This window comes from Amblyomma mixtum, chromosome 3, assembly GCF_055824585.1.
Source record: "Amblyomma mixtum isolate Tamu chromosome 3, ASM5582458v1, whole genome shotgun sequence".
In the NCBI taxonomy this organism is placed as follows: domain Eukaryota; kingdom Metazoa; phylum Arthropoda; class Arachnida; order Ixodida; family Ixodidae; genus Amblyomma; species Amblyomma mixtum.
Window position 1 is genome coordinate 344992875 of NC_143014.1, and position 71692 is coordinate 345064566.

Below are 71692 nucleotides of genomic sequence, written 5' to 3' on the forward strand. Positions count from 1 at the left end.
AAGTCATTTCGTTAGCGGAAATCAGACTCTTGGACAACATATTATGCGCTCTGCCACTGCAGCATCCTATTTTCTCGATATGGATGGTCACGTGAGGGCAATTCTTGCTCCTGCATAAGGCCACCAGAGTGTATACTGCGTGTAAATGTTTTAAGCTTTGAGCGGGAATGAATTGAAGAAAAAGTGTGGAATAAAATTTCATAGTCTAGCGTAGGCGTAAGCTTGAAATGTACTTCAAGAACCTCTTAGCAGATTCTAGGATGTCTTATATACGGTGTTGTGTTTCTACCCCCCTCCACCCCCTAACTCTCTTTGTGTGTTCCCGTCACACCTGTCTCTACTTAGGCCATGCCCAGATGCAGTGCGTGATTCTACGAAAGGGGTCTTTTTTCATGCACGCGCTCCCATGCAACCTCATGACAGGTGGAACCGAACAGAGGGACGTATTCAACTCCTGGATTCCTGGTACCACCACTTCTGCCTAACTGCCACGACGTGTTTTCCGGAGTTCCCCTTAGTCGGCACCCAACGCAGCAGTATTGACCCTGCGACTTTGTGTGTGCATCTGTCAGCGTAACAATGACTCAAACGCCTGCTGCCACCTGCGGAGACGAGCGTCTGCCATTCAACCGCGCCTCGCTCTCTTGTCAACAGCGGGGTGACGACGCTGCAGGTGTTCGCCTTTCGGCCATTTCCTTGGAACAAGATATGGAATCCACCTGGCCGGAAACGACTAGCCCGTCAACACGCTCTTCTGGACATTTCCGAGTATCCAAGGGCCTCAGCGGATGAAGCGAGGTGACGACGCTTCAGGTGTTCGCCCTTCGCGTTTCCTCGAAACAAGATATGGAATCCACCTGGCCTGACGGGCCACTTCAGGGTATCCAGGGGCCTCAGCCGAGGAAGACGACGAAGCGGTGAACGACCTTGGAGCACCCGGACGAAGTTCCTACGATTGGTTGAAAAAGGCGGGAAGATCTCGGGAGGGTCTTTTTAAAGCGCTCGACACGTTCATCGAGGAGCATTCCCGGAGCGACTCCCTGAGCGATTCCCTCAACGTTTCCCTGAGACTTCTTAGCTTTTACCATGTTTGTCTCTTTTTGTAAATAATCATGTAATTATGTAAATACAGTTTTTCCTTCACTTCCCCTACTCCCCGTGTCCGGCCAACGTTCCTTCCTCCTTCGGCAGTGCGGCGGTGCTCCTGGACCCGATGCCTGGTGGGACACGCTACTAGTACGGCAAAACATAACAACTGGTTGGGAGCGGTGGGATTTTCCACGCTTGGTCCTGGCTTCAGCAGTGGTGAGCGCTTGACTTTCTTTGTGAATCTGCCAGGCGGATAACTCTGGAAATTTATCACTACCTGTAGATTGTTTTTCTGCACGCGCTCGCTTAAGCATTTCACGTAGCAGCTTATTTTGAAAGTCCTCGTTCGGAAGTTGCCATGGATTTGAGCAAACTAAAGAAGCCAGAGTTGATGTTGCTGTGTGAAAAACTGGGTATTGGGGCCAGGAAAAGTCACAGAAAGCCACAGCTGATTGAGGCTATTAAGGAATGTGGTGCTAAGGAGGAGGGAGACAAAAGTTTGGAGACCTGGGAAGTCATTCAGGAGGGAATCAGGAACGCTGAGGAGGAGGCCGACAGGGTTGAAAAAGAGCGCAAGGAGGAGGCCGACAGGGTTGAAAAAGAACGCAAGGAGGAGGCTGACAGGTTAGAAAAAGAACTTGCTCTAAAGCGTTTGGAGTTACAACAAATTTTAGAGGCGAAGCGCGCCGAGAGGAATTCGGTAATAAATCAGGAGGTTTCGGCGCGAAGTGAAATTAAAATCGAAGATCTTCTGCAGGCTTCCAAAGTAACCCGGGTTCGACCCATGGCTAATTCGGAGGAAGATAGTCGGGCGCGCTTTCCTGTAAACGAGTGAGCCACGGGCTCCGCGATAAACGCGTCGTCGATTAGCCCTCCCTCAGTCAAAAGTGAAGGTTCTAGCAGCACAAACGAAAAGGAGTTTAAACCTATAAAGCCGATCGTCTGTTTCCGGTGCCGAGAGCCCGGGCACCTTGCGATCGGCTGCCGAAAGCTAAGGGTTGCCTTTGCGTTGCCAGACAACGGGGACCACAACTTTCAGCTCTTGCTGCCTTCCCCCCGGGAATTAACAGTAGCCGGTAAACTGCGCAATGTTCTCCGCGACTCGTCTGCCACCATCGACGTTGTCAACTGTGCAAATATGAAGCCTGAAGATTTAACAGGCGAGTATGCCTGTATAAGGGAATTAGTAAATGAAACCAGCGTCTCTTTGCCAACTGGCCGCGTCGCGATCGAGAGCCCGCTCGAGGTGCGTCTGAGCGAGGCAGCCGTCTCCCAAAACCTGCCTAAGCAGCATCCCTCGATTTTCTCAAATCGCTTGGATATGCCGCCCAAAGAAAAAGGCCTTTGTTTTGGAGATAACGCTGCGCAGGTCCTTACCATTTCGAAGGTTCGTGAGGTCGCAGCGCCAGCAGAGCACGCAGTTGAAGAGGGCAAACCTGAACCTCTAAGCGTGATAAATTCTCACGGTGAGGAGCTAGAGCAGGCTTTGTTAGAAACTGACGATGAGACGAACGCCGGCGACTTAAGCCGTGACGGCTCCGCGTTACCAAATGACGAGCCAGCCCAGGACTTACTCACTTGTAGCACAGGGGTAAAGAGTACCGACAGTAGTGCAGCCTATAGTGAGTCTTCCGAAGCAGGCGCAAGTGATGAGCTGGGGCTAGGTGAGGAACTGAAAACGAATCTAGTGTTGCCCCACTCAGATGGCTTTCTCGAACCCCTTCGTGTGGACAGAGAAACGTTCACCCCTGAGCAAGAGAAAGACCAATCTCTACGCAACTTGAGTCACCAAAGTGACATAGCTGTGTCACGGAAGAACATACCTTTCCAGTTCCGTTCTGGCCTGCTGTACCGCCAGTATAAGGATAGGAAAGGTATCCAACACGACCAACTTACTGCCCGCGTCGCGATCGAGAGCCCTCTCGAGCTGCGTCTGACCAAGGCAGCCATCTCCCAAAACCTGCCTAAGCAGCATCCCTCGATTTTCTCAGATCGTTCGGATATGCTGCCCGAAGAAAAAGGCCTCAGTTTTGAAGATAATGCTGCGCAGGTCCTCACGATTTCGAAGGCTCGAAAATTCGCAGCGCCAGCAGAGCACGCGGGTGAAGAGGGCAAACATGGCCCTGTAAGCCTGATAAACTCTCACAGTGGTGAGCCAGAGCAGGCTGGATCACAAACTGACGATGAGGCGGACGCCGGCGACATAACCCATGACGGTTCCGCGATTCCTAGTGACGCGCCACGCAAACCAACAGCCAGGGTTTCCACAGAGCGGCAGCGTTTAGAGGTGGCCAAACGGGGAATGTTAATGAAGGGCAAAGTGCGGCTCATGTTGACTACTGCACGAAAAACCGAACAGCCGTGTAGCCGCCCCAACTTGGCACCTCAGCGCTCAAGAGTTCGCACGCGCCGCATGAAAGGAACACAGGCTAAAGGCGGGGACACATGTCAGGCGGGCGCTCCGAATCCGGTCCGGCTAGCCGCGTCCGGCGGCGCCGCTCCGGCCAGCCGGCGACCGCCGGACGCGTCAAACCGCGTAGATATGTCCGGTGCACCGCGTCCGGCGAATGTCCGGCACGCCGCTCCGGCGGGAAGCGGCAGCCAATGCGAGCGCGCAGAGCGCCAACGTCACGATGACGTCGAGTTCGCGACGTCACAGGTGAGCACGACAGAGGTACCGTGGTGAGCGGTGTGTCGGCTGCTCAATTGTACGGTTAGTTTGACAGCGCTGTTTTCACCGAACACCATGTCTTCGTTCAAACAGTCCCGGATTTGGGAGAACGAACAAGGGGTGCCGAGTGTAGCACCTTTTGTGAGCGCTGGCCAGTCCCGAAGAGCCCGCGGCTGCGGCGTCGATACGAAACCACTAGGCCTAGCGACGACTAGGGCAGTCGGGGACTAGCGCGCAGTTCGTCGCCCGGCGTTGCCGCAGGCGATGTCGTTGCCGAAAGCTCCACTCTAGCACAGGCATGCTGTCGTTGCTCGAATCTAGGAAGCATCCTTTCTGGTAGCATGGCTGTTCTGTATTTTCTTGTGCGAACGTGAAGTAAGCCGAGCCTGCCGGTTGACCAGCCTGGATCGCGTCTGCTGGCGTCATAAAAACGAGCTAATGAGTGTTCTTGACGTAAATAATAAACCCTGGGATAGGGAAATGAGAAAATTATATCATTTTTCTGGTTCATTGGCCAATACCGAGTTGCTGGTAAAAGTAACAACTGTGGTACGAGCGAATTAGTTGCGAGAACCGCCTCGCAGCTGCCGCTAGCTGGCCCGACGCTGGGGTCCGGCTCGACTGGCGCCCGCTAGCCGCTGCTGAAGGCGCCACGGAAACTAACCATACTATTATTTTATTGTGTGATGATGCTGTTGACAGCAAAGCGGAGTGAAGAATAGGCCTTGAATTATAGCGCAGGCGACTTCCGAAGCGCCGGCCCCTGCCGCTTCGATGCGGAGCAGGCTATAGGCCTAGCCACGACCACGGCAGACAGGCAGCAGCAGAGCTCGTCGCCCGGAGCGCCCGCGAGCGGTGCCGTTGCCGAAAGCTCGCAACATAAGCAGGCATGCTTTGTCGCCGCTCGAGTATAGCATGCAGTCTTCCTGATAACAAGGCGATGCCGTCTTTTCTTGCAATATTTGTACACCAAGCCAAGCAGCGCTCAGGCACCGCTGCGCGGCGGCGAAGTGCGACGCCGGTTGTGGGCGGAGCTTGGGTTGAGCGGCGCAGCGATGCTCACCGCTCCTTGTGTGTCCCTGCTTGCTGTGGTGCGGCAGTTCGGAAGCGGCGACCGGAGCGGCGCGCCGGACGCGTTGCCGGACATGTGTTCCCTGCTTGGGGACGCAACGCGCGAACCTAATCCGAGAGAGACGGATACGCTGGCACGGCCTTCGCACTCGTTCGTTCCCTTCTCGTGTTCTGCTTTCTGAGCGTCAGCCAAACTTCAGAGCCGCAAGACTTGGACGAATAACAGTTAAGGGTCCCAAGCTGAAATTCCTAGCCTTGTGTCCTGTTGCACCTGCTAGAGCAGCTATCGGACCGCGGCCGCGCAGGGGGCGGCTGAAGAATAGGAACCAGTAAATTCCTTGAGTCGCAACGCTGTTTGTAGGCAGATTCGAGGAATAATCCCGTCTTCAGTTGAATGCTTGTCTCTTCTGTTCATTTAACTCTACTGTACAGAAATGCAAGCTGAAATTCCTAGCATTATGTAATGTCTCATCTGCTAAAGCAGCTGTCGGACCGCGGCCGCGCAAGGGGCGGATACGAGGCTTAATCTCATACTGAGTTTAATGCTTGTTTTTTGTCTTTGGTTCATTACACTCTCCTATGCGAAATGAGAGCGAAATTTTGGAGCTTGGCATTGCGGGACTCAGTTTACATGCGTTGCAGAAAATTGCGAGGTAATGGCAACGCTGATGGCCTCAGCCGAAGCTTTCCCGTGTAATGCCCTTTCCTGACTCCCCGGACGTTAATCCGCTAGGCAAATTTGTATTTTCTTTTTTTTTGCTTTAGCGGGAATCATTTTTTGTCTGTTTTGTATGTGTGTTCAACAGCTCCACCTTCCCTTTGTGCTCTCACGGGAGGTGGCTTTATATGACATAAACCGAGCTACGGCACCCCCCCAAAAATCTTACGAAATTTTCCTCCCTTTTGGCTAAACAAGCTCTGTGCATTCTGGTTTGGTCAAGTTTGGGAACTTTCGGAGGAAGACGTAAATTTCACGCGACAGCTCATTTACTCGAAGGAGGTTTTGTTGACCGCAGACAGCTTGGCAGGTCTTAAAGTTGGTTTGGCGCTTTCTGCTTGTTGGGCTTTGGACTTTGCTGGTTGAGATCGTTACAGCTGTCAACGAAGCAAGAAGAACCTTTGGGCCCAGCTGTGACCAAAAGCCGAACGGACACAAATCCAGGTCTCTGCGCGCAGCAGCGTTGGCTGCAACCACTACGAGACCTCTTCGGGCGGCGGACGTGCTGTTGTGTTTCTACCCCAACCCCCCCCCCCCCCCCTAACTCTCTTTGTGTGTTCCCGTCACACCTGTCCCCACTTAGGCCATGCCCAGATGCAGTGTGTGATTTTGCGAAAGGGGTCTTTAGTCATGCACGCGCTCCCATGCAACCTCATGACAGGTGGAACCGAACACGAGGGACGTATTCAACTCCTGGTTTCCTGGTACCACCACTTCTGCCTAACTGCCACGACGTGTTTTCCGGAGTTCCCCTTAGTCGGCACCCAACGCAGCAGTATTGACCCTGCGACTTTGTGTGTGCATCTGTCAGGGTAACAATGACTGAAACGCCTGCTGCCACCTACAGAGACGAGCGTCTGCCATTCAACCGCGCCTCGCTCTCTTGTCAACAGCGGGGTGACGCCGCTGCAGGTGTTCGCCTTTGGGCCATTTCCTTGAAACAAGATATGGAATCCACCTGGCCGGAAACGACTAGCCCGTCAACACGCTCTTCTGGACATTTCCGAGTATCCAAGGGCCTCAGCGGATGAAGCGAGGTGACGACGCGTCAGATGTTCGCCTTTGGCGTTTCCTCGAAACAAGATATGGAATCCACCTGGCCTGACGGGCCACTTCAGGGTATCCAGGGGCCTCAGCCGATGAAGACGACGAAGCGGTGAACGACCTTGGAGCACCCGGACGAAGTCCCTACGATTGGTTGAAAAAGGCGGGAAGAGCTCGGGAGGGTTTTTTTAAAGCGCTCGACACGTTCATCAAGGAGCATTCCCGGAGCGACTCCCTGAGCGATTCCCTCAACGTTTCCCTGAGACTTCTTAGCTTTTACCATGTTTGTCTCTTTTTGTAAATAATCATGTAATTATGTAAATACAGTTTTTCCTTCACTTCCCCTACTCCCCGTGTCCGGCCAACGTTCCTTCCTCCTTCGGCACTGCGGCGGTGCTCCTGGACCCGATGCCTGCTGGGACACGCTACTAGTACGGCAAAACATATCAACGGTGCCACGTAGACTAATATTATGCCAAAGCCTAGGGGAGCTGAACACGCCAATGATCACGGCCGCTTCGGTTTTTCGAGCTAGGCAATGTGCATAGCCTCCCTGGCCGCTTTTGCTGCTTCAGCAGCTTCTGCACCCAGCCGTTTTTCTTAACTGAAGGGGGCGCTCCGCTTCCTTCACCCCTTTTTGGACTATTTGCCCGCGTGTTCAGCCACTTCTTCTTTAAGCGAGGGGTATCGAGCACAGCGTCAGTCAATGCTTTTGCTTTTTGACGCGCCATAGCGCACACCCGCTCTTGTTTAGCCTTAGTGACGCGTTGGCCGTATTCCGACCATCGTATCCGTCTGCAGGAAGCTGCCATTGGCGAAAAAGGTGCGCCTTTTATGCGTAGCATATTGCAATCACTCAGTTCAGCCCTTGGGAGCGGCCGGGCAGCCACCAAACCACGTGACGGGACGTCACGTGGTTTGGTGACATCACGTCACGTGGTGACGTGACGTCACCAAATCACGTAAAAAAAGAAAAAAAAAGAAAACAGAAAAGAAACAAAAAAGAAAAAGGACGGCTGAGCATGGTGGCGGTTGCCACCGCCCCGTTTCAAAGGGGGCGCTCCTATTCATTCATCCATCCATCCATACGTCACGGAGGAAAAGCTGCTGAGAAAATCGAGTGCCGCCAAGCAATACCTCGCGCAAAAAGACCGCGCAATATGCAACTCATTCTTGGCTTAACCAAGCTAAGCCTGGGCATTTTTTTACTTCTTGACACTACCGGGTGGTGATCAACGCCTGGACATGGAAAAAAGCCGTTATGGGTATGCGCGACTATACTCGTATATCCAGGACAACAACATACCACAGAAAAGGATGCGGTGTCGGCATTCGGAAAGAGAGATGCTGTGCTGGTGACGCCGGTGGTTCGCGTCAGACTCTGGACAAGAGTATTTTTCTGCCGCCTACAATTCTGAGGGAAAAGTCCAGCAGCTCTCTGATCAGTTCCACTTCATGTTGGGTCTCAGGTCCTCCGCGGTTTGAAGATTATATTTGCCAGAATTGGCCGTGAGTGGGAGCTAAAAGGATGCATAAGCTGTCGTGAGACGTATGCCCAACTTGAACGCTGTGACCATATGTGTTTATATTGTGAACGAAACAAATGATCACTTGGAAACGTGCAAAAACTGAAGTGCTGTCCTAGTCGTTTGAGCATCATACTCGCATGCGGGATGTGCGGGGTTCGATGCCCAGTGCCGCCGGGTACCCATCGGTGATACAATAGGTGCAAGCTTTCCCCTGCTTTTTGCTCGGCTTCTTTAGGATTAAATGCTTGTGAAATGAGTCTTTGACCCCAACTTGCGCCATCAAAATTCATCACGATGATCGGAACCGCCTAAAACTCAGCTGCACTAAGAGGAGGATTTTGCTGCTTAACTGTTCCTGCGTGAGCCTGGGGCTTGCCTTCGTTACGTGTGGTTACTTTTCGTACCACTTATATCCAGTCATGCTTGGTGGAGTAAAAGCGATATCATTGTCAGAAGCAGTTGTCGCACTGCTGAGACCTGTTTTTTCCTTTAAATTAGTAATATTCGCACTGACACGAAATCTATAGCCAATGCTTCACAAGCTGTGCCTTTTAGATTTTAACTGCGAAAGCGAGAATAGTTGACACAGGCTCATTCGCCTATAAAAGGTATCAGGAGAAATGATGACCGCAGCTGGTCGTGGTTTTACATAGAGTTACTCAATAATGGTGAAGCCGGACCACTGGATACAATACTGCTGCCTGCTGAGGTGTCCGCCGAGGTGTCCGCGCTTTGGGGCACTTCGGACACCTGTGAAGCATGTGTGCTATGGGATGTAAGGGCAAGTTAAAGAGCCTCAAAGGCCGAGACTTCTTGACACCTGTCTCTGAATCCCCTTTCAGCACCCGAATCCTTTTGTAGGGATAGCTACACTACGCTACCCTGTCGTGCATTTCGCCGTGAGCCGGAGAGGAGATAGTGCGCATGCGTGAAGCCAGACAGGAGCAGCAAGTGCGCGGCGCATGACGTCAGAGTTCGGCCGCCGCCACGGCCGAGTGTGGGGTCGTGTGGATAAACTGCGTATGTGTTTCACCAAATACTTCTTCAATGGTTAACATTATAGTCACAACAAGCTCGACAACATGCGCAACCAGGGGGAACTGTCGCTCTCTCTACGATATCCTGACAAAGCGGAGCCAAGCCACTGCCTTTTTTTTTGTCGCTGGAATGTAATTTTGATGGCCGCGGTGGCTAAATGGTTAGCGTTAACTGCTCGAGCCAAGGTCGGGTATTATATTCTTGACGAGGTGGCCGCGTTTCGGGAGGCGAAAAGCAAAACAGACATGTGGGCTATTGGATGTGAGGGCAAGTTAAAGAACCCCAAAGGCCTCTTCTTCCGGAAAGCCACCTCTCAATCCCCTCTCAGCACCTGACTTGTTCTCCTTCTTCTCGAGGGCACGCTTCTCGGGAAAGCGTGCAAGAGCTTGCCAGAGGTGAAGACAAAAGGATGACAAAGGCGCCACTATTTAGCTGTACGCTTTCTTCCGCCGTCATTCCTCACTCACCAATGACTGACAATTGTTGAAAATTATCATAAGGTATTTTCAGGTTGATTCATTCACTTATGCCTCCTTGTAATGTAATGCCCCCTTAAGGGCTTTTGAGTTGCAAACAAATAAACTTGAACTATGTATTATTGCATGATGTCAAACTAAATAAGGTTGCAGCGTGAGAGATGAACGTAGCATAATGACAATGGTATTTGCACCTTTGCTCTAAAAAATAGATCCTGGCTATTCTAGCCACCTGACGATGTACTCGGCCACCCACGTTACTGTACCGAAAGGTTACAAATATCCCTGCACGCAATAGGCGGGCGCATCTTAAAACCCAAGTTTCTCGTCATTCTATCGACAAAGTAAAGAATTTTCCCTATGCGTTCGCTTGAATTGTGTGCGTGCGTGCGCGTGTGTGCGCGTGCGTGTTCAGTCATGTCTCATATACAGATGAGCGTATCATGCGCCGAAGAAAGTGTTGTTAATGGTTTTACTAAATATTGAAGCAGGACGACAGGCTCGTCCAGAGAAAACCACAGCCAGGAGCCGGAGAACAGCCGAAGCACCGACCGGCGTCGGCCAACCTTTGTTATCATCTGCATGCGCTCGCTCCAATAGCTCCCTGCGCGCATCCACTTCTTCCGCGCACGGTACTTGGCCAACGTTGGCCGTACGCCGCGCGTTATTTCCCGCACCATCTTTCCACAGGGAGGGGAGGAACGAAAGAAGGTCCAGTTAGACCAGTGCGACCGGCTACAGCGGGCGCGCTTTTCGCTGGCCAAGGGCGACCAGGGGAGTGGTGGCTCTGAAGGTTTTACTTCCGTAGCAAGCACTGTAGGCACACGATGTCGCCGCATTTTATGAACTGGCCCCGCAAGCAACTCGTTTCCGTCTGGCATTGGCTGGACCTTCTATAGGTTGTTGAGGTCGCCGTGATTCTGTGCGCCCATCAGCGATTGCTGGCCGCTATCGTTCGAACAGCGAACCACATGTGAGTGCTGTCGCACGTCACATATCGGTAGGGGAACTGACCCTGGGTATCAGCGACCAGGTCGTCCAGGAAGGCAACACGCACAATTCCACAGTGGCTCCGCAGGTACACCATCGCGTCCACAGCACTCTGCAGAGATATGCTCGAGAGTGGGCTTGTCGCCACTGCGCTGGCGTTCTTTGCGACGGGCCCCAATGGAAGAATCAGTGATGGTGCACGACTACGGGGAAGTTAGTGCGGTTTGCGCGCATGCCACGTCACTCTATGGAGGGGCATTTTGGTAGGAAGGCATAGAGCCAGCAGGCGGAGGTGGCAATGGAGACGACATTGGAACCAATGAGCGCGACCTGGTAGATAAGTCGGGGTAACTTCGGGCTCCGGAGACATACCTCTTCATGTCCGAAACATGCTCTGGAAAAATAAGGTGAACTCTGCAACGGCGAAGCTCAGGCAAGCTACTCTTCTAATTTTACTTTTACAATGCCAGCCACATCACCCTTAGCAATGGAAGCCGTCGGTGCGCCTTATTTCAGATAGTTGCCGCGCTGCACCTTCATCATCATGATCATTATCAGCCTGACTACGCTCACTGCAGGGCAAAGGCCTCTCGCATGTCTCTAGCATTAACCCTGTCCTTTGCCAGTTGCGGCCACCGTACCCCCGCAAACTTGTTAACTTCATCCGCCCACCTAACTTTATGTCGCCCTCTGCTGCACTTGCCTTTTCTTGGAATCCACTATTTCGCCCTTAAGAACCAGCGGTTATTTTGCCGTCGCATTACATTCCCTGGCAAGCCATTTCTTCCTATTGATTTCGACCAGGATATCATTAACCGGCGTTTGTTCCCTCACCCACTCCGCACGCTTCCGATCTCTTAACTTTACACCTATCATTTTTCTTTCCACAGCCCGCTGCATTGTCCTCAACTTAAGCTGAACCCTCTTTGTTAACCTCCACATTTCTGCCCCATAGGTGAATACTGGTAAGATAAAGCTGTTGTATATTTTTCTCTTGGCGGATATTGGTCAACTGCCATTCATGATCCGAGAGAACCTGCCATATGCGCTCCGCCCAATTCTTATTCTTCTAGTTATTTCCCTCTCATGATCCGGATCAGCAGTCACTACCTGCCATAAGTAGAAATATTCTCTTACTACTTCCAGCACCTCGCCACCAATTGCGAACTGCTGTTCCCTTGCTAGACTGTCCGAGGGTAGTAAGCTGTCTAAACCTCATTAATGGCATTGCAATCGCTGAGCAGAGCAGTGATGACGTCAGGAAGGTAGACGCGGCCTCTCTCGCTGAGAATTTCACGTGGGGCACTGTGCCTAAGTATGAACAGCCGAAGAAAAGACGCCCCATCCTGGGCCATCGCAGCTGGGAAAGCAGATGCTCCAGCGTGTCTCGTGAGGTGATGAAGGGCAACAATAAAATAACCCATTATTTGTCAGAAGCAGCATAAGGGAGGGGCCCACATATATGAATGCCATCGCTGTCAAATGGGTGAGGCGGACAAGGCAGCAGTTGCAAATGGCCAGGAGTTGGTTAGTGGGTGTTTTGCGGCATTGGGAATCGAGACAAGAGGTACGTACTTCAAAGCGAAGTTGTACATTTGAATGCGGCAGTAGTAACTGCGGCCGAAGTGCGTGTACGTCATGAAAGGGTACGCGTGAGCGCATTGTAAGTCAGCCTGAAAACATGAGCAGGCGTAGGACCCTAGATGTCGAAAAATGACGGGGAGCTCTTTTCGTCTATCTGAATAATAATTACGGCGATAATGTAGGTTATCTCATATTTCAAAATGCGAACCTTCACTGCGCAGGGCGCGCGATATTGTAACCGCCGGAGGGTTGTAGACAAAGGCGAGAAGAGCCCTAATCCAGGGATCCCTGCGTTCTTCAGAAGGCAGTTCACTGATGGCGGGAAACGATGCAGGCGCCTCGATTTCGCAGAGGCTGCCAATTAAGGTAGGCAGCGGGAAGCGAAAAAAAGCATCGGCTTCCTGATGCTTCCGGCCGGACCGGTAGACGACGTGACGAAATGTTGTTCACATTCTATGCAGTAGTGTCTTGCAGAGCAGGTGCTCCGTCTGGAGGCTTCTAGTTTTCCTTCCTCTTTGCTGCTGGAGTTCGCTCAAACTTTTTGGGAAAAATGAAGAGCATTTTGCCAATGACGCGCACCCAATAGATAGGACAAGAAATTTTCTGCTAATCCCCTACTATCATAGAATTTCGCACAGGCTGAAAAAATTTTATCAGAAATATGGCGTGATTTTCGCGTTTTCGACCCTCTGCAAGCTTTCCGTTCTTTGCGTCCGCATCTCCAGCTCTCAGCGAGAACCTGCCTGCAAACGAAAGCACCAAACGAAGTTTACAAAGTGTGCTGTGGGTGTAGTTTATTCTATCCCTCGTGTGGAAAAGTTTACATAGGGCGTACAGGGCAGTGCTTGTACGAGAGCATCACGGAACACGGCAGAACGCTGTATTCTGCTGTAGGGAGCAACCAGGCCATACATGCCAAGGAGTGCCAATACTCCTCTTCTTCGCTTCACAGCACTACCATTATCGGCTGTGGAAAGTCCAGGCGAGCGCGAACTGTTAGAAGTGTGTTTAATCAAAAAGAATGAACGCGTTTGCATAAGTGACCCGTCTGTTTCCATCACTGACGTCCGGGCTTTGATATATTTTGCATGTATGTGCGCTTGCCCGAGTAAGTGGCTTGAAATATGTGGTTCAGCCGATAACAAAATAATTGTGGGTCCGGCGACAGTCTGTGCGTCTTCTCCAGGTCCTGCGTCCGTTTTAGCTTGTTTTTCTCAACTGAACAGGACTGGAGTCCCATAAAACGCAGGTTTTTCTACACGCCTTTGCCGGACATAGCTATGGTCGTGAATAATTTTACTGAAATACTTATAGATTAGCAGTTCATCGTTCGTAGAAGACACGGTGCGGCAGAAAAGGGACAGAGGTAGCACTCACAGTGGCTACGGCCCCGAGGTCAATGAGCAATGTGCCTGGCACGGCACCACGGAGGAGGATTGGCAGCTACATCCGTGGAGCTCGCCAGTTGGTGCCTTGGGCGGCCGGCCTGCGCCCGGTCGCCAATGCGGCGAGGCCGTCCTCGGAGAGTCGTCGGGCTATGAACATAATCCGCTTGCCCACGATGTAGCACGTAACGATGATCACCATAACCACCGCAACCGCAAGGCATACCCGCCATATGCTCGAGGGGTCCCGCTTGACGGTTGGAAATACACCGTCTGGCGCCGAAGGATGCAACCTCTTTGGCTCGTCTCCACGGCCAGGCTGCTCAATTTGGAGCACCGTATCAGCCGCAGACTCCTGCATCCCTTGGTCGCCGGAATCCTTGGGGTGCCCTTCTTTTATCGAGCGACTGCAGCAGTTCCCCGCAGGCGACGACATCTGCCCTGGTGTGTCTGTCGGCAGTGGTCCCCAGTCGTCTTTCCAGGGCAGCTGTGCGCTGAGCGTGACTTGCGCGGATGGCGCGCATGCCTTAGCGATAGGCATCATCATTGCCGTTCACTTTCTCCTTCTTGTGAAGAAGAATACAAGGATACGCGTGAACTGCATTGCCATCGCACAGCGCGAGACCCTCATTGAACTGGCTGAACTCATACTGCTGTCGCCAGTGCTCCCGTTGATTAAACTTCTCTGCGTAAATCGACGTCGGATAATTCGTAGAAGGAGCCCGGGTAGCGTCATCTCGCCCTGGAACTCAACATCGGCATGCTATCAGCCCCACGATGCCCGAGGACGCAAGCCAGCAATCTGCATTTTTTTTTAGCCGCCACCTTCGCGGTTTTCTCCCCAGCGGGACCCCTCCATCTTCAACGCTACAGCTGATCATGACGTTGAGGATTGGATCACACTCTAAGAGCGCATGAGTGCATCGCATACATGGGGCGCAGACACTATACTGAATAACGCATTTATGTTTTTATTTCACCGGCGTAACCAACCTGCGGTATTGGATATATTTTAAAACGACCCGAACGACACGGCATCGCCGGCCCTCAAAAGGAACTTGTGTGATGTTTAGTTTTCGGCCGTCCGCCTATCAAAAAAGCTCCGCGCCGAACAAGGATTGCACAAGCAGTGACAGCAATTCCACGAGAACGTTGCAAGTTATGTCGTACGTGTCGTAAAGCCGTGTTAGCGCTTGAACGCACAAATGTCAGAAGCCGATAAGGTGAGGCATGTTCTCAAGGCTATCAGCGGCGACGTGTGCGTTAAAAGTTTCTCACAGTTCTAGCTTCTGCACACAACCATGTTGCCCTTCCAGACGCTTTGTCTCGAGTGCCCATGACTGCTTCTTCACCTCCTTCATCTCGTGACGACGCCGAGATCCATGCTGTCTGAATCGTGTTTGATATGTTCACAGGAGCGACATATCATGGATTGTCGGCAGAAACGGAAAAGGACCCAACCCTCCGCGTGTTGATGAATCGTCTAAGGAAGTACCAGTAAGCCCTCGACGTTCAAGGACCCGTCGTGAATGTAATAAGTTGATCTCTGAAGGTTATTCTCTCACAAGTAGTTCGATATAACAGTGACAGACTTTCGAAAGGAAGGAGAATGTAGCGGAGCGTGCGCCTGTGTAACCTACCATATGCATCTGGTAAGAGGAAATCTATTTATACACTCTCGAAATGAAGCCGGCTCTATTTCCAGTCTTGGCAAACAGAATGGGTTGTTGTTTCTGCGGCCCGCACGGCGGTAGGCGAAACAGCTGCAATGCTTAAGGAGTTTGTAGAGGACTCGTATGATGGGGGAAATTTGTCAACATATTTTGGTGGTAAAATATTATTTGCTTGTCGTACCCCACAAAAAAACTAGTAGGGGTTCAACATAATTAGCGTAGTTAAACTGAGCAGACATGCGATAGCCTGTGTTGATTGCTCAATTGGAAGGAGCACTTAATCTGCCCCTTAGGAGTCTGACGCGATGGCTTTAGCGGGTTAATGCCCATATATGCATTATTTGTCATTCTCTACCTAACAGGGAAAGGTCGTGACGAGTCCTCATATCACTACCAGCGCATTGGCGCACGGGTTTAGCTATGCACCGCTGCACTGGCCAGTGGCTTTTCCTGTCACAGCCAGCCGTATGGATTGTGAAACCCAGGTTGCTGGAAATGGTGAACCTGTCGTTCACATGTGCGGCATTCTCAACACATCATGACAAGGGTGCATACAGATCTCCCATGAGGTTTGTTGCTCTTTGATTCTAGTGCTCTTTGATGGCCGCCCAGAGGTTAACTTGCGTCTTGGCCTCAAATGACGTTGTTGTGTCGGGTTTAATGGCGCATAGGCACCTAAGGCCATCATGTGCCAAGCATAAGGTATAAAAAAGGTTTTCGCAGGATTTTTCTAAAAATCAAATGATCGGTGGGGTAAAGGGCCTAAAATGTAATTTTTCGCAACCCAGCGATGCCAGCAGAAAGATATTTTTAAAAATTGGCGCGTGTAAAAGCTTTAAATGAAGTCGGGTAACATCTGCAACCATCCTTTGCTACGCAAGGATGTCGAGGCTCCCAACGAATCGAATAAGATTATCTTATCTTATTTGCAACGTTGAGGTGTCCATCGCCTTCTCAGCACGAGAGAGTGGCTGAGGTATAGTTAAAAAAATCTGCGTGTTGCAAAAAACTGACCATATTTTATTATATCTGCAATTTGTTTACAACACCTGCTATGTTTAAAATCTTCAAAACCTGTGAAATGTCAAGAAGTGCATGTTCACCCAAGAGCAAAGTTGGATGGAATGGTACGTGTTCATTATAAAAACCATGAAATGCTCCGTCCTCACTATTTCTAGTTTTCTGCATGAAAATAAAACATGGTTTATTGTTAGCTCATCATCACATAATTCACATTGTGGCTTGGCTTGTTTTGTTAGTAGGAAATGATGTGTGAGGTGCATGTGTCCTTTGCGAAGACGGCAGATAATCACTTCTTTGAAATGTTCCTTGTGAGTGCAGGACTTCCATTCACCTAAAAATGGCTTTACTAAGTGTAATTTGTTATTTGGATCATAGTTCTATACGGACTGCCATTTTGTCTTATGTTACGATGAACTAAGCTAATGTGCTCTTTCTTCATAGTTTTTCGCAAGTGCTGCCGACACGTTTTGCGGACACCCGGCGACATAACCTAGTAATTCTTTCGCATTAAAAAGCCGTTCCCAGCCGGCCCGCGGACGGTGGTGGTAGAGGAGAGCGCGGAGCTCTCCGCCTGGATTGCGAGGACTGCAAACTGGGCGTCAACGATGAGAAAACTGTAGCAAGGCCGCCTTCGTGTATGACATACCCAGAGCAGCTCAGATGCTGACCCCCTACCTGAATTACGGCGGGTGATGGCTGGCAGGCTGGAATGTCCTCGGCGGCAGAATGTCCTCTGCTAGCAAGGCTGCCGCCGCTTTCTTCAATCCCGGAACATTCTCGTGCAGACCAATTGCCGTTGTGCTGGTGGGAGAAGACAGGTGCTGCACTCTGTCGTACTGATGCAGAGCAAGCAGTCTGAAATAGGCAAAGGGGAGGGCACAGACGTTCAAGCAGACTAGAGCTACGATTCAGGAAGCCACACAGCACGCGTGTTCTCTTCGCGTGTTCCGCGCGTGTTCATGCGCTCCTAATTTCGACACAAGGGGCACGACGGACAAAGCTGTTCACTACATAGAAGGAGACGAAAAATATTGGAGGACGTTAAAGCTTCGCATTAAGAGTCGAACGTGACAGCGTGTTGCAGCGCTGCCGCGTACTTTTTATGAGCCCTCCCAAAACAGCCCATCCGCCGCCCGAAAAGATCACGAATGGGCTGCAATGACGTTGCTCCCTAAATTGGCCGTTGTGCGTCTCCATTGTGATTGTGGTTTTATAGGAAACGAAAGGCGCAGTAGCTTACATATCGGTGAACAACTCCACCTTGCACTCAGGGAAGGCAGGAGATTTGTAGCGAAGCAGAAAACACAGAAATAGAGGCCACAATGGAGGTCGCTGTTGGCGTCGCATTCTATGATCACAACAGCACACAGACGCATACATCACAGGCGGTCGGGTGGTACCGGGTCCATGACATCGCAGTGGTAGAGGTCCGCACAAAACATGACGAACAGAGTTCCGGCCACCGCTGCCTGCCCGTCTGAAGCCCGAAGAGGTCCCTAAGGGTTGCACCCACGCTGGCCCGCAGGGGCGAAATCGTCATTTTATTGGCAGGCTCTGCGTTCTGACCAGTTGGCGTCTTGAAGGGTTTCTTCTGCTGGACATCCAAATTCAAGTCCACAATCCCTGCACGATCTCAGTGCACGTTAAAGAAGTCCAGGTCACCGAAATTACCCACGCCCACCACTACGGCGTCCCTCATAGCCTCAGTCCCTTTGGAACATGGAGGAAAAAAAAACTAGCAGTGAGCGTGACGTCAGGATCTTGAAGCCTAGTCGTAAAAAATGTAATGGAAAGCATCATGGGGAAGTAGGCCCTCACGTGACAAGGCAGCGGTAGCTCTTAGCCGGATTTCGGTTTCGGTTTCGCTCTCTCGCTGTGTTGTGTCAGACGACCAACACGGCTGCGCTCGAAATTTGAGAAGCGCACACAGGCCATGGAGCTTGGAGATTTGTGTGTGCCGAGAGGCCAGTGCCTCAGTGCGCCCGTGTGTTTCGCGAAGTGCAGCTGGATCGTCTGAGTTGCGCGATGAAATGCTCCGTGCCGGGATGCAGGATCCGTGCGGAAGAACGCCGTCATGGGGGCCTCATCACAATCACAAACAGAAAACTCTTGCTACTATCACTAATGGCAGCGCCTGTCAGGTCGTAGTAATGAAAGCTGCATTATTCTGTAGGACGGTATCCGCCGTCGTCTTTCGACAAGGGCAGCCAGTTCTCGAGCAACGGTGTGAGCCCACAGCACCGAGGCATCTCCGAGCATCGGCGCCGAAACCGACAAACAAGCTAACACCGAGGGACAGGAGACCCCGCGCAGGGGCAGACGTAAAGCCGCCGGCACTCTCTCTCGACGGCGAGGGGGAGAAATACTTTACTGCTGCATTTCAAGTCGGAACAGCGTATTTGCGCGAGCGTATTAAACGCGACTTGTGCCTCGAGAATAGCGGAGCACGGCGGGCCCATGGGCGGGCCAAAGTCCGCCTGCCTGAGAAATAGAATCTTGCGCAGCGCGTCGGAGCACTCGTTAAACACGTCCGTCCGCCGTGAGCTCTCTGGAAGCCACTGAGCCCTTCTTTAGAGGCACTTTTTCTTCGCCTATTCGCGAGTTCTCCGCTTATAGCATGCGCTGAAATAAACGCTCCGTATGTGTGTATAACGACGAAAGGAATTCCTTTCCATTCTCTTTATGAACCACAGTTGAACAGCGACGAGGTCGCGGCCGCACGCCGCTGAGAAAAATTCTGAATTCTAGCGACGTTCAGAGCGGGCATGAGCAATTTGTATTTCTAGCAATACCATGAAAACGCCTCTTCACGTCGGTACTGGAGTACCGTATACGTATAGAGCGACGTTAGTTCAAATGCGCAGTGCCCACCGACGAACCCTTTGATGAAAAGTTTACCTGCAGTTTTCTACAGTGCACCCAAAAACTCAAGAGTGTAATCAACAGAAGTGTTGAGATGCGGAGCTTTCAGACAACCTCGGTACGCATTCCGCCAAAGCTGCAACACAGGCGCTGCGCTTCTGCGCTACATCGGAGCACGGACGTTCACTAAAAAGCACCGCTGGTTGGCAGTCTGGAAACTGTGGAGGGCCTATTTCCCAAGAGTCAGTGCGCAAAAGGGCCCTCGGCAGCGGCGTCAGAGGAGGATGGCTTGCAGACGCTGAGCGTGTGACGTCATGCTCCCTCCTAGTTTTTTTTTCCTCCATGCTTTGGAACGTAGAACTCTGTTAACCTAAAAACACCACTTATCGTACCTCAGCGCAAGCTATTCGCATTTGCTTTTGTCGCGGCAATGTAGATGACGCTGCATTCCCACAATTGATGGCAGTCCGTTCAAATGCTTTATAATGTAGAACATGATTGTTATCGGGTGGCGTTTCAAAATTTTCATACTCATAATTACTCATCTACGCATCAGTACAGAATGACACTTCACAATGTCAGAAAACACAAGGCATTCACTAGGGCCACTTTTTATACCGTTCCAGCCAAGGAGCCTCCGTATTTCGCAGAAAAAAATATTTGTTTCTTCTGTAAATTGTCGCCTACATGGTGCACCTGAAACCATCGAACACTGCTTTATTGGCGGCAAAAACGCGGCGTTATTTAGGGAGACTCTACAAAGGACATTAAAGAAAGACGGTTTTGAATTGTCAGTGTGTCAAGACACGGTGGCTTTCCTAATGGCCACCCAACGTGACCATGAACCCTTTTACATGATTTTCATGCTCGGACTGCACAGCCTGTGGAAGACGCGCATGTTGGACCGGCATACTCAGCCCGTCGTCTCCTCGAGTAGACTGAGCTGCCAGATGGTGCGCCATCTCAAAGCCAGTTACGAAAGCTGTGACTATCAACCGGGCTGGTTCCCGTTATTCATGTCTTGACTTTCCTTGCCACCGCTTTAGTTGAGTTGTGTTAAGAGGCGTGTTTTAGTTGTGTTGTGTTTCCATTCAACTGGCTCTGCTTCTGACTCCGTTGTAAATAATGCGTATAGCTCGTTTCTCCACATAATGGCGTGTAATAAATACCACGCTGTAAAAGAAAACGAGAAAAGCGTGCTCACATCGCGATCTGAAAAACCAGGGTTCGATTCCCCATATCTCCACAAGTTTTTTTTAAATTGAGATTCTCGTGCTACAACGCCAACGCCAACAACGCCGACACCGTCTTTTCTGCGACGCGGGGTCCTGAACGCTTTCGCGTTTAAAGGCGGAAATGTACTTGTGTTCAGAACGTCAAGAGTAAGATGTACAGCAGTCATCCGGCCGCCTAAAGAAGAGCGGCCAACCGCTGGCCCACACAAATCAAACGAGCAGAGGCGCCGGAATCCCGAAAACTCAAACTCCGCGCAGACCCACAAACTGCTGACTTCCTCATGTGGAGCACATTACCAATAATAGGAAAGGGAGTTTTCGGCGCGAGATCATCTATACCAAGCTAGGACAACGTCCCCCATGTAAGGAATGCCACCGTGCTTAGCCCAACTTCGTCCAATGAAGACCAAAGGTCACTTCCATATCCCGCCAATTAACCCAGCGCTGTGCAAGCTTTGGCTATTACATTTTTATTTCCAACAATACATGTTGGGGCGCAGCCCCCGCCGGCCAGTTTACAGCACGCAGCTTTTATGTCGGGCCCAAATTTGGGCGCGAAGACACTCTTTTTTGTTGTAGTATAAAAAATAGGTTACATCATATGTCCTTGGCAGGAGCTAAATATACAAAGTAGTCATAAGAGGAAAAAATAGAAAACATAAATATAGATACAATGAAAAGGGGGTAAGGGAATAAACAAAACACATAGTGAGAGACAACGAGAAATAAAAGTGGTGACACACCTCAGAAAGGTCGGCTGTCCCACACACATTTGTTAGGCGCCTTTAGACTAACAAAGAACTCTTCATTAGATTTTTAATAGGTATAAGTTCCCCTACTGCAGCAATTGTGTGCTGAGAAGAAAATGTCTACATCGTGGCAAGTGCCACTTACAAAGTAGTGAGAGTGAGGCAGTTCCCATTCATACAATCATTCACTCAAAAAAAAATATTGAAAAGTAAATATTAAAGAAAGAAAAAAACACAAGAAAAGAAGCAAAAAATAAAAGAAAAAGAAAAGAAAAAATACAGAGAAAAAAATCATATGAAAAGAAAAGAGAGAACAAAAAAGAAAAAAAAGAGAAGAGAAAAAAGAACAAAAGAGAAGAGAAAAAAAGGAGAGAAAAAGAAAGAAAGGAGAAGAAAAACGGGAAAAGGAAATAAGTATGGAATAAATAAATAAACAAATAAAAACAGATGACAACACATGCAACCAAATGAGGAGACCTAGCGGATGAGCTGGGAGGGGCTCAGCAAATCATACCAATTTAGCAAATCTGCTCAAGACAATTAATGTGCTAATAATAGCACGAGTTCTCAACCATATTAAATCCCTTTCTGATAGCCCCAGTTCTTTTACTGCCCTCCTGGTACCAGCACAGAGGAGCCCACGTGCACCAAACGAGAGGCCTAGGACCTTGCAGGGCTTACTACGTGTTGCCACTACTTCTGGGAGGGTCCTATACTTATCTCGCTTGTGTTTGCACATGCGCTCCAATGTCTCGGTGTCGTAGTCCCAGGTGACCGCCACATCTAAAATGTACGTGCAATGGGCCAGCTCAAGGACGATGTCCGGCTTGAGCCGCGTCCCTGCACGATCAGTGATTATTTTTTCTGTGGTCACCTGGCCACCGGGATGAATCTCTCTCAGTTTAGTGGCAATGGCAGCAGCGATGAAGTTATGGCGCGCGATCCTGGGGAGGTGGACGGATTTACACTTGCCTACAATATGTGCAGCAGTCTCCGGCTGGAACTTACAGCGTCGGCAAAGTCTAGTGGAATGATCAGTGGACTGTTTGTTAGATAGGGACCTGGATGGGTATAGGTCACCGCGTAAACGAAGTGCTTTTATCCTATCCCAATCTTTCAAAAACTTCGAATTTGGCTTCAGCCAAGTGGCTCGCGACGGAATGCCCCTAGGTCCTTGTGTAGGTAAGAATCCTCCCAATCCTGTAGTGCAGCTGTTCGGGATGTCTTAAGGGCCTTGTTGACATCGGTCCTGTCGGATACACCTAAGGGGACGTTGAGGTGGCGATATAGTTGATCTCTGTCATCATTCCTCAAGGCATTCCTCAATAACAGTGTCCACCTGTGGCGAGCCGAGTCTCTGCAAACGGGCAAAGGCCTTCAATTTACCTTCCGGCCCCAAACGGCTGAGGTGTAATATGCCCAGCCCCCCCCCCCCCCCCCCCTGGTTGTAAGGGAGATGAAGGATTATGTGAGGGTATGATAATGGTAGGTACAAAAGCCTCTTGACCTCGATGCGGGTGTGCCGGTCGAGATATGTCCCGCACTTCTTCGCCGCGAGAATGCTGGACGTTCCATATAGCAATTTAGGCACCAGAACGCTGGTGAAGCAGTACAACTGTTGGAAGGGTTTCAACCTAGCCGATTTCAAAGCAGCCAATTGGTGATTAGTAGCTTCGGTTGAAACCCAGGGCGGTTTATTAACAAACAAATCGACGCCCAAGTAGCGGATGGGCTCATTACGAGCTTTAGGCCTGACCACAGCACCCTCATGCCGTAGCTCGGGGATGGCGGAGTCAAACCACTTCAGCCTGTGGGCGTCGTAGTGCCACCCAAAGTATTGTCTTGTCCGGATTCAGAGCAAGACCCAATTTAGAAAAATACTTTACTGAAACGTCCAGGTTTCTCCGCAGTTCAGCGAGGCTGCTGGCGACAAGTACAATGTCGTCAGCATAGGCTAATGCAGCCAGGGTGATGTCCTTAATGTGAAGGCCATAACCGGATCCGTTAAGTTCATGCATCAGCGGATCAAGTGCCAGATTGAATAGGAAGGGTGACAATGGGTCACCCTGCTTTATCCCCCGCTGCATGAACACGCGGACCCCGTCCGTGGCCCCAGCATAGGAAAATGTAGTCCTCTGCAGTGAATACATGTCTCGCACAGTGTTCAGGTACGTAGGGCTCGCACCCCCCTCCTTCAGGGCTGTGAAAAGTGCATGGTGACTGACACTATCGAACGCCTTTCGTAAGTCGAGAGAGGCGGCATAGAAGTCTTTCTTATTAATTTTACTCCACCTCATCATACCCTGCAAAAGGAGGAGGTTGGACTGTGCCGAGCGATCGTCAGAAAACCCGCTCTCTAAGGGATGAAAATGACAAGTGTCAGTGAAGCGACCCACGATAAGACGAGAGAGCCGAGGTTGGAATGTCACGTTTCGAGATGAATACTGTTCGTGACACACGGAGGTCCTCAGGAAGACAATGCATGCATAGGAAGTTGTTCATGATGAGTGTTATTATGTCAAGAGGGATTTTTCCCAACTAAGTAACAGTAAGGCCGTCAGGACCTGGTGCGGAATTTTCACACATTTCCTGAGATAGGATAGGAGAACCTCGCTGGAAGTGAACAATGGAGCATCTGATTTATTTATTTATTTATTTGAAATACTGCGGACCATGCATGGTCCTAGCAGGAGGGGCACATTCAAACATTTTTCGATACAAAAAATGACAAGCATATGCATAGAGAAAAAAAGAAATAAGTCAGACAATCAATCAGAATTGAATATATAGACAGGCATCGAAACACAAAACAAACAAAACTCATGAAATAAAGAGATGACGTTCCAACTCTGCTACAAAATTGCTGGACAGAAAAATATGATAAGGTACTGCATTCCATTCGGATACAGTTCTAGGGAAGTAACTATTTTTAAATGTGTTTGTGCGGGCGAAAATTGGTGCCATTGAGTGTTCCTGCGTATGTCTGGTTCTTCTCGTACAGTGAGCTTTGACGCAATTAGGCAACTTGGCAGTATGCCGGGCTGAATTCCTACCTCCGAAACCTCAGGTGACTCACTCTGGAAAAGGACATCGTATTGATTGTGAATCTCAGTTAAAGGTGCACTGAAGAGTATTCTGAACACGTCTTTTTGCCGCGGGAACTCGATCCACACGTTCCTAGCATTCTTAGAAACAGTGACTTATTGGCCTGTGTGGCCGATTTCCGCAATTAAAACGAATTAACGTCCGGATCGCGCCTTTTTTTTTAATTCTGCCTCGTACGGTGGGCGGAGTCGACCAACGCGTGGAGCGCCTTTCACCCAGTCCCGTGGAGGCTTTGCTTTCGCTTTATTTTGTTTTTTATGTTTCCATGAATAAATAGTTTCATTCGCAGATAATACAAGCGCAAAATAAGCCCGAACAAATAAAAATACGCGCGGACTATTTGCTACTACGGACTACTACGTATTACTCCGGCGATGGCAGAGCGGCAAGCCGCCACGGGACTGGGTGAAAGGCGCTCCACGCGTTGGTCGACGCCGCCCACCGTACGAGGCAGAATTAAAAAAAAAAGGCGGGAGCCGGACGTTAATTCGATTTAATTTGGGAAATCGGCCACACAGGGCAGTAAATCGCAGTTTCCAAGAAAGCTCGGAACTTGTAGATCGAGTTCCCGCGGCAAAAAGACAAGTTCAGATTCATCTTCAGTGCACCTTTAAGGGTATGTCCCTGCCCTCGGTGTGACATAGACTGAGGTCATCTATAAGTATCTTAGGGTCTTGATGATAAAGAAGTTGATGGTATTTATATAGACGATGATGGTAACTCTTCGCCGACTCATTCGGGCGGCGAACAACTGGCTTCACCCTTTTTGTGAGCGCTTTATAGGGCTTCGCTGTTATTTTAAAGCGGTCATAAAGAATATTAAAGTTTGAACTGGTTAGAGGGCCATTACAGAGATTGGTGGCCAAGCCCGAGCTGTGGAGGTCATATCTTGCGAGGCAATGAAAACCTCTGGAAAATCTAAGGTGGGGGGCGCTATGAGGGATTTCTCCGCATCCCCAGGTGGCGAAGGGCAAGGAGGAGTAACGGGGGGCAAAGTGGCAAGTGGAATGCGAGCCGAAACTGAAGGGCGAACACCGAGACGACGGCGTCGTTCCCTTTCTGCCTATAATTAATTTGTGTTTGTATTTTGCGCCTTTTCGCAACCCGCGTATGGCGTCAATAGATCTGATCTGGTGAAGTGCTGCTATAGCAGTGTTATGATAGCGCTGTCCTGGGGGCAGATCTAGTTCTAAGTCGATAATTATGTTTACTTCGGCATCGGTCCATCTTGCATACGAAGCAGCATGGCACCTAGGCGGCACAAGCCCATCTTCATTGTCAACCGTATCGTTGACCTCTGTAGACACAGGCGCCGTGCTAGTCACCCGCCCGCCATCACCATTACTACGGTAAGCCACCCCTCGCGCAGGACAGGAATTGGAACGGTGCCTCCCCAAAGCGGAGCTCTTTTCAGACACCTCCGAGGTGTCCTTTTCAGGGCGACCCGTGGCAAGTGAAGAGGCAGCGACCACATCAGCCTGCATCTCCGGACTTTCCGGAATACCATAAAAGGAACTTTCGAGGGAGTTTTCAGAGAGTTGTGACGAACCGACAGCCTGCCCCGAACCGTTCTGCGCATGTGATCGAGGAGGCGATGACCCCCTGCCCCCCTGAGACTCCGGCAAAAAAAAAAGCGTTGGAAGACGGACTGCTACGTACTCCTTAAAGCAACCGAGAGGAGACGGGGCACTATCCTGAATTTCAGGCGATGCACCGGATAAGAGATCACCCGGTGAGACTGCATACGGAAATGCCATGGCGCCATCCCTAGTAGAGGGAGATGCAGCAGGTTTTATTTACTTGTGTGAAGCCGGGGAAATTTTTCCCAAAGCACAGCTGTAAGCTGGTTGCTGCATTGGCAGTACTGGTAGGGGATCTATGTTTGGAACCACAGGACTGCTGGTGACTGAAACCGGATCTCGTATGCCTTCAGGCCATGAGAATGACCTGGAATGTAGAAGTGGAGCCTCAATAGAGGCGGCAGTAACCTCGGCGGATAACCCCACGAAACAGCAGACAGATCAGAACCAGAATATATTTTTTGAACATCATGGCGATGTTGGGTGCACCGGCAAAAAGCCAGTGGCAAGGCTTGACGACGCCGGCGCACCCTACAGAAGCTTGGCAGTGATACACTTGTTCACGTTAACAAAACAAACGAAAGAAACAATACGAAGGCACTTTCAGAGAAAAAAAAAACGTACAAACACACAAGACATAACAGTTGTTGGCATTATTTATCTATACATTTATAAGGATTTCTTATTTAATAAATGTGGGAGAGTGAAGTTCAGCATTTGATACCCGTAATTTGTGCGGGTCTTAGGTACAAACCAATTCAAAACTGTTCGAGCAGAGTATGTAGACGCTTTGTATTTCAGTCCAGACAGCTGTAACATAAAGCAATTGTTTTTAACAACACTTGTTTCATACCGTCTTAAGAGCAACGTTTCATACGTAGAGATCGGTCTCCGTGCCCGGAAATTCCTGCTTGCCAATGCCGTCAAGACATGGAGCGGACTCAGATATCTCAGGGGGCGCCAAAGGAGCAGTCGGTGACTTCCCATTGTCAAGCGAGCTGCCGGAGGAAGACAGCAGCCGGTCGCAAAACTCCCGTGTTGTATCCTTAGAATGACGAGAGGTGACGCGGCGCGATGGGCGGGTGGGCAGCACCAGGCCTGTTAGGACTTCCTGTGCGATGCGCACGTAGCGCCAGATACCCAGCTGCGGTGCAATGCTGTCATGGGACCGGCCAGGCAGATACCGACTAAGTGTTATTGGACCGACAGGTCTTCGTAATGTTACCTGAAGTTTAACGAACTGCTGTAGATCTTCACCAGACGATGCGAAGGAATGAGATTTGTGTGGTGGAGAGATACCCCCAGTATTGCCTGAAGGGCAGTAGTCCAGTCCCGCCGTTCCACCATGCCGAGCGCCAGCCAGAGAGCGACTGGAGGGCAGCCCCTCAAGTGCGGAGGGAGGGGGATCACTTATTTTACACCTGGCGTAGTGCGAAGATACAGACCTTAAAAGGTCATATGTGGCTCAAAAACACCTCCTACATATCCATCGCACCGGCATATGATGCACCTCCATGTAATGATCTTGTAGGCGCTGGCGACTTGAATCTATATGCCGGCAGGGAATACACTTAACCGCGGACGGTGGGTAAAGTAGGGTGATTTCTCCCGGTTTTTGCAAGGGCGGCAAGGGACCCCTCCCAGACTCCCTACCGTGGGTGCGGCTCGAGACCGGGGAGGGCCCGGCGACCTCGTCTATAGTAGAGACGCCTTGAGGTGCCGACCAGGTCTCTGTGGGCAAAGGACCAGGTGGCTCACCTTGGCCTGAAACATTACTAGCGATGTTGGCCTCAGAAACTTGCGGGACGGCCTCATTTAAAGACAGTGCCGAGCGCTTGGCCCACTGGGTATGGTGCGAGACGGTCTTAGATGCCTGTGGATTGCTTTTGGTGCAATGTTCGCATTTCCAAACCACGTAGAGGTCGTGTGCCGAGAGGTAATGTTTTGACAAAGATGAATAAGTAGGACCCTCATAGCTGCACACATGACAGGTATGGGGCTTGCTCGGATAGATTAGTTGTAGGGCGTTACTTGCCATAGAGCATGTATGAGGAATTCCACCAAGGAGAACCCCCCCCCCCCCCCCAAGAACAACCACCACCAACAGGGGTGCAGAAAAAGAGAAAAAAAAGGAAGCTGTAACCAGGAGGTAATGGTAATGTTCCAAAGACCGAAGGCAGCCGGTAATTGAAGAAAAGGAAAATGGTGAATGAAATACCCATGAGAAGATTGGATGCCATGCCCGATTGCGAGCACATACCAATATGGGCAAAGGCAAGCGACCGGGAAGCTATGTAGATTCAAGATAATGTATTGCATGTCAGAAGTCGCAAGACTGCTGGAGAAGGAGAAAAAAAAGGAAAGGTTCGTGCGGGGAATCGAACCCCTACCAGGATAGTGCGCGGGAGTCAGTAATAGCTCAACCTGTAAACCCGACACACGCAAAGACCGTTCGAAAGGTCACAGCGCAGCTGCAACTGGAGGAAATGTAATGACATGACACACGAAAATGTCCGCGATGCTCGGATTGAGTACCAGGAAGCCATACCGACTAGAAGAAAAATGTATGAACACAAGCCCTTCGGAGGGGGACAATGTAAGCTGTTGGGGGGTGCGGGCTACTGTATCAATACCTACATGTTTACTCGCGAAGCTAAGCGAAGCACAGCCTATTTGTTTACACGCGAAGCTAAAAAAAGCACACAACGCCACAGTCTGTAATGTATAGTCAAAGAAACCCTGTAAAGAAAACCAAAATTACAAAAATATTATAGGCACTTACAAGATGCAGTACGCTCTGGCAGCCGATCCGTCGAGGTGTCCGTGAAAAGAAGCTTTAGAAGTGAAGCGGGGTAAAGAGAAGTGAAGGGAAGGTTTACACAAAAATAAAAAAGGAAATAAAAAAAGACTTAAAAAAACGAAAAGAAAGGCACCACTGCCAAGGAAGCACCAGTGCGGAAAATGCACTGTAACGTATAGTCCACATAATTGTCCGGAAGTCCATAGCAAGTCCATCGCCGTTCCGGGTGCGACAGGAGACTAATAGATGCTCCTGTCATACATAAGCAACTTGAGGTTGACGCAATTGCACCGACTGACCGGCTGTGCACATGTGAACGCTGGACGACTTGAGCAGGCCGATTCCGCTAGGGCAGGATTCCCGAAGCATAGCAGGGAGTCCCAGGGAATCCGGTAGCGACTCCACGGCAGAGAATACGGACGACGCATCGCGGCGACTTGTCTCGGTGGCGGCGGTTCGAGGGGGGGTGTCCACGGCAGGGAATCCGAGCGACGCCTAGTCGGCCATGTGCTCGGGGCTGGCCATTAAGCTACGGGGCTGGCTGCAGACACACAGGCCAGCAATCGGCATCCTCCCGACCGTTGGGCGCCAGACGAAATGAGCCACCGCTCGCCTTCACTTGGTCGTTTTGTACCTCTGCGAGGACTGAGGAGAAGACTGTTTTTCCCCCTCTCCCCCCTCCCCAGACAACAACCGCCAGCAGCATCACGCCCCCAACATGTGTGCATAACGCAACAGAATGATTGGGAAGAAATTATGAGGGGAAGGGGAAGCGTGAAAGAATGCGGTGGATATGATAGAAATGTGGTGAGAGAAGAAAAAGAAATTAAAAAAGAAAATGGTAAAAAAGGAAAGGAAACAAAAAAGGTATCCGTGCGCGGACTCGAACCCCTGTCAGAATAGTGGGCGGGCATCAGGAATAGCTCGGCACCCCAACACGTGTGCAGGACGCTGATATAAAAAAAACGAAAAAGAAAGAGAAAGAAAGAAAGAAAAAAAAATGTTGGTGCGGGGGGAATCAATCCCCTGCCAAGATAGTGGGCGGGCTTCAGACATAGCTCAAGGCCCCGACACGTGTGCATGACGCAGCGAAATGATTGTGAAGGTAACGAAGGGGCAGGGGAAGGGTGAAAGAAAGCAGTGGATGTGACAGAAGTATGGTGAACCATGGATTTGCGGCACGAATTGCGCGCAGACAGGTTATTTGCTAAGGCCGCCGAAACGCGGGAGTTTGAAACTGATGACCGCCACGAGCCAGTCATCGTGAAAAATAAGTGCAAACTCTTGAACACGCGCCCCTGCGCGCTCCTGTCACGCATGTAAACACTGGGACGGGGCAATTAGAGGCCGATCCATGACCCCTCGCGATCCGCACGACAATGGAACGAAACAAGGTGCAACCCGGGCGTCCATTGACGCGCGGAGCGCGCGGGATGCCCCAAAAAATGAGAGGAGCATAATAAAGGGGGAAAAAAACAAAATTTAGATTTGGGCAGACCGGCTGCAAGTGAATGATGTATGGAGCCTAAGAGCAATGAGAATACAGCCCGTGCGGTCTGAGATCGTAGCAGACGGCCCACGAGGCAAATCAAGTAAAGGGCATTTGAGTGCGAGCCAAACTGAATGCAAACACAGCACGTGCCGCATGAAGGGAATGAAATACGTGCGGTGCCATTGTGCACGTGCAGCGCAAGCAATAATGCACCGTACAGCAACCCGAAAGCCCCATAACGGCCTAATTATCCAACCAGGAGGGGCCGCATGCGCACAAAAACAACGGATAGCGGGAATATTGACTTGGGAATCTCAGCCGCCCAATTAACCATCTTATGCCCCCTACTGCTCTTGCACTCACTTGGAATTTACCAAGGACGGTATATAAAACTTGCTGGAGTGGAAGCCAGTGGATGTGACAGGTTATTTGCTAAGGCCTTGGCCATACGCGCCTATGGGCAAGGGCGAAGCCGCGCCGAACAGGCGGCGGCCATCTTACCAGAGGCAAAAAGCAACGCATTGCGCAGCCGCGCCTGGCCGCGCTTCTGCCTTTTCGCGCTGCTGATGAAGTTGCGCTCATTCAGAAAGCACTTAAAACAAGTGTTTCTGGTTGTAAGTGCTTATTTTCCATCAACCAGCAGCAAACTGCCGTGATGAAGCCAGTTTAACTGCAGAAGTATTAAGGAGACAGGCATAGCGCAGCCTGCAGAGGCAAAAAGCAGTGGAGCGCAGCCGTGCCTCTACTTTTTCGCGCTACTCATGAAGTTGCTAGCATTCAGAAATCAACGAAAACGTGTGGCTCTAGCTGTAAACGTTTATTTTTCATCAACTAGCCGCCAACTGGCTTGAAGAAGGCAGTTTAACTGCGTAAATATTAAGGAGAAAAGCATCGCGCAGCCGCGCTTTTTCGCGTTTACAAAGCAACGCAAACGAGTAGTTCCAGTTGTAAACGTCTATTTTTCGTCAACCAGCGGCAAACTGGCATGTAGAAGGCAGATTTCCAGCTTAGGTATTGAGGAGAAAAGTTTAGCGCTGCCTCGGTCGTGCTTTTCCGCGCTGCGGATGAAGTTGCTTGCATTTGCGGAGCAACGAATACGAGTGATTCTAGTTATAAACGTTTCGTTTCCATCAACTATCAGCCAATTGGCATGTAAAAGCCAGTTTAAGTGCACGCATTTTATGGAGAAAAGCTCGTGCCTTTTCGCTTTGCTGATGCAGCTGCTCGCATTTCAAAAGGAATGCACATGTGCGGTTCTAGTTTTAGACGTTTATTTTCCATCAACCAGCAGCCAACAGATTGTCAGAAGACAGCTCAACTACGCAGATATTAAGGAAAAAATCTTACTCGCAGTCAAACAGATCATGAAAAATACCCTACTGGTGATTGAAAATAATCACCCTCGACAAAAGGGGTCTCACTTTGTTTTTGATTAGTTTACGGTTTCGTTCTTTTGTCATGTGATGTATTCTCACCTTCACATATTCTTCAGCGATTTTTTTGCACAAACTATAAATATGGTTGTCAAGTGGGTCAAGGTCAAGGATGTGGTGCTCCAGTTTCTTAAACCACTTTTTCTCTGTGGAGGTTCCCAGGACTTCAAGGATGAGGTGTTTCGATCTTGTCGTCACCATTTTAACAGTATCATATTCTGCCTGTAGCCGTGGAAGCCCCTTTTCAACTGCTTCACAAAGACTAACAACGTCTTGTTCCGGTGAAATAAGTCCACCTCGGCTCTTTTGCCTAATTAAAGGTGGCAGCTCATCCGAATGCAGGGCTGCGATGCACTGTTCACATGTTATCGTTGAACAAACTTTCCGAACAACAAAACCCGCAATGTACGTCACTACAGCACCGACAAAAGCTGACAGGCTTTCTGGGCAGTCAATGCGATGAGTATAGTCATGGTCGTCGGCCTGCAGGATTGATGACATGAGCATATCAGTAAGCATGCTGCTTTCATCTACCAAAGCTCCTGTAGTTGTTGCCTTTAGAATGGAGACGATGTCTTTGGAGCAGTCTCCAGAGCTTGATGAAGCCACTTCTGTCTGGCTCCGCAGCTCCGCATCTTTTGGAAGCCTGTCGGTAATTCCAGGACTATTAATCGTTGCACGCACACACAATTTATCAGTTAATTGGCAGCCATCGGCAACGCAAGTGTAGTGGCTCAATCGAACGTGTTTTCGTTTACATACAGGTGAAATGTGAGGCCGAAACCCTTCTTTAGCCTGTTTGCACATCCGTAGGCAACGCAGGAGGCAACCATAACCAAATCGATGGTGTTTACATGCCCATCACGTCAACTTGCACTGCAAAACAACTCCGGAAAACAAGCGGCGCGATCCGGCGCCAAGCGCGCCTTTTGCCTCTGGTAAGATGGCGGCAGGCGGCTTCGGTCGGAGCGCGCCGCCTCCACTCCAGCAAATTCTGTGTATCCTCCTTGGAATTTACACTGTGCAGCAACTGCGCAGCTCCGTCTTCTTGAAGTTGTTTCCCCGCGGTGTCCTTGTTTCTAGCTACTTTTACTGACAACGTAGGGCGCCTGCGCCGCAGCGGCACTGAGCGTAACATACGGCAATAAGATGCAGCTCTCCAGACTCCCTTCTTTTCGGCCTCGGGAACTCGACGTGTGCAGACTATTCGGCGCGGTGCTCCGCTCTCCGTTAGCGGGGTGTGGCCTCGTGCGAACATTTCCGTTAGTTCCTCCAGTCCAATTTCAGAGTTTCTCCCCTGTCCTAGAGTAGGCGAAGATTCGCTCGTAACCTTGCTAGTGAGTCGGACGACCGCGATTCCTTAGCGTATTTTATTCCTAGTCGGTGTTATTGTTTCGCCAGCAATGAAAGCCTTTATATGGTTTTGCTTTATTGGGAGTTAACGCACCAAAGCAACTCAGGCTATGAGGGACGCCGTAGTGTAGGGCTCCGGAAATTTCGACCACCTGGGGTTCTTTAACGTGCACTGACATCGCTCGCTTCGCAGAAGGAGCCTTTTCGATGGCTCAGTGCAATTAGTTGGCGGGACGCGGCGCTAGGTAGGTGGAGTAACTGGAGTGACTCTATAGGATCGGCTGCTTAGGCCGTTCTCTGAAGCTGCATGCGATCGCTCACGGTTTTGTCAGTTTATCCGTGTCCCATGGTAGGTCTCCACCATGCAAGTATTCTCCTCCCTGTAGCCTTGGAGCAGGTGCCAATAATAGGCGGCATCGGAGAGCAGGAAAAGAGTGTAGAATAGTTCCTGGATCGGTTGGGTGAGCAGTATCTGGCTGACATTGAAAATAACAGAGGCGACATAATCTCTTTATCGATCATTGCACGCACGAGGGAGCTGTGCCGTCCGTGCAGCAAGAGCATGATAGGGCGGAGGGAAAGGGGTCTTCCATCTCCTCGCTCGGGCGCGCTAGGAAACTGCGAGCGTGCAGGCTTCAGGCCTCCTCCGACAAGGAGAAGCCTGGCTGTCCGCCATCTAAACGGGCGGCTGGACCTTTTTGGAGGACGCTGTCCATGCCCGGCGCGTGGAGGACCCTGCCGGAGTGCCGGTAAACGGGGCTTGGGCAGGCGCTGCATTGCGGTGCGATGCACCGCCGCTGCGCACCACATCCACGAAATTTGTCTGGCCGTGAATGAGATTGTAGTGTTGGCAAGTGAAAATCACCGTCACACCTCTTAAGAAATTTTTTTTCCTTCGATATGGTCATCTCTTTATCGGTCGGCCGCTATGATGAAGACATGGAGCACTCTCGTGTTTTTTTTTTCGCTGTTTGCGCATTGCGGTGATTCCTCACACTTCTCAGGAGGCTATTCTTTTAATGCCCATTTTGGGAACATTTAGTGCGCGCGGCAGCTCTGGAAGCCTTGTACGCATTTCAAACGCCGACGGGGTAGGGAAAGTAAGCGCGGACGCGTATTTTTTTTTCATAACGAATGAGTGATTTTCAATCGGGGCATGGTTGAGAGTGATAATAGCGCGTTACAATAGTACATCTCGTCAACTTTACCTCAAGTTCATAAGAAGGAACCACGCTAAAAAAACCAACTAAAATTGTCATTTATAGAATGTTATATTGAAAACATGAGGGGTCACTTAACTCCACCCTAACGGTATACCGCAATAGGGTGAATGGGTTATTGCCTATATGTGCGGAATTGGTCATTCTGTGCTTTACATCCTTAGATTCCTGGGATTTCTCATTCCACTTCTGGCAGAATGGTGCAGCGGTTAAGCGATGCTCCATTCCCCTGTGATGAAAGATGCTGCACCGGTGAGGCTTGTAAGACCAAGGGTGTCTTTACCGAGCAACCCCTCGAGACCAATCATTAATTTAACTGCCACCTTCTACGGTGGGCAGGTTATGATTCGTCACAAGGTCACACAACCTAGCTGGCCCGCGTGCTGCCTAGTTTTCTTCATTGAGGATTTTTCGTGAATTTTCGAAGACGACGAATGACGATTTTTGACGAATGGCCATTGACGACAACGCCGGCTTTTGTGCAACACAGGGCCTTAACGCTGTCGTATTTAAATTTTGCGCTTCAGTTAACGACAGAAAAATTGCGCAATGTTGAAACCAGGCGAACTGAAAAAAACTGCTTAGCTGGTACAGAGGACTGCCATCAACACCACATATTTGAATTTTATCGGAGCATGTTCTCTTTTCTAATCTTGATCTTTTTTTTTAACTGAAACGCCCAGTATACGTCACCAGTGAGTCAATACGATGTAAATACCCTCAGCACAATGTCCGCGGTCCCGGCGGGTCTCCCCTACATCTTTCTGATTGCAAAACCAGTATGAAGATGAAAGCATAATTTCAGCAAGGCTACTTACTCCTTTTCCCCCTCTAAACACTCCTGTTTCAGCAATAGGCCACCTGTGTCTTAGCCAGCTATCCATGGAGTCGTGCTACACAAGCAATATAGGCAAAACGATATCGAGCTTTTCAGTGCAATTGTGGACTAACTAAATCCACGTTTGTTATTTTCCTTTTTGTCGCAAAAACGTCCTCAATCCTCGCTGTTTTTCGTCGTCTCATTATTATTTTACCTTTCGTTCTTCGTTGTATTAATCCCTCGTCTTTTTTCTCTAGTTTAATGCGTTTGTCGAGTTTCACATGGGCATTCACGGCTTAATTTTCAAGCACCGCTCCCTAGTGCGCATACGCCACATGCCTTAAGGCGTCAAGAACATCGTGTGAAAGAAGAAGAAAGCCCAGAAACGCGAGCGCCTTCGGGGCTCTCATCATCATCATCTCTCAGTACGTACGCACAAGTGTCTCCATATTTAGTACATAACTGCCTTTTCTTCAGGCCTGCTGTGGCGCCCGACGCACCTCTCCACGTGAGTGCACTGATCCAGTGGTGTTTCTTCTTGTGGCACTAAACCGACGACGCTTTTGTTTGCCCTCAGAACGGCTGTTGCTTAATATATGCTTCAATTTCCAACTGGTTCCGGCATCATTCTCACTGTTTTTCTTTTTCCTCCTCTTCCTCGTGCATCAAGGCGATTCCGGCGCCCACCGCGTGCTGTGCGTTACTTCCTTCGCACAATGGAAACATCGAGCCCTGCGCAATCCACCCACATCGAAGACGAGCCACCTGAACCTCCCGTCGTCGCCAGTCCCAGAAGGGAAGGCGTGCTCGACGTGAGTACACTGCATGCGAAATCGTCTGTAAACATTTTACCTGCATGATATCAGTGACTTAGCGTATGTAATGTGCATGCGCGATTCAGAAGAATTTCGCAGGTTGAGTTCACTACTGGCACTAATTATTCGGTACGTAGCTAGATAACTCATCTTGTACCGGTGAAAGCTCTTTCCATAAGCATCTGCCGTAACAGCTTTATTACAAGTAAACAGCTCGTGCCACTCTGAGTCATATTGTTTCAGTGAAGTAATTTCCCGATAGATCATACGCTTCTTCTAAATTGTTGCCAGCTTGCCCCTCTTCTTTGCAGACATCTAAGCTAAAATCTTTTGGTCCCTCGCAAATGCACCTTCTGTGCTCTATGTACATCTCAGCTCTGCTACCTGTGCAAAATTTGAGAGTTGCTCGACATTGTAGCTGAAGGATAATTTTTTTAGAAAGGCAATCTTTCATTCTGGTTCCTCCAAAGCAGTTTTATCAAAGGAAGCAAATTCCTTAAGTGAGTGGTCCTCATTTGAGATCCCTGGTTTTTAATCTAGATTCCAAGGGTTTGTCTTTCTCAACCTGGCAGCTTCACTCACTGCACACGGGTCCAACTTGATGCTAACAGCAAAGAAACTTCCGTCTCAAGAGACGTAGACAGTACTGACGGCGCGACGTTTGCTGGGGAAATTTTCACTCGCGTATGCCCACTCATGATAGCTTTCTTGGGCTTTGGGCACCGTAATATTACCGCCTGTTTTTTCTACTACCTAACAATGGTCATACGTTTCGAGCGCGGTACCGTGTTCACTGCAATATTCGATGCCAGTGCAGGCGTCCTAGCGCGGGGCGCCCGAGCGGTTTGCTTTTCTATCAAGCACTGTTTTCAGAAGCATTTGTATTGTGTACAATACTTCATGAATTATTTTTTATGCCTTCTTCCTTGCGAGAACTGTGGGAATTTTCAGTATGCCCACGGGTATAAGCAGCACGCGCTAAATTCTCTCGGGGGAGGAGTCGAAGAAGAGGCAGGCTGATTCGTTGCAGTTCTGGCAAGGTCCAACGGGCCGCATCCCTGCGTCTCAGCTTTGCTTATCCAACCGAACTCTGTTTCCCCGTAAGGTTTAGGCGCGTTGTGTTCGATCTGATGTGACTGTAGACATGAGTAGTGATGGTTAGTGGAAAACTGGCAATGTAATCGTTTGCTTGAAAGACAAATAGAATGTTGAAAGCCACATGCCGCCGGTGGGATGGTACTGGTTTCGTGTGGTTGTCAGAAATGGGGAGCGGCATGCGTTGTACTTTTCACGTCCTTGCGTGCAAGTGTGATGCCCTACGAAAGGAATGAAGGGCCCGCCCTGCTCTGCTCCCCTGCTGCCCCTCTACTCCCAGTGCCGGTGCCTGTTCTTCACTGTGTGCCTCAGCTGCTCCGTTGCCGTCTTTTCCGTCGTCGTCGTCTACTTCTATTTCTTTCCCGTGGAAGAAGAAAAGGGTACTCGAGTATGCGGTGACGTCACAGCCTATGGCGAGAGCTACCTCAAAGGTGAGACGCAAATGTGCTGCAATAGCGCCAGTGAACAGAATAGTGCCGGAGGCGCTGCCATTTGTTTCGTACGCGCTTATTGTTGCACCTCATGCATTGTTCCGTCTCTGCACACATTTTTCTTGACTAAGTTAGGAACGAAAATTTCAGTAGCGGCTGGATATCCAACAAGGAGGAAGAGTTATCTAAATTATACAAAGTTATTAAGGCTAATCGGCAGTAACGAGCCTCCTTAAGCCACAGCCACCCTGACATCCTCAACTGATTTCCTGAGCACAATACGTAATTGACGGATTCGCCGCTCGCAGCGCTGGTAGCTGCCAAAGGAGGATGTGCATACAATGCCAATGCTGGGGTTAACGCAGCATCAGCAAAATTTCAGCTCTTTGCTCTGCGCACACCGCACTCCTCGTACGATGCTTCGTCGACCCCAGTGCTTACATAGCCATCAGGGATGTGGTTACTGGCACTCGCCAAAGAAAAGCTGCCTGTTGTCATTGTGTGCTTAATGACAATCCCCAGTCGCAATCAGGTTTATCAGGGTGTCTGAGGATAGTCTCGCAACTTAAGAGAAACTGCAGCGGAAAACATCAAGGTAACATAACGTGTACCTGGCATTGCACACCCGACGAAAAAACTTAACTGACGAGTTCCTTAATTCCTGATCCGAATTTTCAGCATAGCTTGATTTTGCGATGTACTAAGCAATGAAATTTGTACGACCCTTAAGCTACCCTTGAGTGTACGATGCGAAGCATATGCTCTTTGCCGCACAATGCCTGTGAACTATGGCACAGAACGAAAGTTCCGCATTGATGCAGAGATGCGTGCTGCATTCCTTCCCGGTTGCAGCGTCCTCTATTGCATTTGGTGCACCCTTCGAGAACGCGTTGCAACGTGCCTGTGTCATTAATAATAAGCCGCGTAGAATAAGCCGCGTAAAAATGATTCGGGTCCCGGCACACGAGGTAAATGCGGGAAACGAGAAGGCTAACCGATATGACCGAGCTCTAACAAACCGGGAGGGATCGGGGAGTGTCTCGCAGTCCCGTATCAACGAAACTTTCACTTACCGAGAAATGACCAATCAGCTCCGTGTGGCGCGGAAACTTTACCCTGCATCTCACCCGGACCTTACCAGACAACAGGCCAGAAACCTACGTAGAGCCTAAACTAGGGGCAGTCATGACCCCCATTCTTCTGTCTAAAATTACTACACAGCCCATCATCCTAACTGCTTACATTGCGGTACCATAGCATAGCAACAGACTAACACATCCTATGGTACTGTAAGGAAAATCCACCTCCAAAAGGCCTTTTACTGGCTACCTCCCGGGAGGCCTGCCTTAGGCTCCTTGAGGGAGCCTGACAAGAACACGGAAGCCAAGCTTGCGGACTGGGTGAGAAAGGTCGCCCTCCGTTAGGGGCCATTCATCCCACCCCATTGATCTTTTAGATCAATAAAGTTTCTCTAAGCCAATCCAGGCCAATGATGACGTCATGGTCCAACAAGGTTGATTGAGGTGGAAGTATGCGAGAATGACGTATGAATCTCATTCATATCAATTCTATTAAACCAAATAGCTAACGCTAGTTACTTCAACGTCTTCCAGACGGTGGCGGCCTTTTTTTTCACTGATGGAAAGGTTCCTTTGGCTTGATGCGTTTCGAAAGTGCATGTATTTTGGAGCGCTGTAGCCAATTTAGTCGAGCTACAGCGCCGAGAATAATCGCGTTTTCGAAAGCACAAAAACTGAAAAGGCTCTTACTAACGATCGCCTAAAAATCTATGCTTACAACTAGGCATCTCACTGTACTACTTAAAAAGTTAATTATTAAAAATAGTTATCCAGCTTACTGCTTAAAACAATTAACTCATTTTCTGATTTCCGCCAAGGCTGGTATTACTGTGCTGAAAAAGCCATATTTTTACATCGAAAACCAATTTTTGAAAATCATGGGAACCTTCGCTGAAACGCCTTTTACATGCCCACCGAACGGTGGGCAGGTTGTGTGCCACCCGGTGGGCAGGTCAACAGCCTGCCACAATACCGGCTTGAGACAGGCAGGCAAAGAAACAGACAAATATACAAACTGTAACGGCAAAGACGGACATTCTGTGTAGCGGTGGCATTGCCATCGCTGCGCGTGCTGTGGGCTCGCATTGGCTGAGCACGGACTGTTGCCGCACTGCTCCTGAGGTCTTAGTGCCTTCAATAAACCTCTGTCTTTCAAAACAAACAAACATACGACTGCTAACTCCATCCAATGCCCACTGTAGGGGCTAGCGCACTAACATATTGATAGCGCTACGGTTTTCGCGTGTAAAAAACTTTCGCGTTGTTCTCTGCGGATTTTTTACTCTGGAAGTCGGTTTTGCTCTCTGAAAAAAAAAAAAAAACACTTCATTTAAAATGGCTGTGAAGACGATTGCGCGCCTGGCAGTTGCTTAGAACTACTGTAGCGAATCATTTTGAAGCGCAGAAGAAACGGCTGGAAGATGACGTAGGAGGTGATTTAGGCCACGTAGCGAGAGAAGCTACCAGTCAGAACACAAAGCACGAGATTCTGCGGCAATGGCCGCGTGGACGAAGGCGTTGAGAAACGAAGCTGCTCGACGCTAGCTCTGCTTCGAAACTCTCTTGGCCCTGAGGTCTGGTGGGAGAGTTTTTTTTTTCTGCCGGAACCATACCAGCAATAAATTTCGCGAAGTTTAGGACAGATTTCGCTTTGTTGCTTTACGGTCAGTGTTGGCCAGAATTCGCCTTGAGAGGGTGCTTAAAACAGCCCTCGCTCAAAAATTCTGCCACTTTGACATCTAGTGAGTTAAAGGTTTCTAAAATTTCAGCACACACTGATCTATATCATTTTGCGAAAACTAGGTTCGGCTTGATTTCTTCTCTGTTACAGGTTTCTTCTATGGTTACATAAATCTGAAATGGATTGGGAATGAACTACGAAAAGGACGAATTCCTTCTTTAATCTTTCTTGCGCAAAAACATGAGCATAAAATCATTCTGTCTGTGCTTGCCATGCGTAGCATGGGGCTCAACGTCCCGCAGTTGCATGCGAGGCTATGAGAAACGCCTTTTTTGAGGGCCTCGGATTAATTTCCACTACTTTAACTCTTTAACTTCCTCTCAAATCTGCGAGCATACGGGCATCTTAGTGCGTTAGCACACAGGCCCATGTTAACAGAAAAAGAATTTGTTCTTCTGCTCTTCCGATTAACCTCGGAAGGTCATGTGACCTTGGTGGCAGGTGCGCCACATGTTTTGTTCTGCTCACAAGGCAACTGACGCCTAAACTCCGCCGACGCCGGATTTTCTGCAGAACAATAGCCGTGACTGATAATCATGCGTACAACGACTGTAATAAACATTGTGTCATGTATCTACTGTCCTTCATCTGCGCCATGAAAACACACACAACACGCTGAACACAGTTGATATGCGTCTTAATAACATATAAATATCAAAAATAACAAAGCATAACCATGATAAACAAAAGCAAAGCAAAGATAAACAATGCAAAACAAAGGCCGCAACTTGCTAGACCACCTAATTCGCATTTGTTCCAATTACGCAAATCGATCGTCATTTTTTGTTTTTTTGCCACTATCGAAACGCGGCCGCCATGGCTGCGCCACCATCACCACCACCACTGCGTGTCGCACTTCATGCGAGCGCGCGTTGAATACATTTGACACGTTCATTCTCATCCGGATCCTAGGTCACTTCCATCGCTGAACCGAGGTGAATTTCTTTGACCTTCAATGTAGGATCGTCAGCGCCGTGGTTCTCAATCTCTTGATGCATAGTGGCGAATAGCGCGTCGTGTGACTCGGACCACGAAATCTGGGGGTGCATTTAGATGCACGTAAAGCAAGCCACACTAACCGGGAAGAAATCTTTTGATGGTTTGCGAGTACTGGGGCGCTATGCTGGAAGGCCCGAGTTTGCTGAAACTCGGAATCTTCCCGAGCTCTGGCGACGCCCTCAGATGAGTGGACTAATGGTAGCAAGACAAAATCCCACCCTCGTCACGCCTCCAGCTTCATTGGGTTATCTGGATATATTCCGTGCTTTATCATCACACCGGCGCCACCTCATGGGCTTCTTGGGCGGTCTACAAAGAACGGGTCACGTGAGCCAACCGCCGGTGCACTTTTCATTTTTCTGTCGCTCCACCAAGTGCATTGCGTGTGCAATTCGACAAACGAGGCTTGTTAAATTTTATAATGCACTTGTACACCTTTATAAGCATTTTATAGTCTGCAAGATTTGGATTTAAAGCGCTTTAGAGTGATTCATGCATTATTAAATTTTACTTTGAACCGCGAGCGAACGCTCCCAACGCTACATCATGTGCAACGCTTGTGAAGGCTACGGAAGCAGCCCGCAAAAAAAAAAAAAATAAAGAGAGGTGTATCCCTCCGCGCTGTTTTGTGGCCGTGTGGTCTAACGCGTCGCTCCGGAGGGTCGACAGGCAATGGGAGTGCGTGGGTTCAAATCCCGCATGGTTGAACTTTTTTTTCGCATATTTTTTTTTAATCGCAAGTTGAATTTCGCGTGACTTGAATGAGAAAACTCGTTTTGTTCAGAATCGCTTGAATATTACTCCGTGTTCTGAAATGAACAGCATGCATCTGTTCATTTGATGCATACCGCATACACCATACACCATGCATACACCACCTCGATATGGCCTATTTTCCCGTGTTAAGTGTTAAATTTTGAACATAGTATTGATTCCCACAGTGACAGAAAATAGTACTGCCTCAAGAGTCAGCTTGGCTAGATTTCCCTGCTCTCCAAGAAGAGCAGATGCTGCTCAGACACGATTTTCATGCAGCCAGGTACAAAGAGTTCCAAGCTGTGGGAGCGTCAAGTAAGAATGCAGAAGAAATTGTACAACGCTAGGAAAAAATATTTCGAAAGAGCAAACAATAAATGAGACAGGACAATAAACAATGATGACCCCGCAGTGTTTGCGAGAAATGGTTTATTCTGGAAACAGCCAGTGGCATGGATCACAGTGCATACAAATTAAAGGACACGTGCAGTAGATGTACACCAACACACAATCTGTCAAGTGCTCCTAAACTGAAAAAAAAAATGTGGACCCATCGAACAACACTATTTGATCCAACGAAAACCTGACCAATGTACTAGCAAAGACGTGACTCGAAACAAATTCACACTCAACTGAGCAAGAGCCAGCTTGAAATCATTCACACCTCCGAAAAATTAACGACAAAACATACAGTACTGGCTCCCTCAACACTGGCACTGCATAACATGTCAAAACGACCAGAGCTTGACAGTAATGCAAGACAACACCAAACCAGGAATCCCTTTTCAGGACATGAAGATCAGACACCCATACATACTACTCCCAACCCTCGCACACAAAATGAGGCCAATGCCTAGAGGTTTGTGAATGTTCGAACTTTTTGGACAGCATAATTGAATAAATTTCTGTTCAGTTAGTAGAACGAATCAAACAGTATATGTTCAAAATTATTTTCAGTGAATCCAATTTGCTCTCAAATTTTCAGATACTTTCCGAATAATTGACACAACGCTTCATTAAGATCCACCGCATTTTTCTGCAATTAATCTTCCAAAAACTGCACACATTGACGACGTGTACCAGTATACGTATTCTAATTGGGAAAGTACTATTTGCACTCCCTTTCAAATTCTACTTCTATACACACTATTAACACGACCACCTCACCACCTACACTACAAGTTACTGGCCAATACAATTTGATGCAATGAATTGCAATGATGCAATTATTTGATGGAAATGTTACAATTTCCTCGGTAGACTGATCAACACACACACCCACATGCACACATATTTCGCATTTCCACCCACACACGCACAAAGGTGATCACAGCATGTCGATGAGTCCTCTCTCTTTCTTCGGTAGCATACGTGTTACACATCAATTCGAAGTCAGACAACTTCCTCGATGCCCTTCAAATCTTCGTCACTGGAATCGGTGCTCGACTCATCAGAGGAGGAGTTGCACGAATCAGAAATGCTGAAGACAGCTGGTTCAATTTCAGCGTCAACAATCATATCGCGTTGCCATGCTTCAACCTCAACTTGCTCAACACGAACACAACAGTTTTGCCAGTTTTCCTGGCTTATAGACGCCAGTGCTTCCGGCAGGAGCTTTTCCACTTCAGCCAAAGTGAAACATTTATTGCGACTTGCGATTATGAATATTGCATAAGAATGCAATCTGCCAAGTGACACAAACGCTACCGTTTAAAAACCCAATAAAATGCATGCATGAAATAGCTGGCAAAATCCATGCACCTATTACGTGCGCAAACATGAGGTAAAACAAAAAATAATCTACACTGTGTGTAAAACTGCCCAGTTACTGATAAACGGAAGCGGTTTTTAGGTTTAATGCCCAAAGTAACTCAAGCGATGAGGCTTGCCATGGTGAAGGGCTGCCAATAACTTCAACCATATGGGGTTCCTTAACATGCACTGACACTGCACAGTACACGGACCACTATCACCAATAAATGGGAGAACATTCCATTAACCGTGACATGCATGAAAGCAAAAACAGAGCATTCTTACAACCATTGTGTTCAATACACAATGTGCCTTCCTCGTGAAATAGTAGGCCTTCACCACGTCAGGGCTGGACTTCGAAGGGGCCTTTACGCCAATGTAGGTCCCGTCGACGCATCCCACGACGTCTGTGATGCCGCGGCGCAGAAGGAAACGCTCCTTAACATACGCACGCTCGGCCGCAGTCGTGGGGAAAGCGAGCCACCGCTTCTGCACAGCCGCGTCGATAAGCACTTCGGAGACGTCCCTCACACAGCGTCTCACAGTGCTTTGGTGGCGTCCAATAAAGCGGTCTGCACCGACGCTCCCCTGGAAGCTCCTGGTCGCGAACAACCGGAGGGCGCAGAGGACTTGCTCTTCGACCGAAAGCGAATGAGGGCCGGTACACACTCTCCGCAGGCGTGGGTCGTCGCCTAACTTTTTACACAACCATCGTACCGATGTATCGGAGAGGCGAAAATGTCACAGGAATTCGTCGTCGGCCAAGGCAGTAAACGGGTCCAGCCGGCCGTACTGACATTTGCCGTCAGAGGAAGCGATGACCCAGGCTGCTGCTGCTGCCGCCATGACAGTCCCGAGATGAATTCGGGGCACATCACCGTTCACGAGTTTAGCTCCGAGTTCACCTGACAATCAAAACCATTGTTCACGCCCCCGGCGTGCCGTACATAAATTATAGGCGTACGCGCTATGGGTGAGCCACTCCCAACATCCCTGCGGGCTACAGGTATGCTGCGCGGCTGCGCGGCTGTGCTGATTGCTGACAGACATCGACGATGTTGACCATCGAAATATAACAGGCAAAACGGACGTCACCGCTGATTAATCTAAGCACCTCTGCGAAGGACACGCAACGTGGCGACAGCCGCCGATTTCTTCGCTCGCATACCAAGATTGCACAACACTATAGCCTGTTGCAACCACGTAAAACACAGCACAACGCTGACGGCGCGTCACACCTGCTTGCAAGGCGTCAAACACGGACCACGACGACGAAACGGTGTGCTTGGAGCACGTCCTACTCCAACAACATGGCACCACAGGTGTTTGGCTTGGCCGTGCTTTCATCGGTGATAAAGCTCAGCATCAATGTGTCAAACACATCCGGGATTGACAAACGGTCGCTGCTCTAGACCCAGTGCAATAAAGAGTTTTTAATTTCCAGCACGCAAGCACTGCGTACTTCACAACCGTAACGCCTTTCTCTGTTATAAGTCCGATTCCATTATTACAAACAGGATCCCTCATCTGCCCGAACGATATTATTGCGATGTCACTGCGGTATACAACGGCGATCGACGTTAGTGACAAAACCAGTCCGCAAAACCTTGAAGTGCGCGACGTAAACAAATACTACGCAGATACGCGCGCCACCACCTTCACAGCTTTTAGTCAGCGTCTGATGACATAGGATGAGTTGTGTCGCTGGGTAGCACGCTCTTTGCATCCGCAGCGCACTAAAGAGGCGTCACACACAACAGGCATACATAATGAATCACTGAATACAGCCAAACAACAATTTTTTTTTCTCACACCGCATTACAGCCGCTCGCACGGCCAATTTCTACCGCTGAGATTCGCCAAGAGCGTACTAAAAGCAATGGTTGGCCATAGCGGGGTGCAGCAGCGGCCGTAGCAGCGAAGAACTCCACCTGAGGTCACTGCAGAGAGCAGCAGTGACGCGGAGGGTGCAGTGCAGTTCAGTTTTTGCGGTTGTGCATTATGCAAGCCAGAAGATGCATGACTGTTATATTTTGATATACGACACAATAAAATATATTATCGCAATGGCCGAAAAATAAGACAGATTCAGCGTGTAGTAGTTTCCCAGTCTTTCCAGTCGAAGGCAGCGCTACCGGCGGCGTGTCAGCGCAGGAGCTCTCGTTTTCGGCACGGTGGGCTGCCGCTCTAGTTCGTATGCAAGCCACGCTGCAAGCAATGGTCTCACTATCGCCACTAGCGGCAGAAAGTGTCAAATCTTTGTTAATTTCCTAAAGCTATGCTTTTCAACAACGCTTCATTGGATTCAGATTTTAAAATAAATTTGTAAATGAACAAAACGTTCGTAATATTATCTGTTGCCTTTTAACGTATTCGAGAGAAGAGAATGGATTAATACAAGAGTGCACCTAGTGCGCACTGTTCGTCTTCGGAAATGGAGAGACAGATAGAGCCTGAAAGAGAAGACACGCCTTTGACGCGCCCGAAAAGGCGTGTCAAACAGCTAGCGGCGAGTGTGCAGATAGATAGCAGAGAAGTCACGATTTCGCGATTGCTGACGTGGCGCTGATAACTTCAGGTAGCGCTGCGGCCTGGTATTGCGCAGTGTATTGAGTTTGAAGTGTGAAACAAGCACGCAGGGTGCGCTTGTATCGCCTTTACGTGGCTTTATCTCTACATTTTATTGTCCGCTGCCTGCGCACGTTCCGCGCTATCTTCGTTCACTGACTGCCGTCATCGCAAACTCGGATGAAACTCGGGCGAGCGCCAAACTCGGGCCTTCCGGCATAGCGCCCCTGGTAACCATCATGTTTCTCACATTCGCAGCGAAGTTCGAGACCTGTCTGGGCGCATCCATCTGTGAACTGGAGCCCCTGTGCGAAGCGCAGGCTACAGTTACCTGCAATTCGAGAGTACCATGGTTCGGGGGCAGATGCGAGTGCTGCGATTGGTGCCTCCTGCGGACAATGGGTGCGTTTATCCGCCCACTATAGACCCTTATGCGAGCGGAATTTCCTTCCATGCGCGCCGAATTTGTCGCAACGACATGCTATGTTCATGGAGTGTACTAATGAGTGGACTATGTCAATATCAGAGTTTAAAGGACCCCTGTGCAACTAGAGGTTTTGGACTTTTCGGTTTTTGTTTTTTGAAAATTCGCTGGATGAAAATTCGCTGGATTTTCCGTATTTTTTCCGAAGCTCCGATTTTTTCGGCGAATGTCATTTTCCACAAATGAAATAGCATCATTCCACGCTAAACGTACCAGACTTTGCGCTTGACGGTCCCTGATTTCTTCCAGGAATTTTTGGCTCTGTATTCCACTGCCGAACGCAATTGCTCTCGCCATTTTTGGAAAAAGAGTTTTCGGGTAATCTGCCAGCCCTTTAATTTTTCGAACGAATGCAGAACCAGGCACCAATAAAGACTGCACAAAATTTGTCAACAAATTCTACGCTGAAACTTTTTTTGAACAGTATAAAATAATTTCACTTTGGTATCAGCCAAGATAAACTGCCAGCAAGAAAGTTTGCCGTAATTTTTAGGTCTTTAATTTAGCCCAAGCGAAGTACTGCATTTACGAATTCTTTCTGGAAACGTACGCAGAATTAGTGCGAAGTATAAAATTCTTAGGCGGCTGTGTAAGACATGCACTACTTAGCAAAATATTTGAACTCGAATAGAATAAAACAGGTTAATGAAAACAGTAACTTCGGCCTGAATACGCGGCAAACCTAACTTTTCGTAATTTTTGAATTTTTCACACACTCATTTTGTTTTATTCCATTTGTAACACTTTCACCTAGCAGTAAATATTTCGTGCAGCCTACGAAGCGTTTTATAGTGCTTACGAGTGTCGCGTATGTTTTTGAAAATAGTAGTAATGATTCATTTTGGGCTGAACTAAAGAATAAAATAATTATAAATATTGCTTGCTGGAAGCTTATTGATGGCTGATTACAAAGTTGAATGCTTTCCATTGCTCCGGCAAATTTTAAGGGTAGAAAGAAAAAACTAAATGTTTCAAATTTTTTGCTGTGACCTAGATAGGCACTGGTCTAGAAAATTAAAAGGGCTGCCACAAGGTGAAAATTTTTTCCCAAGAATAGTCAGGGAAATTACATTCGACAGTTCCAGAAAGAAGCATCAGTTTTAGAGAAGAAATACGCGACGGTCGAGAGCAAACTCGGTTGAATTTGGGGTGGAATGAACCAATACTGTCTATTTTTGTTTTTTATTATGGCAGTCTTCTGTTATCAAAATTCGTTGTCTTTCTTGGCGTTTACGTCATTACGAACAATTTTTTCCCAGAAATTATTGCACAGTTGTTACTACATGAACGTTTGCTAATACAAGGCATTGCTATCGTCATTAGAAGCAAATGCCAATTAAATGCATCGACCGACAAATAGCGAATGTGGAAGTTTACTTCTAACAACTCGGTAGAGGTATTAACATTAGGTTGTCGCTCTGGGTTGAGCGAGAGGGTGGAGCATTACGTGGGCAATGTGTTAATGGCAGCGATGGAAGAGCGGCTCAATTGTCGCAGTAGTCAAAAGATACTTTTACAGGACGCCTACGCATGGTTTCTTGATAGTGCCCTGCATGCACTTGATAAACCGACATCACAGGCTAATGTTTAATGGCTGGCTTCTTGGTTTTGCCTACCGACTAACTGCTATAAGCGAGTGTTGATAGGAAAAAAACTGTGCTTAGCTAGCAGGCGGATACGAGGTGTTGTTTCCCGGTCAAGAGAGGTGTGTAAGAAAGATGACAAAAGCCTCAAATTCCACAACTGTGCATCCTAATAGACGGTATCACCGTTTATGCACGCCCGCGCCTTCCCTACACAGCTCATTTTTAGCTTTGACTGAGTGTAGAGCGATCGATGGCTGCTAAAGTAGCTATTAATTCATTGCGAGTCATTCAGTCTGAAAGAGACGAAAGAGGAAAGTAGAGGACACAGAGGAATGCTGACTCGCAACAAATTCTGGAGCGCCAGCACTAGAGCCCTCCATCCCAACCCGTCCACCGGACTCTGATCAAATTGACGATCATGGCAGATGGCAGTTCAATTAATGATTAGTCTCAAAGCATTGCTCGGGAAGAGCAACCTGGGACCTGAGTGATAGAAGCGCCAACGGTGGCAGCACCTGCTATCGCAAGGTCATGGCGCTTCACTTAAGCGCTGGAATACTGTGCCAGGAGTGGTACGAGGACTCCCAACGATCTACGCGTGTAATATAGAGAATAACCTACTCCGTAGATATGGGCCTTCAGCCATTAACGCTATAGCATCAAACCCTTACTTTGGAGCTGAAGTGTAACCCGGAGTTTTAGTGCGCTAGAACTGAGGCCGCCACTCAGTGATTTCGCCAATATTTGTCTGAAGTTAAACTAAGCACAACTAGGCCTAACGCACTTAAATGTCATTTGGCCTAACCAAGTGAAATGTTTGCCCCTTTCGATTGTGAATATATACATTTAGTGCATCCGAGTCAACTCACATTAAAGAACCCAGTGGTTTCCCACAAGGCCCTTCCAAGACGGCATTTATCTTTAACAAATAGCCTGCTACGCACTGAATCCCTGTTAAACAGAAGGTTTACCTCCATTTGGACCCTTAGCCATAATCATGAATTATAAAGAATAATAAAACCTTTTATAAACGAGAAATGAAGACGGCTGGATTAGATATTTTGACTGCAACATGCGTTACAGGACTGCGTTACAGGAAGGGCGAGGAAGACAAGACTACTGGTTGCATTAAAGGAGAGCGTTTAAATTGCACCAATTACCACAAACACCGAAGTAATATACCTGATAACATGAAAAGTAGCCTTGAAGAGGGAAAAATAACTGGTCTAGGATTCCTTGTAAAAAAATATAGAGCACAAAAATTGATACAGCCGCCTTAATTTACTAGGTTTGGTGGCATGTCGCCACTGCCCCACTTCTGTCTGTCTGTCTGTCTGTCTGTCTGTCTGTCTGTCTGTCTGTCTGTCTGTCTGCCTGTCTGTCTGCCTGTCTGCCTGCCTGCCTGCCTGCCTGTCTGTCTGTCTGTCTGTCTGTCTGTCTGTCTGTCTGTCTGTCTGTCTGTCTGTCTGTCTGTCTGTCTGTCTGTCTGTCTGTCTGTCTGTCTGTCTGTCTGTCTGTCTGTCTGTCTGTCTGTCTGTCTGTCTGTCTGTCTGTCTGTCTGTCTGTCTGTCGGTCTCTCCGTCTGTCCGTCTGTCCGTCCGTCCGTCCGTCCGTCCGTCCGTCCGTCCATTTGTCTATTTCTAGGCTGGGCATGGAATTACTTCGAATTGTGCCTGAAATGACAATCTCCCGTTTATGTCTCCGTCCTTGAGTTTGTTGTTGCTTTCCTATGGCAATGAATTCGGTTGCGCCGTGCTGATCCTCCGCTTCGTTCGCTTTCTCTCGCAGCTTGTGTAGACAAAGACCATGACCGAGCAACCTTCCAGTACTGCCAGCTCATCTGCAAGCACATGTGACCTCACCGGAAGCGCGCGGCCTCAGTGAACGCAGATTGGTGGCCCGACTGCCGAGTTCCTCTGCGGTGAATCTATGTGTAGCATGTATCATGCTTGACGCAAGCGTGTGGAAGTAGTGGAGACTTCGTTCGGCGTGCGTCACGAAATCAGATTCTGCTCAATTTCTCCTGAAAGTAAAGTGTTTGCGACCTTTGTATCAACGAATAAACGCAATATACGCGCCCAGTAGACTGTAATTCTTGGTTCCACAGCAGCGTCTGTGGCTCGGCCTTAGTTCTATTTAAAACATCTCTTCCATATACTCTTCTGCAACGAGATTCGTTTAAATTTTTTCTTATGGACCGAAAAATGTGGCACCCTCTTTCCTGGCTCCGTAAGTGCAACATATGTGGACCAAGTTGATACTACTGGAATAGCCTATACAGTTATCTATACAGTTATGTAGAACCAGGTTCCAGTTGCTCTATAATTCGTTCGACATGATGCCGGGTAACTGCTCTCGAAAGCAAAAGAGGTGCGCATACTGACGAGAGATCTTTCTTTCGCCACCGGGCACGTGACCATTGGCCGTGTGACATGTGGGAGGCAGTGGCCTGAAGCTCGGTTGAATTTCAAACCTCTATTTTCCTCCGAGCTTTCGATTTGTGACGACGTACTGGCATGAGCAAAATGAGATGCTACACGCTTTCTGCGCGAAAGTTATTACTCGCTAAGTCCGAGAATGCCTGTTCCATATCATATGCCAAAAGGAAATCTGGCTTGAAAAAAAAACTTCTTCCCACGCATAGTGATAATTACAGAAGGAATAGAATGGAGCTGCATGCCGGAAATTCCATTGAACGAAAGTTTTTTGTGCCAGACGTGGGAAAATTGGTAGGGTTCCAACATATCCAAGCCGAGTGGATGTAGGAAAGCATATGGGCATGTGTTTAGTCTGGTTGGCTGATGGTATTGCTTTGTTGGGCCATCGGCACGTCTCGCAACAATACTAGGCTCAGGTTAAGCTCTGTTCGAGACTAAGGTGCTCTCGCGCTGCAGATGGAAGTTGATAAAAACGACGATCGCGCATCGTCACAGTCAAGCACTTGACAGTGTGGAACTGCAGCGCATGAAACGGTTGACCCCACGGCATCAAATCGCGGCACTGTGAGAAAAACGATGTCCATTTTGTTTCACGTTGCTGATTTATATCCTACTCCCGCTCACCAAGTCAAAATTAGCGTTTTTTTTTACCTTCGCTCCAGGCATGCGAACTCGCCTCCTGATTAGTCGAAATCTTAACAGCTGAGCGCTCATCCGAGTTTGTTCTTTAACCAACGCGTAACCAAATGCAATTAAAACCACCTTTTACTATGTACTTATACGAGACGTAAAAGCTTCTTAGTTGACACCGTTTGTTTTATTTAGGAACACTTTCACGAACATTTTCTCCCACTTCGTGGCATTGTGTGATTCAGAACCTCTTGTCACCTGATCTCAAGCTAGTGGGCTGAGTATATAAATGAATGGATTGATTACTGTTACTCATTGTCCATCTTTAAACATTCACCAATTGCCTAGAGTGATGCTCCTCATTCGGTATTGTTTTTCCGAAATGAGCTGTAGCGAAAGAATATATATTGTAACGTAACGTTACAAAGAAGTCTCCTGCGCCGAGGAACACCGGCAGCCAGTCAGGTCAGCACGAGACGGAGCAGAGTCACTTCGTCTTTTCCCCAATGGCCCGTTGCGTTCTTCGTCATCCCCTAAGGAACGCATGTGTCATTGCCCCCCTTGTTTGCAGCATCGCCTCGATGCGGCCGACTAGGAGCATACTGGTGACCTACGGGCTGATAGATAGTGGGCTAGGTTGGTACAGGAGGAGCACAACACAAAACGGGGCACTATCAGTCTCCAGATCGGTCAGCAGGGCGGCCGTGGTAGGGTTTCATTCGGACGACGTGTACAACGTCAGTGAGCTTGCGTCGTCTGCGGCTTGAGGGGTCTCGGGTGGCAGATTCTACTCCGTAAGTAACGTCACTGATGCGGCGGAGGACACGGCATGGTCCGAAGTACCGGCGCAGTATTTTTTCAGACAGTCCGCGATGGCGAACGAGTGTCCAAATCCATACATAGTCGCCAGGCTCGTAGGAAACAAAGCGCCGTCCCTGGTTGTAGCGATCAGCGTCTAGTTGCTGTTGTAGGGATATGCGCTGCCGTGCCAGCTGCCGCGCTTCTTCTGCACGCTGAGCAAAACTAGCGACGTCCATATCAAGTTCACTTTCACAGTCGGGGTATACGGGCAACATCGTATCCAGGGGAGTGGTCACTCGGCGGCCGAAGAAAAGCTCGAAGGGAGTAATCCGCGTCGTCTCTTGAAGTGCCGTATTGTATGCGAACGTGGCGTACGGGAGAATTTGATCCCAGGTCTTATGCTCTATATCCACGTACATGGACAGCATGTCGGCCAGAGTTCTGTTTAGCCGTTCCACCAGGCTGTTAGTCTGCGGGTGGTACGCCGTGGCGCGTCTATGGCTAGTGTGTGTAAGATTCAGCACTGCCTTAGTCAGGCGGGCCGTAAAAGCTGCCCCACGGTCGGTAATAATAATAGCCGGGGCGCCATGGCGCAATACGATGTTGTGAACAAAGAATGCTGCGACTTCGGTGGCAGTTCCATTTGTGAGCGACGCGGTCTCAGAATACCGGGTCAGGTAATCCGTCGCGACAACAATCCAACACTTTCCATTAGTTGACTTTGGAAATGGGCCAAGAAGATCCATTCGCACTTGTTGGAAAGGAGTTTTCGGTGGAGCAATAGGTTGAAGAAATCCGGCTGGTTTCATGGGGGGAGATTTTCGACGTTGACAGTCACGGCAGGTTTTAACATAAGATCGTACTGAAGGTAATAATTTCGGCCAATAATACTTCGCCAGAATTCTGGCAAACGTGCGACTAACTCCCAAGTGGCCGGCGGATGGTTAGTCGTGACAAGCGCTCAAGTTGTCAGGCCGTAGGTTCATGGGTACTACGAGTAGGAATGTCTCTTGTGATCTTTCAAAATTGCGCTTGTAGAGAACGCCACTTCGTAAAGTGTATGACTGCAAGCCACGACGAAAAACAGGCGGTACCCAGCCACCGCGGCCTTCTAGGTACTCGATGAGCGGCGCCAGCTCCTGGTCCTTGCGTTGAAGGTCAGCCATATGGGATTGAGTAATGGCCCCAATGAAGGGAAAATCGTCGGCGTTTTCCACTGCAGCGGAGTCTAAGGGTGCGCGTGATAAGCAATATGCGTCTTGGTGTTTAAGTCGTGACTTATAAACAACGGTAACATCATACTCTTGAAGACGAAGGCTCCATCGAGCCAAGCGTCCAGACGGGTCTTTGAGGCTGGCCAGCCAGCACAGCGAATGATGGTCGCTGACAATACGGAAGGGTCGTCCATACAGGTATGGTCGAAACTTGCTTATGGCCCAGATTACCGCAAGACACTCCTTCTCCGTCGTTGAATAGTTCGCCTCCGATCGGGATAGTGTTCGACTCGCGTAAGCGATTACTCGTTCTACGCCATCTTGCCACTGGATAAGTACAGCCCCAAGGCCAACGTTGCTGGCATCAGTGTGGACGTCAGTCGCTGCGTTTTCATCGAAATGGGCGAGTATGGGGGGCCTGTGGAGGCGGCTTCGGAGCTCCTGGAAAGCTTGTTCTTGATCGCCTCCCCACAGGAAGGGGGTGTCTTCTCTGGTTAGGGCTGTCAATGGTTCAGCTATCTTGGAGAAATCTTGGACGAAGCGGCGGTAGTAAGAGCAAAGGCCCAGAAATCGCCGAAGTGCCTTTTTATCGCTGGGACGTGGAAAACTTGACACTGCGGTAGTCTTGTCGGGATCAGGGAGAACGCCCTGTGCACTGACAACATGGCCGAGAAAGCGAAGTTCTTTGAAAGCGAAATGGCATTTCTCCGGCTTGATCGTTAATTGTGCGCCTTTGAGTGCTTGAAGCACAATGCGCAACCGGTCCAGGTGTTGCTCGAAAGTAGGCGAGAAAACGACGACATCATCTAAGTACACTAAGCACGACTGCCACTTCAGACCTGATAAAACCGTGTCCATCATACGTTGGAACGTGGCCGGCGCAGAGCAAAGACCAAACGGAAGCACCTTAAACTCGTATAGGCCGTCGGGCGTCACAAATGCAGTCTTCTCTCGGTCTCTCTGATCCACCTCGATTTACCAGTATCCGCTTTTGAGGTCTAATGAGGAGAAATACCTGGCATCGCGTAGACGGTCGAGAGCATCATCAATCCTGGGGAGCGGATAGACGTCCTTTTTGGTCACGTTGTTTAGTTTCCGGTAATCGACACAGAATCTCAGAGTGCCATCTTTCTTCTTGACGAGGACTACTGGCGACGCCCATGGGCTCGTCGAAGGCTGGATTACGTCGTCCGCAAGCATCTCATCCACTTGCGTTTGAATGGCTTCACGTTCCTTAGGAGAAACCCGGTACGGGCGTTGGCATACCGGTAACGTGGCCTCATCGGTTATGATGCGGTGCTTGGCGACAGGAGTACGACCGACCTTGGAGCCAGTGGCGAAGCAGTCTGCGAAATCAGTCAGAAGAGCCGAAAGAAGATTTCTTTGATCGGGCGTCAAGTCCGGGCTAATTTTAACGGTTTGAAGGAGACGGCAAGATGTAGCCTCCTCTTGAGGGTTGGCCCCGGCGGTGCATAAACGAGGCGAGGCAGTTACGTCGTGAAGGAAGGCAACAGCCGTTTCCTTGGCGAGGTGCCGCATCTCCTTAGCAAAATTCGTCAGGAGGACACTAGCACAACCGTTATGGAGTTGAACGAGTCCTCGAGCAACGGCTATCTCCTTCTCGAGAAGTAGCGGGAGGTGCCCATCCGCGATGCCCTCGTAGTCGTGAAACAAGTCATGACGCACAAGAACAAGCACACTAGACCGTGCTGGCACCCTCACGTCATCGTCGACAATACGCAGAACGTTGAGTTCCGGATCCTCGATTTCAATGCGCTCCACGGCCCGTTTCGTCGAGAACGTCACACGCGCTTCTTTCAGGTCAATAACAGCGCCGTTAGTCTGCAGGAAGTCTAGGCCAAGGATCAAGTCTTTCGAACACTCGCGAAGTACGACGAATTCTCCGACATACACAAAACCCCGGATGCCGACACGCGCTGTGCACTTGCCTACAGGGGCAATCAAGTGACTCCCCGACGTGCGAATTTTCGGGCCGGACCAGTGCGTCAAAACTTTCTTCAATTCGCGGGCGAGGCCGTGGCTCATTACCGAGTAATCAGCACCGGTGTCTAGTAACGCCGTTACATCGGCTCCATCAATCTTTACGCGCAAATCGGAGGTAGTGTGTCGGACGCTGTCGCCACCCGTCCCAAGCGGTATGTCGTCGTATCGGTCGAAGGTAGCCCGTCGGATGCTGTTGCTACCTGACCCCAGCGAAATCTCGTCGAGTCGGCGGGACGAGGACGGAGGATCTTCACATTTCGCGACATCAGCGACCCTGCCTCCGAAGGCCGCTGACATTAGTTTTCCCGGCGAGGGCTGGGAGAGCGTCGGCGTCGGGGATAGTTCGGACTTGAGGAACGGTAGCTTGTCGGGGACGTAGACCGACGCTCTTGGTAGCCGGACGTAACAGGATGCTGTTGCGCAGCAAGGTGGCATGCGATTTCAGTAGGCCGCTCGCCATTTTGAGGGCAGGGGTCGTCCGGTGCGAAACCCCGCAGGCCGACGCGGCGGTACGGGCACGCCCGGTAGAGGTGACCTGCTTCACCGCAATGGAAGCAGAGGGGCCGACGGTCGCGGGCACGCCATACTTGACTCTTACGGGGTCGCTGATAGGTTGGCGGAGGGGTGTAGCGAGGAGGACCCTGCGGCTCCATTGCTGGAGCTGCGGTGTTGATACTGTGGTCCTGCGTGGGAGCCCTACGTAGGACGGACGCGTAGGTGGGTCTCGCGTCGAGCTGGTAGGAAACGTCAGGAACTCGCTCAGCTGCCATACGCACTTCGTCCCGGACGACTTCAGCTAGTGATGGAAAGGACGGCGTGTTGCAAGGCATCCGGAGTGCTTGCAGTTCTTCTCGCACCACAGAACGGACGAGGTTGCGTAGTCCATCCATATCGCTACCGCCCGGCATAGGTAGTGCGTCGAACCCAATGATGTTCACGTCGCGATTGTATTGACGAGCCCGGTGTTGCAGCGTCGTCTCCATGGTGATAGCCTCACTGAGGAACTCCGCAACAGTGCGCGGTGGGGCTGCGCACTAGTCCTGCGAAAAGTTCTTGCTTCACGCCCCGCATCAGGTGGCGCAGCTTTTTGTCTTCTGGCATCTGTGGGTCTGCGCGCTTGAAAAGACGCGTCATGTCCTCATAAAACATGCGCACGCTCTCGTTTTGGCGCTGGTTGCGCGAGTGCAGCGCAGCTTCTGCTCGCTCCCGGCGGTCGGCGCTTGGAAAAGTGGCCTTCAAGTCACGACAGAAGGCTTCCCAGGATGGAAAGGAAGCCTCATGGTTTTCAAACCATGTCCGCGCCGACTCTTCAAGAGCAAAGTATACGTTGTGGAGCTTACGCTCATCGGTCCACCCGTTATAACGTGCCACACGCTCGAAGGCCTCAAGCCAGTCCTCGGCGTCCTCGAACACGTCTCCATGAAAAGACGGTGGTGTTCGCGGCTGATGGCAGAGGATGTTCGCGGGAAGCCTACTCTCAGATGTCATTGCCGCAGGTGTTACAGGGGCCCGAGGCTGCGTCGTCCTGGTAGCGGCCGGAAGGGGTCCAAATTCCGGGGGCTCTCCACGTAGGCGGCGGCCGAGGCGCTGATGTACCGGAGTAAGCTCCGTAGTGAGAGGTAGATTATGCGCTGGAAGCGTACCCGACACTGCCTCCACCAGATTTGTAACGTAACGTTACAAAGAAGTCTCCTGCGCCGAGGAACACCGGCAGCCAGTCAGGTCAGCACGAGACGGAGCAGAGTCACTTCGTCTTTTCCCCAATGGCCCGTTGCGTTCTTCCTCATCCTCTAAGGAAGGCATGTGTCAATATTTCTTTCAGTGGCACCTCTCACAGCTGCTTAAATTGGCTGCTACGATACGTGGTCTGTTATGAAACTTCGTTTACAATAGTAGCATCATGATGAGATGATCGAGAAGACAAATAAAAAAAAATCGTAAAAGTCGTAAACGTTTAATCATTCTCAAAATGTTGATCGAACATAATGCTTGCGGTGTGTGTTACTGAGTTTTTATATAATCGACACGCAATAACAATGTGCAAGTGATCGGTTTGAATACACAGCCCACCAACGAGTGTTTTGGTGAAAAGCGCCCATGGATGACACACCGTGATGACACGCCGACACACCGTCATAGAAGACACACCGTCAGACAACAGAAGGCAAGGAAAAAAACAATTCCGCCGCGGTGCTCACAAATAAAGAAGCTGCATAACCAACGAAGCTGTCGTGACTGGCATCAATAAACAATACCATGCGTTTATAACTGAAAGCGTAAGGCCTTTCTGTACGAGACGGAGAACAAACCACTATGCGCGTTCAGCATTCACTCTTTCGACTTATGAGGAGCTGAGTTTCATGTCACGACTACAGGCATGGCAGGACTACAGGACTACAACTCAGCATTGATTTTAAAAATTGAGGGAGGGGGGACAATAAATACGTGCATCGTGAAACAAAACGGGGCTTCATTCTTTCACAGTGCAGCGGTTTGATATCGTCCGCTTGCTCCGCGACTGCTTGGCAGTGCCTATGTTTGAGTACAGGCGATGAGCGCTTCTCTTCGCGACTGTCAGCAACAGAGGAGCCGAAAGACACAATGTAATTTATCAAGTGTGAATAGCGCCCATGCGAGAGCGAGGGCTATGTCCGACGTTCCTCGGGGACACTCAGATGCGAGTATTGTGGCCGAATACAGCTTATTCGTCCACCGTGGACGCGAGCGAGCTGCACGAGATAGCACTGCCGTCTGTACACTTGCGTATGCTCGTGCAGGCATGCAAAGGGTGATGAAGATGGCTGCAAAAGTCCTTACGGTGTAACAGAGCTACCGCGTGTGGCGTTTCGTCTGCCAATAGCTCAGAGAAAACGCTGTAGCTAGTTACGGTTCACCTCACCTTTCATCCCCTCATGGCGAAGCTCAAGAAACACCACCCTGATTATATGCTTCACAGCAGGGACGATCTAGTCAGGCAGCGGTGGTCAGTGTCTAGGGTGGTTTGGTTTGGGCTTATGGGGTTTAACGTCCCAAAGCTACCCTGGCTATGAGAGACGTCGAAGTGGAGAGCTTTGGATAATGTCGACCACCAGGGGTTCTATAAAGTGCATTGACACTACGCGGCACACCGACATCTAGCATTTCACCTCCATCGAAATGCGCCCACCACGGCCGGGATCGAACCCGCGTCTTTCGGGTCAGCAGCCGAGTACCATTACCACATAGATACCGCGGCGACCTTGTAGGGTGGGTAATAACGCAGCTTGAGTGCCAATTTCAGAATGAATATCTGGAAATGCACGTGTGGTACGCTAATTATACCAACCGGAGTAATCTAGGAATGAGACCGACGCCAAATCTCTCATAGAGTGTTCAAGCCTACTATAGAGTGAAATAAAGGTGTACTGGTTTTGATTTGGGAGACTGACGACCATAATTATCCAGTCACACTCTGTCCAGCTGTTCGTGCGACGCACATCCTCAACGGCTTTCTTGTAGCTGCCATCGTATAAAAAAATACTGAAAATCTCAAGTGAAAGACATTGTTTAATACCATTTAATGCAGACTTGTTCACATCATTTCCATAGAAGTATTGTAAACAATCACCGCCCCACGTTCCTTGCTTGATTAAGCGAGCCCCTGCCTTCACTTGCGAGCGCATCCCCTTTACGCTCTTGGACTAGTTCCACTTACGGTTTCACTTAGTAACTAGAACTTTTTTGCGAAATTGTTCCAGCTATATAGCTGGAACTGTGATGTACATATTCCAAAAAGAAGTGGAGCATAATATGCAAGTTTTAGCGGGAAAGGTGCAGCATACCTGAAATACCCGGAACGTAGTTGCAGATATTTCAAGTGGAACGCCTTTCCGGTTACCTTTGTAGGCCACGGTGCTTTTCAGCCACAGTAGCTCCGCAGAACCTGAAACCTTATCCCAGCTGGCTTCTGAACAGTGGAAATTATGTTTCTTCAGTGGAACTGAGCAGTGAGCACAGTACGCGCAAGGAGGTATAGGCAGAAACATCGCAATAATATAATAAACAGCTACCGTTCGGCCACAATGAGACTACGAGTATCTTGAACCTTGCGGGGCTCTTGGCACTGAATCGACGCACGAATACTGTTATTCACCATATATATATATATATATATATATATATATATATATATATATATATATATATATATATATATATATTTAGAATGAAGGGGTCACAACTTTCCGATTATCTTCGTTTATTACCAACAGTTTCGGTAGGAGGACCGTCCTTCATCAGGGTATAGAGACTAATGAACAAAACTTCGCATATTCAAGGCACCGTACGCAAAGGGAGAGGTGAAATCACTCTCTCTCCTATTAGAGGAAGGAGAGCCAAAGCCAGTGTAAGACGCAAGAGTGCTCCGGTCGATTTAGGGGCAAGAGAAGGAGGGTTGCGAAGGTCAGGGGTATAAAGTAAAGTAAAGAAAACAAAAATAAAATAAAATAACACTAGGAAGACAGCGGCAGAGGCATAGGTATCAGAGCTATAGCGATAGATGGGGAGGGAACGAGTTGCTTCTCAGAAGGCGCCAGCAAGAATATTGGGGGGAGAAGCTCACTTCGGTGTGGGTGGCGAACCCAGGAGAGAGAACAAAAAATTAGCTCTGGCTTAGCTATGGTTAAGCCTTGATATACGTCGCGAAAATGCCATAGTATCTCACACATCGCAAACATGGCCCAACGGATTCTTCACAAAGTTCGACGTAAACACTCTGGACGCACTCGCACTTTCAGTCAGTCTTAAGACGTATTCAGTGTAGCGGTGAGTCTTTGAATCTTCTTCCATGTTTTCCTCCTTCTCCTGCTCCTCCTCCTCACTTTGTTGACTACCAGTGGCCACAGCGGTCGCCATAGCGCGTCGTTCGGCTTCTTGGGGACTTCTTTTCGCGAGTCGTTCCTCGCGTTGTTCCGGCGATTCGGATGCACGTTTCACCTTGGCTCGATCTTTCCTCCGTTGTTCGGCGGCCAGCTCCCAGACGACTACCTCTGAGTCGGAAGAACTGAATTTCTTCGCTCTTCTGCGTCGTTTAGCAGCAGCCGCACTCTCCTTGGCTTCGATGTCGAACGCTCCGCCAGTTAGTAGTAAGTAGTAAAAGGTTGAAGGAAAAAGGAAAGGAAAGTAGCACGGGCCTGTGATTGGTAAGTTGTCACCACCACCACTGCCGGCGTGCTGATAGGGAGGAGAATAGGTAGAGGAGGAGAGGAAGGGTACAGAGAGAGAGAAAGTGTAACGTCTCTAGAGGCGTCGTCGCTGTCATCAGCCGCCGTGGGTTAGCAATAGCTATCCAGGCCCGTGTCCTCTAGGAAGGCAAGGAGGGGCCGAAGGGCTTTGGAGGCGTTGGGTCTAGTAGCGAACAGCAGGGCACTTGCCGTGTAAGCCGGAATACCCAGGGCCCTATAGCAAGCAGCCAGGTTTGCCTGATGGACGGCAAAGACGGGGCATCCGCGCAGGAGGTGGTCGATCGTCTCCTCCTTGTGGCCACAGCGGGGGCAGTCTGCGCAGGGGGCCAGACCCTTGCGGTAGAGCCCTGCCCCAGTCCATGAGCAGCCCACACGGAGCCGGAGGAGGAGGGACCTCTGCTGCCTTGGAATCCCCTTGTCCGGCAGGATCGGGGGGGGGGGGGGGGTGTTCCTTGGGCAACCCTGGGGTCAAGGTGCCCCAGGAGCAGTTGCCGCTCGGTGATCGAACAGGCAGCGTCCAGGGGTACCACTGATGTACAGCAAGGAATGGACCCCCCGTGAGCTGCTCTGATCAGGGCATCAGGAGCTTCATTGCCCTGGACACTAATATGGTGGTAGTGGAAAACATTTATTTGCTCTATTTTACAGTATTTTTGCGGTTTCAGGTGGAGTCTTCCATCTTCTCTTCAGGGTTGGTTCCCCTAGTCCAGGGCTCCGCTGAGGGTAGCTGCCCTGCGTGCACGCCTTACTAGTCTTTGTTGGACTTCCAGGATGTCGCTAGATAGCATCCTCTCCCACTGTTCCGCACTGGAGTTTTCTATTATGACTAGATCGTCTATTTTCTGGCAAGCCCATGTGGTATGGTATACGGTTGGTTTGTCTCCACACCACGGGCACTCGCTCTTCTACTGCGTGGGGTAGATTTTACTTAGCATGTTTAGGCACGGGAGTGTTCCCCTTTGTAACTGTCGCCATGCTACGGCGTCTTCTCTATTGAGTTGTTTGCGTGGGATGGGTATTTTCGTCTGATCCCTCTGTAGTAGTTAAGAATCTCTGTATAGCTTTGGGCTACCGGCTCTGGTTCCTCAGCGGGGTCGGGATTGTTGGATTCTCTGTTTGTTGCGTACCCCCGAGCTATCCTATCCGCCTCCTGATTTCCCGTAATCTCGGTATGTCCCGGCACACAAACTATCGTGTGTTTGGCCTGGTTGTTTTCGGTTTTGCCGCTTGAGCGGAGAATACGGAGCGCGCTGTGGCTGATTCTGCCGTTTAGGTAGTTGCGGCATGCAGCTTGTGAGTCGATGAGTACGGTTAAGGACCTGTTGGATCGGTAGCCCTCCGCTGCCGCTAGAGCCACGGCTGCCTCTTCGGCCTCGACTACCGTACAGTTCCGGATTGATACGCTGATTATTTCTTTAAGGTCCGAGTTGATCACCATTGCCACTTTGCTTTTCTTGTGTTTTCCGTCCTCAGCGTATGTAGCGGCGTCTACACTGTGTCGTTTCTAGTTGCCAGTGTTCTTTGTACATACTCTGCTCTTGCTTCTCTTCGCACCATGTGTGGGCTCGGTTCCATATTCCTTGCTATCTGGGCTACTTTCATGGTGTTTCTGTATTCGTGTGGTATCGTCTCCGTGCTCAGTGCCTCCTTTATCGTAGCTTCATCGCCATATCTGCTCAGGAGTCTTCTGCCCGTTGCCGATAGTTTTAGTCTTTTGATCTGTGCTACTATTTGCGCTTCTTGGAGTTCTTCGAGACTGTTTTGTAGCCCCAGAGTCAGTAGTTTGCCGGTTGATGTTGACTGTGGTAGGTGAAGCGCCGTCTTGAGGGTTTTCCTCAGCATTGCGTCCGCTTGTTGCATTTCGTATTTTGTGCAATCATAGTATGGGAGGCTGTATGTTAGTTTGCTTACCGCCAGGCTTCTGACCAGTTTTAGCGTGTCTGTATCTTTCATGCCGTCTTTTCCTCGAGATCCTTGTTATCATGCGGGTTACTTGGTTAGTTGCTGTTTTAAGTAGCTGGGGACCCACGCCAGGGAGGAGCAGCAGCCGCGGGAGCAAATGCCGTTCAGCCTGGCTGCCAGCTTGCTGGCAATGGGGAGCCGGCACCGTGGCGCTTGCAGGGGCTGGAGGGCCATCCTGGAGTCGCTCAGGTTGGCTGCAGACTGTACAGCAGGCTGTGAGTCTAGTATGTCGACAGCCAGGTGGAGGGCTGCCAGCTCTGCTGTGGTGGAGCTAGCCACGAATGCAAATCTGGCTGATCTTCTGTCACCCACCGCCAGTTCTCCGTCAAGAGGACTATATACACGCGGCGCACCCTCCTCGTGCATGCGCAGTAGCGCGCGGCGCATCTGTGGTAAACACGCGGACCGGCTAAGGTCAGGCGGCGGCGGCGGCGGCCATGGCGAGGAGGCGACGTACATGGGCAATAACGCCAGGCACATCTGTGGGTCAGGCGACGGAGTCGGCGACTGCTGCGGCGAGGAGGCGACGCACCTGCGCCTCTCGTGATGTCACTTGGTTTTCGCACGTGCGCAGAACTGCCGGCTCCCGCACACGCGAAACTCGGCTCTGACCCACGTACTGTAGCTTTCTGCTAGAAAAACAATATCCCAACAAAGAAAGTACAAAGTAAAAACACAAAAAATAAGCACAGGTATGCGTATCTACAGGACATCACAGAACGGACCGCTCCCCAGCAGTGCAGGTGTTGAGGACCGTTGTAACCTGAGTTGCGAGTTAGACCAAGACATTTTGAGCTTCTCAAGACAAGCCAGTGATTGGCATGGCGGAAGTGTGGCGCCGCTTTCGATGGAGGCGGAGCAGCCGGCCATATGGCCCTGCCATATAAAATAGGGTGGCCAGCTTGATGCATATATATACAGGGCGTCCCAGCTATCTTGAACTAAGATTTAAAAAAAACTGTGCGTTATTCAGAACTGAAATCGCGTGGATGTTGTTATGGTTTATCTGAAGTTACACCACCATTTTTTAGCCCCTCCTGTTTGAATAGTTAGTCGAGATAAATAAACTAACTTTTTAAATATATCATGAAACGTTCAGGCCTCAATAGGAAAGTTGTGGAGCTCCACAAATATTGTCCAACCCAGGCACTCCCAACGAGATAGGCTTAGCGTGGCCGTTTTTATTCGGGAAAAAGTAAAGCCCGCGGAGTTAAAAAAAATATCACGTGACAGCGCACTCCGTGCGCCCGAATGCGCCGCGATTACAGCGCTCTCATCTGTGCTTTGTAAAAAAATTTCACTCGCTTCGCGCCTTTCGTGCCGCCCAAGACAGGACATCGCGTTGTGCTTGGTTCCAAGAAATACGCCAGGGGGTTCGGGCGGCAATTTAAAGAAAGGGCGGTTCCAATTTTTCAGCGTAAATCACACGACCATATCAGGCTTGTCATATGCGCCCTTGCCTATTGAAATCTTCCTCCCAAATTCAATCCTATGAGATTGTCATCGTTCTTCCGCATGCATTCTGCTAACGTGAGAGCGCAGTTATCGCCGCAGAAACGGGAGCCGTGCTTTCTTTCAACTGCCGCCCAAACCCAGTGGCGCTTTTCTTGGAACCAAGCTCAACGCGAAGCTCTGCCTTGGGCAGCACGAAAGGCGCGAAGCGAGTGATGCTTTTTTCAATGCACGGATGAGAGCGCTGTAATCGCTGCGCATCCGGGCGCACGAAGTGCGCTGTCACGTGGTATTTGTTTAAACTCCGCGGGCTTTCATGTTTCGCGAATAAAAACGGCCACGCTAAGTCCATCTCGTTAGAAGTGCCTGGGCTGGAGAATATTTGCGGAGCTCCACAAGTTTCCTATTGACGCCTTAATGTTTCAAGGTATATTGAAAAACTTAATTTATTTATCTCGACTAATTATTCAAATAGCAAGAACGAAAAAATTTCAATGTAACTTCAGATAAACTCCAACAACATCCACGTGATTGCAGTTCTCAAGAACGTTTAGTTTTTTATAAATCTTGGTCCAAGTTGGCTGGGATGCCCCGTATATATCCGATTATTCAGCCATGCATACTGTGTCGACGAACTGCCAAATGCAAAATAATAAAAACTCCCATGAGGAAAGCGAAAAGTTTTCTTTAAAAACACAAGAAAAATCTCCTAAAATGTAAGGACCCACCTCCTATTTCTATTTCACTAAGATGTGTGGTGAGCAAATTCCCAGGGAGTCACAAAAATTACTGTAGAGTGTAACGCAGATGATAACTTGTGACCGGACTACTAGTGAAGCGCAATGTGACTTTTAAAGAAGCACTGTACGAGGTCCCTATTTTAGGCCTACCCTGATTGCTTAAAATCTTAGACATAACGCTATGAACCCTTCTTGGGGATTTTGCACCATTCTAAACGCTACTAGGCTATCATCACGTCTTTTGAAGTAGCACACGTTTTAATACACTTTGCAATGTGCACCTCCGGATCAGATTGTATACTGTTTGCAGTGCACAGGGATGAACAGCTCATCTATGACTGTATTTTGGGCGCTTTTTCGGGCATGTCCAAAAAATTTCCACCATGCTTCAAATGAAGAGGCGCTGTCGTAGTATTTCTTTACAGAGGTTCATCGCCAACAAGGCACCGCGTGCGGAAACACAGGGTGAAACATATTCACCACAGAGGTATAAAGGTTGTACGTCCCGTGGCATCCATGCCTCCACTAGGCCCCCAACGGCTTACAAGATGCGAAAAAGCCTGAACACGAGATATCAGCAATAGTGTAAGCTTTATATCAGGTATTTCGGCCAATATTTTTAGTAATTCTCAAAAATAGGCTATTTGAGGTAAAATATGGTTTTTGCCGCATAAAATTACCAATTTTGGCGGAGGCCAGAAAACCGATGAATCGTCTTAGGTAGCAAGCTGGTCAACTAATCTTCAGTAATTAACTATTTTACTCTCACAATTACCAACTAGTTGCCATTACAAATTGCTAGGCGGTCGGTAGTAATAGCCATATCAGTTTTTGGAATTTCCTAAACGCGATTATCCGCGGCGCTGTGGCTAAATAGGTTGTAGCACCACCGCTTCTGCTCGCGCGATGAAAAAGAGCTTCGCGAGAACGAGCAGAACAGAACAGGGTAGTCGCCCGGCTCGAACGGCAGCCATCATCTTCAGCTCTTCGAGGCTGGCACAAACAGCCTTCGTCCATGGAACGGCATCAGCTAAAATAAATGTGGCTGCAACCTTTCTCGTACCACTGTGCGCCACAAGATTTTCTCTATATTGTGCCAAAATACATGCGCTTTCGAAGAGCATGCAGGGAAAGCAACCTTTTAGTGCACATAACTAATAAGAAAAAATTTGGTGATATATCGCGCCAAGGGTAATCCCGTTATCGAAATTATAAAAATTGATCTCCCTATATATTAGATACGGCAGGCTGGAAATCGCTCATTGCAACTAGGGGCCTAACTCTAATAGTTCAGAAGCTAAGTTTTAAAAATAAATTAACCAACTTGCTAAACACAATTCACCGACTTTTTGATGTTAGCCAAGGCTGGTAAGTCTTTGCCGCAAAAGCCATATTTTTACCTCAAAAAGCCGATTTTTGAAATTTACTGAAAGCCTCCCCTAAACGCCTGCTATAGATGTGTTTCCCCATGCAGTCCCTTGTTGGTAATGTTTGCACAATACCATTGCAGAATGATCACACATATTCTGTTCACAAAGCAACTAAAAAAAGGTTTCAGCGATTAGCTGAGCTGCGCAGTCGACAATATCTGTTGACCAATGTAATTTTCCACAATGGCAAGCGGCTTGCAAACACCTAGCATAACAAATATTAGGCCTTGAATCACATGAGAAATGATACTGGACCATAATACAGCACGTGCATAAAAAAATCACTTTATTTTACCTCGCAACGTTTCCGAAACGTTAGGACAGTGGGCGCCCGCAGCTGCTGATTTGCCTTCATAGTACACTTGCTGCAAAAATGGAACAGCGGATTACACGAAGAATGAACAGCGCGCATGCACTGTCTCTTCAGTTCAATACGAGACATTTCATTTCGTAACTGTGATGTCATTTGACATTATTTTTATTCAGCTATCTTATACGCATCAATCGAACATGCTAAAACGCAACGCGTAATCGCACAGTGCTATCGGAAATAAGTCGCGCAGAAATCGTGCCTGTCAGTATTCTTGGCACAGGGCCACCTCTTCTTCCCAGAACAAAACGCCCTCATGGAAAAATAATCCAACCTCTGTACCCGTTCCAAATATCAACGCAGGCTGAATATGCATATCACTCAGTACCGAAAGGATGCCTCTTATTCATCATTTAAGCACAAACTAGAGTGTTTAGAAAAGAGCAATACTTGCTAAAGCAGCGAACGGATAGAGTTAGGAGAAATTTCCGTATTTTCCTGGAGGAACCTCGCTTTTGTAACTACAAATAAATTGTTCGCTGCCCACTGTTTGTCAGCCTTTGCTGTCTTACAAGAAAGCTAGTAGACGTTGCCTTTCATTGCCACGTTTATTTTCACAACAGCTGCTCTTCACAAATTACGTGCATTTGTTGATGCATGTCAGAGGAACCAGCGCAAAAAAGGACAGCTGAAAGTATCGCTTACCAACTAGCCCAAAAACAAGATTTGTTGAGGCATGTGCTTTACGGCACACACTTTTGCAATGTAGCGTAGCGGGCGCGTTGCTAATGCAAACAATGTGACAAGTGGGGCTAGTTGATATTGAATTTTTCGAGCTTTAGTAGAAATGAATTGAATTGAATTGAATTGAATCCAAACTTTATTTCAAAAACATGCACATTCTTTAGAATGAGCCACAGGCCAAAAGCTAAAGAAAATAGCTTGAAAATGCCTGTGGCTCATCTAAGAGCCATTACAACATAATAAATAAGATAAACACATTCATACAACGGTGGCAGGTGGCATACGAGCACACTATAGAAAGAATTAATATTTACAATTGAACGCTATGAGTATAAAAATAACAAGACGACACAAGACTCGACGAAGTGCGCTTCGTTCAGTCTTGTATCGTCTTGTTCTTTTTATACTCAGCGCATTTCTAGTAAAGCTCGAAAAATTGGTAATGCATACTGAAAGAGAAGAACAGCGCGAAGAAAACACACGAACGACGAAGTAAGCAAAAGGACAGAGAGGCGCTAAACATACAACTGTTTCTTTTTTTACTCAGAAATATACTTCTGAATAAAAAAGTACGTTGTAAGTTCAGCGCCTGCCTGATTCTTTACCCTAGCCATTTTTTTTGCGTTGTTCCTCTCTTTCAGCACACAGTTTTGGGAAGTAATTTTAGATTTGCATTCGTAGGCTGCTTGCAGTCATCTACACAATAATCAGAACAAGGGTATACAAATCACACAGCCGAGGTAAAGTGTTCTGTCACAGGGTACAAGAACACAAAAAATAAGCACAAACACATGAAGCTTATCATATTTTAGCGAAAGAAAAACAAAACCTTGCTGAATAGAGGGAAACTTCCGCAGACATATTTCACAGGCATGTGTTAACTGGCATATGAGTATAATCTGTTCACGCATTCATGTCTAGCTCAAGGGAAAATAAATTTTTTAGGGATGAATATACGAGATGGACAAAGACAACAAATAGGGTACGTTGGTGCGCCATGTACGCGACGAATTCAGTGCATAAAACAAGACAAAAGACTCATCATCATCATCATCAGCCCGACTACGCCCATTGCTCGGCAAAGGCTTCTCCCATGCCTCTCCAATTAACGCTGTCCTTTGCCTGCTGCGTCCACTGTGTCGCCGCATACTTGTTAATCTCCTTCGCCCACCTAGCTTTCTGCCGCTCCCTGCTACATTTTCCTTATCTTAGAACCCACTCCGTTAAAAGACTTGACCACAAGAAAAAAGCGAACACTGCACTGCCAACATTGTTCCATTTTGAGTGTTTACAGGCTAACTAGATTACAGGGCTGGTTACATTTGCTGTATTTTCGACGACATAAGCACTTCAGGCAATAGAAGATAGACAGTATATGTGGCACGTATGCGGCAGTAAATACGCTAGTAGCCCCCACCGTGTTCTCTTAGCGTTCATATCTCAGTGAACAAGTTCTGATATTAAGTGTAAATGCTTTTGCGGCGCTTCATTCATACAACTCCTTATACCACACATAGGAACGATCAGAAACATTCGAAGACACGATTAGGCTCGTTAAAAGATGAACTCAATTTAATCTCAAGAATGCACGCAGTATTGGGTGTGTAGTGCCCCCGGAAGGATATCAAACGGGACACCATCTCTCTGACATAGAGGTAGAAAAACCGGCACTTACATGCCCGAAAAGGTTATCGAGCCAGGTAGATACTAAAGATGACTCCCACACAAAACTAGTGCAAATGCTGTGACACACTGGATTTAAGTCTTAGGCTGTGAATAATGTAGACTGCTAATAGATTTTAATGGCGAGAAGCAGATTACATGTGGTCGTCCTGCCAAAAATTGAGATACCATGGAGGACAACGTGGGTGGTGCATAAAAGTTATCGTAATATGTTTAATCGCTGAGCATACGAGATGTCAAACCGTAAACTGCAGCGGCCGACGCCCGAATGAGCAAGTATTTTGTCGGGAATGCAAAGCGACGTAATGCACCATCCGATGAGTAATGACAAGTTTTCCCGCAGCATACCATTGCGAGGCTCCTGAAGTGACGCGTTAAGAATAGTTAATGTAGCCTTTAAGGCCATGCGGGCTTAGCGGCAACTTTACTTTCCTGTTGCCAAGGCGGGAACGAGAGCTGGATATTTTGATAGTGTGTATAGAGAGAGAGAGAGAGAGAGCGAAAGGAATTTTAATGAGAGGAAAAAGAGAAGAGGTTGGCCGGTGGTAACATGGCCCTGACTTGCTACTCCACACTGGGGAAAAGGAAGAGGAGGAAAGCGTAAGTGCGAATGGAGATCGACGATTGCATAATTCAATGAGTTTCATGGGTGATGTCCACACACAAACACACATTGGCTGGCCCTCGCATCTCGGTGAGTAGACGCACGTGAAATTCATGTCTTGCACACACACATCGACACATGTCGTTACGCATACTGGAGTAGCTAGGGGCTCCATGAAAAAGCAAACCTCTTGCCAGATGCACATACTTGCTTATTAGCGGATTCCGGTCATACTCTGTCCTTTTAGAACCCTGCCGCTGCTATATCGAAGCACTTGTCCAGAACCACCATCATACATAAACTTATGGTATTGTTGACGTGTCCTTGAAGGAGGTCGAGGTGCTTCCTAAGACGATTCATCAGCGAGGGGAGTATTTGGTGTTTTCCCTTTTTGCTGACAATCGATGAATTTCGCCTCTGTAACCATATCTCGCAGAAATGAGACAGCATGGATCTCGGCATTGTCATGTGGTGGAGGGAATGATCAAGCAGTCTCGGGTACTCGAGACAAAGCTTCACAATATGCTTGATCGCAGAAGTGATTTTCGGGCAACTTTTTCACACGCACGTCGTTGTAAATGCCCCTAAGAATGTGGCTGATCTTATCGGCTTCTGATATCTATGCGTTCACTCGCATGCACAGGTCGGCGGCATCGTCGCCAAAACTTGTAAAGTTCTCTCCGACCTGGTGCTGTCGCACACGTAGGCGCTGTTCGGCGCCCAGCTCTCTGGCAGACGGACGCCTGAAAACTTCTGGCAAGTCGTTTTGAAGACGAACCAAGTAGTGACTTCCACGTCGTACGTTAGCTAGGGCAGCCAGAAAAAAAATTGCCGACGATTACATTCCTCCCTAGTGCGAAATTTGAGCGCAGCTCATCAGCTGTTGCAGTTTTTCGATGGATTGAGGCAAAGAATTCTAGCAAGACATGTATGTACAATTGCAGACAACTTGTTATTGTTCACACATTTTCCTTCTTCAAGAAACACTCCACTAACAGTTGATTGTCACGAAGGAAGTTTTGTGGTCGGAGAAATAGATGGATATACGCTCGACTAGCTGCATCAATGCCAGGTTCTCAAAGACGAGGTCTGTGCAAGTATTTCGCCAGGTTGTCACAGCCGTGGGAGGCGTTACGAGCGATAAAGACGGGATGTTCTCTTGCATAAGAGCTACAAAATTCCTGTTTGTCTTTATATGTACATTAAAGCCCCACTCACCCTGCCACCCTGGCAGATGGCAGTTAATGGTTGATCGCGTGAGTTCGCTCGCCTTTGTCAGCGCTAACGCATGCAGCCCACATCTCTGTATCATACACCCACGTACCTATAAACGCAATTCGGGCGTCCGCTGACCAAGGGAGCCAGTTAAGCGCACATCCTTTCCTTAAAATGATCGCTCTGTACAACCTTGTCAACGCCGACGCCAGTGAACACAATGGATGCCGACGGCCTATGGCTTCGGAGCCGCGCTTCTGGCGCAATGTTGTCAATGCCTGCAGCTCGCATCTCTTTCTCATCACCCCATGTGCCTATAAGCGCGATTCAGGCGTCCACTGACCCAGGGAGCCAGTTATGCGCACTTCCTTTCCTTAAAATGATCACAGTGTAAAGCGCTGTCAACGCCAACGCCAGTGAACACAATTAACGCCGACGGCATATGGCTTCGGGGCCGCGCTTCTGGCACACCATTGTCACTGAAGCCCGCATCTCTTTCTCATCACCCCATGTGCCTATAAGCGCGATTCAGGCGTCCACTGACTCAGAGAGCCAGTTATGCGCACTTGCTTTTCTTAAAATGGCACAACGTTGTCAATGCCAACGCTTGCAGCCCACATCTGTCACTGCCGCCGCGTAGCTTGAAGCACGACTGAGGTGTCCACTTTTCCAAGAGGGCAGTTATGTGCCTTTCCCTTACTTTCCGAGCTACCGCTCCATTGGTTTCGTAGCTTAAAGCGCGACTAAGGTGTCCACTGCAGTTACAACGAATAACGCCGACGGCGACGCCGCGAAGCGCAGAAATGGGCGCCAAAGAGCTGCGCTCTAAAAAGTACGCTGCGAGTTTAGTGGCAGCGTCTAATTAGTTTTATGTGCTCATTCACGCGTAGGATGTGAGTCAATCCTCAACGTCATGATAATTCATTGTGCTTAAAGTGGCGGGGCCTCGCTTGGGCGGAAACCATCCGAGATGACAGCTGGGCTTATCCACTTTCAC

At 49.0% G+C, this 71692-nt stretch overlaps 2 protein-coding genes across 2 annotated transcripts; one reads left to right on the forward strand and one right to left on the reverse strand.

Annotated features, from left to right (window-relative positions):
• Positions 1 to 31490: 31490 nt before the first annotated feature.
• Positions 31491 to 32380, reverse strand: LOC149356221 (uncharacterized). Its single transcript, XM_089576281.1, has 2 exons — positions 32310 to 32380; positions 31491 to 32193 (listed from the first exon to the last, which is right to left on the reverse strand). Exons 1-2 carry the CDS (start codon positions 32378 to 32380, stop codon positions 31491 to 31493), a joined length of 774 nt encoding a protein of 257 aa, XP_089432407.1.
• A 3276-nt stretch (positions 32381 to 35656) lies between these two features.
• On the forward strand, positions 35657 to 50102 carry LOC149356222 (uncharacterized). Its single transcript, XM_089577759.1, has 4 exons — positions 35657 to 35752; positions 37131 to 37281; positions 46435 to 46578; positions 50035 to 50102. Exons 1-4 carry the CDS (start codon positions 35657 to 35659, stop codon positions 50100 to 50102), a joined length of 459 nt encoding a protein of 152 aa, XP_089433885.1.
• Positions 50103 to 71692: the final 21590 nt, after the last annotated feature.

Bases quoted from the DNA above. Each gene is read 5' to 3' on its own strand.
- LOC149356221 (XM_089576281.1), bottom strand. From the start codon at position 32,380: ATGGTTGCCTCCTGCGTTGCCTACGGATGTGCAAACAGGCTAAAGAAG. The intron at 32,194-32,309 runs GTATGTAAACGA...AATTACCGACAG, and splicing joins TTCGGCCTCACATTTCACCT to GCTTCCAAAAGATGCGGAGC.
- LOC149356222 (XM_089577759.1), top strand. From the start codon at position 35,657: ATGGAAACATCGAGCCCTGCGCAATCCACCCACATCGAAGACGAGCCA. The intron at 37,282-46,434 runs GTGAGACGCAAA...TCACATTCGCAG, and splicing joins TGGCGAGAGCTACCTCAAAG to CGAAGTTCGAGACCTGTCTG. The intron at 46,579-50,034 runs GTGCGTTTATCC...TTTCTCTCGCAG, and splicing joins GTGCCTCCTGCGGACAATGG to CTTGTGTAGACAAAGACCAT.